Source organism: Myotis yumanensis, unplaced genomic scaffold, assembly GCF_028538775.1.
Source record: "Myotis yumanensis isolate MYYU_CA2020_CCGP unplaced genomic scaffold, mMyoYum1.0.hap1 SCAF_2, whole genome shotgun sequence".
Lineage (NCBI taxonomy): Eukaryota > Metazoa > Chordata > Mammalia > Chiroptera > Vespertilionidae > Myotis > Myotis yumanensis.
In genome coordinates, this window is record NW_027223753.1 from 35,488,364 (window position 1) to 35,560,452 (window position 72,089).

Below are 72,089 nucleotides of genomic sequence, written 5' to 3' on the forward strand. Positions count from 1 at the left end.
AGTGTTTCTCAGGCTGTTTTTTCTATTCTACCCCTAGATTAGATAATAGGATACTTGTGAAAATAGTATATTTAAAAAGTAACCCCAACACTAGCCCAGCTAATTAACTATAACACTTCCTGATGGGAATCACAGGATAATCAAAAAAATAAAAATAAATTATTACAACTCCGCTGGCAGTTCCATTTATTAAATTGTTTAACATTTCCTGGCTTACATTACACAAACATAATGTGTCAAGTTTCCTTGCATATAGGTCAATTTTTGCATAATCTCCATATAGTCATCTCTCCATGCCAATAGTTTGTGATACATTGCAAGGGATGGTCGCAAGCAAGGAAAGTGTTTGTTTGTTTTTTCATTTGTGCATACTTTTATGTTTGATTTCAGTTAGTCCTGTACCTCGTTGCTTGCTTATCCAACATGGTTACTCCTTTGTAATAATTTCCTCAAAAGATAGCTTAGATTATTTTAAAGTTTTTTCTTTATTAATGCTATCACTTAAGAAATCAACCTTAAAATAGAATTTTGTTGGTAATAAAAGTTTCAATTTCAGCATTATTATTAGCTGAATAAATGCCTCATTGGAACTGTGCAGTAATAAAACTGTACTTGGGCCCTAACCAGTTTGGCTCAGTGGATAGAGCGTCGGCCTGCGGACTGAAAGGTCCCAGGTTCGATTCCGGTCAAGGGCATGTACCTTGGTTGTGGGCACATCCCCAGTAGGAGGTGTGCAGGAGGCCAGCTGGTCAATGTTTCTCTCTCATCGATGTTTCTAACTCTCTATCCCTCTCCCTTCCTCTCTGTAAAAAATCAATAAAATATATTTTTTTAAAAAAAACTGTACTGGGGTAACATACCAGTTGCTTTTGCTGACTTGTGGCAGCTCCAAAGTAACAGAAAATAGTTGTCCATGATAGAATTGTAGACCTATTGACAACTATTATTGATGCTTGGTTTTTTTAAATGTTATTTATTGATTTCTAGAGAGAGAACCGTCAATTTGTTGTCCACTTATTTATACATTCATTGGTTGATTCTTGTATGTGCCCTGGCTGAGGATGGAACGTGCAACCTTGGTGTATTGGGATGATGCTCTAACCAGCTGAGCTACCTGGCCAGGGCCTATTAATGCTTGTTTTAACCATATTAACTTGAATGAGGCCAGATATAGATCAAAAGAGAGAAACCAGAAAGGGTTTTACAGTTTGTTATACTCACAGCTCCCTAGAGAGAAACAGCATGCCACACAGGCCCACTCAGGTCAAGCACCAGGGTTGGTCGAAAGGCAGAGACAGACAGAGGAACAATGGGCAAGTGCCTTTATTTTGGTTTCTGCGGGAAGGAACGGGATGGGTCAGGGTAAACAGGCTTCAAATGAGCTGGTGTGAATAATTTCAGCAGGCTTTGTAACATAAGACTGTTCTTAGTTGGTACCTAGCCCTGGGGCAACCAGAGTGAATGTAGTGTGAGAACCCTATAAGGGAGGCGTTGAACTTAATTGACTAGTCAAGAAAGGAAAAGCGACTGGCCTCTAGCCAGGGTCTCAAAAGTGAGTCAAGACAGGATTGATAAAAACTATATCACAATACTGAATATAAGGAAATCTTATTCGTATGTAGTTTCATGAATGGAATTATATAAAACATAATGTATACAGACATACCTATAAAGTAGTTTATAATAAGGTGTGCTAATTGATCTGATTCTCTAAGGCATAGAAGTTTCAGATTGTTGTATAACAGATTAGTCTATTTTTCCCTTTTGTTCTTTTGCCAATTTTTAAGAGGTTAATTTATAGTCATATTTGATCATTTCAGAATGTATAATTGCTCTTTCATTTCAGAGTTTCTTATCATGATAAGAAAGTAATGGTAGAAAAATGGTAGCAGTACTTAAAGAATGATAATATTTTATGGGGTTGTAAAAGTAGAGTTCAGTCAAGTAAGTAAACAGTTTACCATGGAAACTTTAGGAAAGTAGAAAGTAACATTTTAGGTGGCAATCAGAACACCAATCTTAGATAAAGTGTTAATTTAGGGTAGGAGAGATTTACAAACTTGAAATTGCCAAGTAATAGTAGCTATTCAAGATTAAAGTGGAGTAAAAATGCCATGGTGACTCTATTCTAGACTGGCTAAGCACTTATCTTATGCTTGAAGTTTTATTCTCTGTGCCCAAACAGCAGTTGTAATTGCTCCTCTGGTAGGAAGTTGGTAACTCCAGAGTCCCCTTCTTGGTTCATAAGCATATGATTTTGTCCTTCTTTATACTTACTCTTAGATAATATGTTACTCTTAAGTTATGAATCCATTAAGTTCTGACTTAAGTCCCACTTCCTCTTCAGTTCTTTGATATACTAGTAATTAAGTTCTGACTTAAGACCCACTTCCTCTTCAGTTCTTTGATATACTAGTAATAAGCATTCTCGATGTGACAGCTATGTGTAATTTACTCTCCTGACAAACATTCCCTATCTCTGATATTGGAATCTCAAGGCTTTCAGTTTTCCAATTAATCCCATTGTCATAACTTTGTCTTTATTCTCTTGAGACCCTTTCACTTAGTACAGGTGTCCTTGGAAAGCAGAAACATCTGTAATTGGAAGGGAGTAGATTTCAGAAAGAACGCAAATCGCCAGCTTTTCCTAATATATTCTATTATACGTTATCAATACCTATTTATGTGCTTGAGCTCTAAGGCGTCCTATAATAACTAAGGATCTTTTCTATTTGTTTTCTAAATTACAGTATTTTATTTTATCAATTTAGTGTCACTCATTAGAACCAAATACTTTTTTGTCTCTTTGGATAAAAAATTATACTTAAATAATTCATTTAACTTTTTCCAGTCGGCCTTTTAATTTTTTGAATGCATAATAAATGTATGTGGAGTAGAAGTCAAAATATACAAATGGATAGCCACAATTAGAGAATTTAAATTGCATGAGAAATTTGTTTTCCTCTTGAAATTCAAATTGAAGACTTTCCAGAACACTGTATTACCATTTATTAGTAGTGTCAGTATTACTTGTACTTTTATAATTGCATATCTCTCAGATGTTTATTTAAATTTGATGATAAACACTAACATAATGCTTTGAGTTGATAATTTAGTGTAAATAATGAAGCACTACATATTTTATTCCTGTGCTACATACTTTAAAATCCATTTCTCAAAAGCTATAAAAGTTTTTCTCAAAAGCTATTAAATAAATTAATGCCCAGCAGAGGATGCTGCCACTGCATGAAAAAGCAAACAGTGGTTTCAAGATATCACACCTGTCAAATTCAAGCCAGGGAAACTGATGCTTACTTATCCTGGCTGGTATGCACATATTTTTTTGGCCTATGATCCAATTACCTTTTGGAAGAAAGGTTGCAGTGAAGAGAATCTTAGAAAATGCAGAGGAAACTTAAGGGATAAAACTATAAGACTACCTTAGTGCAAGTCAACAAACTGTTCTGTTGTTTGTGTAATGAATTTAATAACATAACTGCTTATGTTACTATGATGCTCTACTAATATAATGTTCAACATCATCTGCTTCTACATTGTTAAGCAAGACTCCCTTAGTACTATAAAAAAAAATGCCCCCAGTGATTGAATTGGTGACAAATATATGCAATATAACTTTGTTGACAAGTCATATCTTTTTATGGATGATAGTATGAAAATATACATTATTTTTTTCTTTTTAAAAATATTTTAAATTGATTTTTTAGCGAGAAGAAGGAAATGAGAGAGAGAGATAGAAACATCAATGATAAGAGAGAAACATCATAGATCAGCTGCCTCCTACTGGGGATCAAGTCTGAAACCCAGGCATGTGCCCTGAGCGGGAATCGAACCAGCAACCTATTGGTTCATAGGTCAACACTCAACCACTGAGCCATACCAGCTGGGAAATACACAATATTTTGATGTAGCCTTTTCAACTTCCACCTGGTTATTAGGTGATTTCCTCAAGACCTTTATCACTCTTGTTTGCTTATATTTTTACTAGAGGCCTGGTGCATGAAAATTCGTGCACTCAGAGGGGGGGCATCTCTCAGCCTGGCCTGCGCCCTCTCGCAGTCCAGGACCCCTTGGGGGATGTCTGACTAACAGCTTAGGCTGGCTCCCCAGGGAACGGGCCTAAGCCATCAGTTGGACATCCTTAGCACTGCCACGGAGGCAAGAGAAGCTCCCGCCATCGCTGCTGTGCTGGCCAGCCATGAGCCAGCTTCTGGCTGATCGGCGCTCTCCCTGTGGAAGCATACTGACCACCAGGGGCAGCTCCTGCATTGAGCATCTGCCCCCTGGTGGTCAGTGCACGTCATAGTGACTGGTCATTCCACTGGTAGGGTCAATTTGCATTTACCTTTTTATTATATAGGACTAGGGGCCCAGTGCACAAAATTCATGCACTGGGGGGGGGGGTCCCTCAGCCCAGCCTGCCCCCTCTCACATACTGGGAGCCCTCAGGGGATGTCCTAGTGACAGCTTAGGCCCACTCCCTGCTCCCCTTGGGGAGGAGGCCTAAGCCACAGTCTGTCATCCCTTTGTGGGAGGTGACTGGGCTGATCAGGGGAAGGCACCAGCCCCATCACCCCGCTGCTGCAGCCACCACCAGTCACCGCAGCCAGCAAGGTTTTTTCATCAACACGGACTCCAGTCCCTTCACCATGAAAAAATGACAACTTTCTTTAGGCTTTTTCAAGATGTGTCATTCATATAATAATAATTTCTTTATTATTTTTTTTTTATCCTCACCTGAGAATATGTTTCCATTGATTTTTAGAGAAGGTGGAAGAGAAAGGGAAAGACAGAGAGAAACATCAAAGTCAGAAGAACACTTTGATTGGTTGCCTCCTGCATGAGCCCTGACCTGGGCCCCGGCTAGGGAGGAGTCTGCAACCTAGATACATGCCCTTGGTCAGAATTGAACCCAGACCCTGCCATCGGCAGGCCAAGGTATTGTCCACTGAGCCAAACCGGCTAGGGCAGGATATGACATTTCTTAGCCCACCAGCAGTGGACCTTCGTTTTTTTTGCCAGGAGTGTGGTGAAAAACCCTAGATCACCTTTTTGGATTCTTATTACCCAAGTTACTAAGAATATTACCAGTGGCATACAGGGAGCTTAGCCAATGAGCAGTCAGAAAAGGTGTTTCCTCTGTAGTTCACACCAATCGCTGGATTGCCTCCTCACCCCCGCCCTCCCAACTCCCTGCCTAGGCCTGACGCCTCTGGCCCAGGCTTCAGGCCTGGGCAGGGAACCCCCATCTCCCACCCATCACTGGCTTTGCCCTCCGCCCAGGCCTGACGCCTCTGGCCTAGGTGTCAGGCCTGGGCAGGGGACCCCCATCTCTCTCTGATCTCCAGATCGGCCCCTCACCCAGGCCTGACGCCTTGGCCAGAGGCATCGACCCCCACCTCCCTCCAATTGCTGAATTGGCACCTCGTCCAGGCCTGACGCCTCAGCCAGAGGCATCAGGCCTAGGCAGGGAACCCCAGACCCCTCCGATTGCTGGCTCTGCCCCCCTCCCAGGCCTGACGCCTCCGGCCCAACTTCAGGCCTGGGCAGGGGACCCCCATCTCCTCCCCATGACCAGCTTCTGGGCAGCTTCTGGGGCTTCTGGGGCCGGCCTGCAGCGCGACGGGCAGCAGGCAGGCGGCTTCTGGGGTCGTACACAGGGACCTGGATGGCGGCTCTCGTGCTGGTGTCTGCGCTGTCCCTCCCTGCCTGCAGTATGCAAATTAGCCGCCATCTTTGTTGGCGGTTAATTTGCATATCACACTGATTAGCGGATGGGAGGCGTAGTGAAGGTACAGTCAATTACCATGTTTGTCTATTATTAGATAGGACTAGAGGCCCGGTGCACAATAATTTTTACACTCGGGGGGGTCCCTTAGCCTGGCCTATGCCCTCTTGCAGTCTGGGACCCCTCGGAGGATGTCCACCTGCTGGCTTAGGCCCGCTCCCTGGGGGATCGGGCCCAAGCTGGCAGTCAGACATCCCTCTGGCAGCTCGGCAGCTCTCAGGGGATGTCCACTTGCCAGCGGGGAGCAGGCCTAAGCTGCAGTTGGACATCCTTAGCGCTGCTGAGGAGGCGGGAGAGGCTACCACCACCACCACTGCACAGGCAGCCGTCAGCCTGGCTTGTGACTGAGCAGAGCTCCCCCTATGCGAGCGCACTGACCACCAGGGAGCAGCTCCTGCATTGAGCGTCTGCTCAGTGTGCGTCATAGTGACCAGTCATTCCCAGTTGTTCTGCTGTTAGGGTCAGTTTGCATATTACCCTTTTATTATATAGGATAGAGGCCTGGTGCATGGTGGGGGGAGGCTGGTTTGCCCTGAAGGGTGTCCTGGATCAGGGTGGGAGTCCTGCTGGGGTGCTTGGCCAGCCTGGGTGAGGGACTGTTGGCTGTTTGCAGGCTGGTCAAGCCTCCCCCCCAGTGGGGACCCTCACCCCATGGAGGTTTGGCCAGCTTGGGTGAGGGGCTGATGGCTGTTTTCAGGCTGGTCACACCCCCTTTAGGGTGGGGGGGTCCCCACTGGGGTGCCTGGCCAGCCTGGGTGAGGGGCTGATAGCTGTTTTCAGTCTGGCCACACCCTTTTTAGGGTGGGGGGTCCCCACTGGGGTGTCTGGCCAGTCTTGGTGAGGGGCTGAGGGCCGTTTTCAGGCTGGCCAAGCCCCGCAACAGAAGCTCCCAGACTCTCCTTTTTCCTTTTATTCTTTTTATTCTGGGATTTATTTAACTTCTATAATTGAAACTTTGTAGCTTTGAGAGGAGCTCAGAGCGGGACAGGGTGGGTGGGAGGGAAGCCTCCTGCTCGCTCCAGCTCCGTGACCACGGCCAGCTGAAAGCAGGTATCTGGCGTTTATTTATCTTCTATAATTGAAACTTTGTTGCTTTGAGTGGAGCTCAGAGCCGCTGCAGCAGGGGGGAAGCTTGGCTTCCTCCATCACTGGGGCACCCAAACCTCCTGCTTGCTCCAGCTCCAACTCCTTGGCTGCCAGCCGCCATCTTGGTTGGGTTAATTTGCATATAGTCGCTCTGATTGGCTGGTGGGCGTGACTTAAGGCATAGCAAAGATATGGTCAATTTGCATGTTTGTATTTTTTTAAATATTTTTATATTTTTATTGATTTCAGAGAGGAAGGAAGAGAGAGAGAGAGATAGAAAGATCCACAATGAGAGAGAATCATGGAATGGCTGCCCCCTGCAATTTCCCACTGGGGATGGAGCCACAACCTGGGCATGTGCCCCTGACTAGAACCGAACCCGGACCCTTCGGTTCGCAGGCCACGCTCCATCAACTGAGCCAAACCGGCCAGGGCTGCATGTTTGTCTTTTATTAGTGTAGATTATTTGCTTATCTCATTCTTATTTGCTTATGTGCATCTTATTTACTTATGTGTTTATCATTTGTCCCCTCCCACTAAAATATGAGTCCCAGGAGGCTCTTTTTTTTTTTTTTGTTAATCCTCACCCAAGGTTTTTTTCCCATTGATTTTTAGAGAGAGTGGAAGGGAGAGAGTGTGGAGGAGAGAGAGAGAGAGAGAGAGAGAGAGAGAGAGAGATACATAGATGTGAGAGAGAAACATTGATTGGTTGCGCCCCAACTGGAACCAGGGATCTAACCTGCAACCCAGGTATGTGCCCTTGACTGGAATTGAACCTGAGACTCTTTGGCCTGAGGGCTGACACTCTACCACTGAGCAACACTGTCCAGGGCCCAGGAGACTCTTCTTGTTTATCACAGTATGACTGGCTTCAGAATAGTGTCTAGCACATAGTAAGTACTCAGTAAATAATCGTTGAATTAATGAATCCTACTCCCATTGTGTGGAAGTTCTTCAAAGGTAGTATGAACCATTCATAGTTAAATTCCTACTGTGTGCTATGCTACAAGCAATATCTAAGGATAAATTTAAAAGAAGTATCAAGGGATACAAGGGTGAATAATATATGGCCCTTTTCTTTAAAGTACTAAGCTCCAGAGAATTTTTTAAACGTGTATCTTTCTTATTTGCAGAAAGGATTTAAAGTAGTTTTCAGTAAAAGTCACATAAATAGAACTGATAAAGATATAAAAAAATATAAACTAGAAGGAAAAATGGGAGTGCCATAAATTTAAAATTTGAATGTTTGAGCTAACATAATTTCCATAATCAAGCATGAATTTTAGTTTGAACTTTCTAGTATTCAAGGCAAAGAAATACTGGGTATCTAAATCTTATTATCTGACAAATAAACACATTGCCAGTTGGTCTGAAAAGAATGTTTCTTGATATTGAATTCTAAAAGAAGTTTGTCTCAGACTCCTTATATCAGGGACACTTAGAATAATATGATGGATAATATAGTTAATGTTTAGATGATTATTCCCTATGCAATCATTTTTTAAAGTATATCCTTGCTATAAAGACATAATATTAGGATTGGGCCGGAGAACTTGGCCTCCCTGGCGTGGCCTCGCCTGATACCAGGCTCACTCCAGTACCAGCCTTCAGGAAACCAAGTGAATTCTTCCGTCTCCTAGCAACCAGGGACAGGCTGGGGACTCGGAGCAGCTGCACAGTCCAAAGCGCTCTGGCGCTAGCCAGCACCCACGAGCCTGGCCCAATGGGGAGCCGAAAACCAGAGCTTTTAAGAATAAGCAGGAAATGGCCGAGGAGGTCTTGTTTTTGCTTCTCCATAAGGAAGTGGTATCATGCGTGTACTGTCCACGGGGCTGAAAGGAGGGCGGGGGTGTGTGTGGAAAATGGATGCTAAGTTGGAAAACAGAGGGTGTGGAGTGGACAAGGATTGATGGGGTTACAAAAGATACAGCAAGGTTCAAGGATGAGTTAGATATCGTGAAATTCATTTGTAAAGATTTCTGGACTACAGTATTCAAGAAACAAATCAACAGTCTACGGACAAATCATCAGAGCATCTATGTACTTCAGGACAACAAAATTCATCTGCTTACTCAGATGTCTGCAGGAAAACAACTTAGAACACACATCTAAGTATTTAACATTTACATGTGGCTTAATCAGAGGTGGCTTATCAAACTTGGGGATTAAAAAGTATTGTAACAGCTGAAGTGTCTTCAATGCCTGCTTCTGAAGATACAGAAGTTATAGAACATATTGAAAAGTAAGGCTTCACCATGGTAAAGAGTTAAATTATTTGTGCAGGAAGTATTTCAAGTAGCAATGATTTCATTACATTGTTGGACATTTGTATTGATATAAGCTATTTGCTAACTTGTATAATGAAGATGTACTCTTAAGCAGGAGTAAGGTTGTATTTTAGCAATTTAACAAGACCAAGTTAAAGCACATAAAGAGACATTCTACCATAACAAACATTTTACTGAAACTATTCAGAATGAAAAAAAACCTGATTTCAAATTAATAAACACCAAGATGTAAGATCCTTATTTTAAATTTTTTTATTTGAGTGATGTGTATTTAACCGCAGATGGAGAAACAACACTCAGGGTTTGATAAATTAGCATAAAGAAAAGTATGCACATCTCAGAATCATCTGTGTAAGAATGAACAAATTTTTATTGTTATATAAATTTGTTTTGGTTATTTAAACAGCTTACAGCAAAAAAGATATGATATTAAAACATAACAATATTAATCTACTGTGGCTTAGATATATTTTCTAACAGAGTCACTTATTGCTTACAAATATTTTTCTCCATTCTGTGTGTTGCCTTTTTACTCTTTATTTCCTTTGCTGTGCAGAAACTTTTGTATATAGTCCCACTTGTCTATTTTTGCTGTTGGTGTCATATTCAGGAGACTACTGCCAAGACTGTCACAAAACTTTTTACCTGTTTTCTTCTAGGAGTTTTGCAGTTTCAGAGGACTTTTTTTTTTTTTTTGTATATTGATTCTTGCCTTCATTCTTGTTAAACTCACTTAATTGTTCTAGTTTAATTCCACAGATTTTTTTTACATTGATGGGCATATTCTCTGTGTGTTTTAGACCATTTGAACTACTATCATAAAATACCAAGAACTGGGTGGCTTATAAACAACAGAAATTTATTTCTCACAGTTCTGGTGGGTGGAAATCTGAGGTTAGGGTACCTGCATGGTCAACTTTTGTGTCTGGTGAAATCCTTCTTCTTGCGTATGGCTGTGCCTCACATGGTTGGAAGGGGCTAGGCAGCCGTGGGCAAACTACGGCCCGCGGGCCGGATCCGGCCTGTTTGAAATGAATAAAACTAAAAAAAAAAAAAGACCGTACCCTTTTATGTAATGATGTTTACTTTGAATTTATATTAGTTCACACAAACACTCCATCCATGCTTTTGTTCCAGCCCTCCAGGTCCAGTTTAAGAACCCATTGTGGCCCTCAAATCAAAAAGTTTGCCCACCCCTGGGCTAGGGAGTTCTGTGGGATCGTTTTCATAAGAGTGCTATTCCCATTCATGAGGGCTCCACTCTCAGGACTCATGTACCACGGAAGGCCCTACCTTCTAATACTCATTGACTACCAATACCACACTGGGCATTAGGATTTCAATATATGAATGGGGGTGGGGGGGACACAAAAACATTCAGACTATAACTCTGAGAATATAAACATTTATTTCTTATTTTTTAAGCAAGATGCCTTCTATTTCTTTTTCATGCCCGGTTGCACTGTTTAGAACCATCAGTATATTGTTGAATAGAAGTTGTGAGAATGGAAGTCCCTGTATTGCTCCGGATTTTCAAAAGAAAGCATTCAGTCTTTTATCATTAAGTCTGATTACTTTTTTAAAATGGCTTTTATCAGGTTGAGGAACCTGATAACTAGGATAGTTGCCCTTCTATCGTAGTTTGCTGAGATTTGTTTTTTGTGCCCTTTTTTTTTTTTTTTTCCAAATCAGGAATAGATGTTGGATCTTATCAAATTGTTTCCCATCTATTGACATAGATCCATGTTGATTATGTGGATTTCCTTTCCAAACTTGTTATATGGTATATTTCTTTATTGGTTTTAAAATGCTAAACCAACCCTATATTCTTGGGATAAACTGCACTTGGTTATGATATATTATCCTTTTAATATAATGTATTTATTTGCTAAAATATTGTTTAGAATTTTTGCATCTATGTTCCTGATGCATAACATAGATGCATTTTGCATTTATGTTCAGTTTATAATTTCTTCTCTTTCTCTCCTTTCTTCTCTTTCTCTCTCTTGCTCTGGCTCTTGTTCTTGTTTAGTTTTGGTATCAAGGTAAAGCTGGTCTCATAGAATGAATTGAAAGTGTTCTCTTTTATTTAAATTTTTGGAGGCATTTGTGTAGAATTAGTACTATTTTAATACTATTTTATTTAATGCTAATCATTAAACGTTTAGTAGAATTTACCAGTAAAGCCACCTACGCATAGAGTTGTCTTTGTACATAGAATTTTAACTACAATTTTAATTTCTTTCATCCATATGTGTCTATTTATGTTATCTATTTCTTCTTGAATAAGCTTGGATATTAATGTCTTTTGAGGAATTTTTCCATTTCATGTAAATTGTTAAATTTGTTAGTATAAAATTGTTCATAAAAATTGCCTTGCTATTCTTTTACTATTTGTAGAATCTATAATAATGTCACCTCTCTAATTTCTGATATTTGTAATTGTGCCCATTTTTTAAGGAGAATTTTTATTGCTTTTATGAGAAAACTCAATAGTGTATACTTAGTCCAGGTTGGTGGCCAGTTCTTCGCCTTTTTCAGCTTGGCAACGTGAACCACCGACTTTGGACCCAGGATGTTGCCTAGCAGATCTCATCATGTCTGTCATTGTAATTGGCCCAGTTAGCTTCCACCAGCTTAGCCAGAGCAGCTCTGTCTTCCGAGTTCATCTGTGTGAAGGTGATGGTGGTGCAGGTCTTCCTGTGGACTGGAGACCCCCGCCTGGCCTTCCCCTGGGTAATGCAGTAGGGAAATCCCATCTTACCGCACAGAGCAGACAGGAAGACAAGCAGCTTGATGGGATCCACATCACGTGCAGTCACTACCAGCTCCCTTTTCTTACTCTTTACTAAGGTAGGTGGCCTCTTGGTGGGGATATTCCCTTTGCCAGGAGCTTTAGTCTCAGCCTAGGTAGGCCAACAATCTCTGCTACTTCTCTTGCTTTGTCTCCTGTCTGTACTTGTGGGCCAGATGAAGCAGTACAGTAGCTGTTTGGCAGACCAAGGCCTGGGAGAACTGGTTAATCACAGGAGGCACCTTCAGGCGTTTATAGAGAATAGCCCTTTGCCCCTGCAGCCAAGTGCAGCAGGGCCATTTGACAAAGCCAAGTGAGGTCGCCTTTGGGCTGGATGTCTTGTCCAATACCAAAATTCTTGGGCCTTTTCTCAAACAGAATGTACCACCTTTTTAGCTTTCTTCTTCACGACAGTAGGGGCCAGTGCCACCTTCTTCCCCGTAGGCTTCTTTCCTTTTGGCATCTTGGTCAGTCGGAGGAGAGACCCTTTTTCTTTTTATTGATCAGTCTAGCTAAAAGATTTCAATTTTATAGGTCTCAAACAACGAGCTTCTGGTTTTATTGACTTTCTCTATTATTTTTGTTTTCTATTTCACTTGTTATCACTTTAGTTTTTAGGTGTGTTTTTTTCTCTTCTGTTTATTTTAGCCTTGATTTACTCTATTTATTCTAGTTTTTAAGATTATTCACACATTTTTTCTAATACTGCAGTTTTTTTGGTATAGTTTTTTCCCCCCCTGAGTACTGCTTTGGTGGCATTCCATAAATTCTGGTGTGCTGTGTTTTCATTTTATTTGGGTTGAGTGTCAATTAGATTCATGTGCCCTTCAGATCATCTCCATCCCAGTTAAGCTTAAAGGAGAAAGAACATGGAGAAAGGTTCTTGGAAGCTTTTTATGACATCACTTCTACTCAAATTCCATTGGTTAGAACTCAGTCACATGGCTTCACCTAATGGTATGGGAAGCTGGGACATGTAGTCTAGCTTTTTGCCTGGAAAGAAGAGGAAAATGTATTTGGACAAACAGCCAGCAATCTCTTTCTATTTTCTGGAAGAGCTTGTATAAGATAAGAAATACTTGAATCATGGGTATACAGTAGAAATTGTAAAGTTATCGGGGCCTGCTTTTTTTCTTTGGGGGAAATTTGTAACTGCTGATTCAATTTAATGGATACATGTTCGTTTAGGTTTTCTATTACTTCTTGAGTCACTTTTTGTAAGTCATTTTTTAGGTATATAATAATTTAGTATAAGCTTTAAGATATTAGCATAAATTTGTTAAAAGCATTTTCTTATTTTAATCTCTGCTATAACTATGTCCATTTTTCATTTTTAATATTGCTTGCTTATGCCTTCTTTTAATTTGGTTAATCTTAGTGGAGATTTGTCATTTTATTAGTCTTGACCAAAAATCTTAATTTGCATTTCATTAATTTCTGTTCTTTAATTCCTTCCTCTACCTCATTTGGGCTTATTTTGCTTGCTAGTCCTTTTCAACTTATAATTTGAATGGCAAGCTCATTATTTTTCAGATTTCTTTTCTAATATATGTATTTAGGGTCATACATTTCCCTTGAATTTGGTTCCAGCATTGTTGCTGCAAGTATTTATACAGAGTGCTTTCATTATTAATTAGTTCTATGCATTTCCATTGATTTCTTCTTTAATTCATGAGTTATTTACATGTGTTTATAAATATTCGCAAATATGGAAGCTATAAATCTTTTACAAGAAAATCTTCATGATCTAGGTTAGGCAAAGAGTTCTCAGAGAGGTCCCCATAGTACAATCCATAGAAGAAAAAAGTTGATAAATTGGACGTGAACAAAATTTAAATGTTTTGCTCTGTGAAAGACACTGTTAAGAGAATTGGAAAGACAAGCCACAGACTGGGAGAAAATATCTCCAAATCACATATCTGACCAAGGACTTGTATCCAGGATGTATGAAGAATTCTAAAAAATTAGCAAAGATTTAAACACATACTTCACTAAAGAAGCTATACAGATGGTAAATAAGCACATGGCAAGATGCTCAACCTCATTATTCACTAAGGAAATGAAAATAATTAAAACCACAATGAAATGCCACTGCACATGTATTGAATGGCTAAAATAAAACTGACAATATAGAAGTGGTGGTGATGATCCAGAGAAACTGGAACTATTATATATTGCTGGTAGGAAAGCAAGACAGTACAGCCACTCCGGAAAGCAGTTTGGACAGTTTCTCATAAATTTAAATACTTGTACTTGCTACCTGACATTACTGAAATAAAAACTCATATTTAAACAAATACCTAATGAAAGTATATAGTAGCTCTAGCCCTACCTGGTTTGGCTCAGTGGCTAGAGCGTCGGCCTGCGGACTGAAGGATCCCAAGTTCGATTCCTGTCAAGGGCATGTACCTTGGTTACGGGCAGGAGGCAGCTGGTAGATGTTTCTCTCTCATCGATGTTTCTAACTCTCTATCCCTCTCCCTTCTTCTCTGTAAAAAAAAAAAAAAAAAAAAAAAAAAAAAAAAAATATATATATATATATATATATATATATATATTGAAAGTATATAGTAGCTCTATTTCTAACAACTCCAAACTGGAAACAACCAAACTTCTCTCAGCTGGAGAATAAACAAACTGTTGTACATCTATAAAATTGAATGCTACTTAGCAATAAAAAGATGCGAACTATTGATACATGAAATAACACGGATGAATCTTAACTGCATTATGCTAAGTGAAAAAGAGCCAGACTCAAAAGGCCACATGTTGTATGATACTATTTATATGAAATTCTGGAAAGACAACAGTATAAGGTTGGAAAATATGGACGGAAAATAATCAGTGGTTGTTAGCAGTTAGTGCTTGGCTGCTTACAGGCAGTGCGAGGAAATTTTCAGGGGGTGATGGAAGTGTTCTGTAAGTTGATTGTAGTGGTGATTAAACACTCTTTGCATTTGTTAAAACTTATAAAACTGCAAACACATGCAAATTTACTGTTTGTGAATTTAAAATGTTTTAAAGTAAAAATCTTAGGTCATATCTCTGAACACTGCTTCTCTGCTACTTCTCTATTCTCTCTTTTGGAACCCATATTAGCTTTATGTTTGTTACATACTCTTAATATTTTCCAAGTATTATAATTTATTTACCATATTTTTATTTCTGTATACAATTGGACAAATCACTTCGTACTATTTTTATTTCATTAATTGTATTCAAGGAAGAGTTTACTCCATCTTAACATTTTTGAATTTTTTATTTCCGAGATGCCTCCTTTGTCCATTTTTGGTCTTTTATTGGTGGATCAGGAATCCCTTCCCTAAAAGATTTTGGTAATATATCCATTCACTGTGCCAGAGGGTGGTTTAGTCTTGTCTCAATGATGTTCTTTGCTTCTTCTAGCTAACTCCTGCTTCCAGATCTCACTCAGTGCCTAGCATGCCTATGGTTTTAGCCTCCACTTATTTCTCTGTTGCTTTCCTTCTTTTGTTCATAGATACCATTATCTGATATTTGAGTACAACTATATCTTGAAATTTTTTTAAATATGGGTTTTATCTATCTTGCTTTTATCATTTAATACTATCTGACATTTTATACCACTATGTCAGTAATTCTCAACTGGGAACAGTTTTGCCTACCCCTCAGCGTACATTTGTTAATGTCTGGAGACATCTTTGGTACAATACACCCAACCGTCCCTACAACAAATTCTCTTGTTCAAAAGATGAATAGTATTGAGTTTAAGAAACCCCGCACTAAATAATTAAAGAACATTTTATTTTATAACATAATTTAATTGGCTTCTTAATATGGGGCATTTAGAGGGCTTTTTAAAATTATTAGTATCATTTTGATATATAGCCTTATATAACTTTCTTGGTACCATTAATTCTCAAATATAGATATATATAAACCCCAGGAAAATAAGATTTCTGAAGCTGGAAATTAAGGAAAAAACTAAGATTCTTGGAAACTGGAAATTACTTAGGAAGCAATTAAAATATGGAAGCAAGTCTTTATCATGTCATATCCCTAATTTGAAGGGCCTAGTGGAACTTAGAATATGCTTACACATAAAGATCTTCTGTTAGTTTTATAATTTTAAACCCTTTTATTCTCAAATAATATATTCCTAGGTTGTTTTAAGGCCCTTCAAATTCTATACAGCCTTCTGTGAAAGTTTCTACAGCTCTCTTTTTGCTTAAGTAGCAGATTTAAGAATCTTAATGAATACTTGATCAATCTGACTATAATTACCTTTCTTTATTCCTATTTCTTTTGAATACAAAAACTAGTATTAAGATTATTGGTAATAAGATAAAAAAACAAAACCAGAAAACAGAGGACCAGCTTTAATTTGCTACCTAATCTTAGTCAGTTACTTCTCTTACCTGGGCCTCAATTTTAAATATATATATATTTTTTATTGATTTCAGAGAAGGGAGAGGGAATGAGAGATAGAAACATCAATGATGAGAGAGAATCATTGATTGGCTGCCTCCTGCATGCCCCCTACTGGGGATCAAGCCTGTAACCCAGGAATGTGCCCTTGACTAGAGTTGAACCTGGACTCTTCAGTCTGCAGGCCAATGCTCTACTCACTGAGCCAAATCAGCTAGGACTACCTGGGCCTCAATTTTAATGAAGGAGTTATACCTATAAATCCTATAACCTTTTTCAATTATAAACCTTTGATATGTTATTATTTTATATTGCTTTTATTTAGGGTTGGCTATGATATTTTACTGTTTGTGAGATAAAGTATGGATAAAATGTTTTAAAATTTCTAAGATCTTCATAAATTCCTTATACTTATTCTTTATTATCCTCATCTAACTTCTTGTAGTGATTGATAATCAAAATCTTTAAATGAAGTATCTTATTTTGGAAGACTGCAAAGAATGACACCAGAAAAATAAAAATTCTCAGCTGGGTTGGGAAGGGAGAAAACGAGATCAGAAAAAAGGAGATGACAGCCATACAAAAACAAACAAAACCAAGGAAATCCTGGCAGGGTCAGAGTTATGCACACTGGGCCCTAATCAGCGTGACTAGGATCATAAAATTTATGAGAATTGCACAGGAGCAGAATTCAGGTCTCCCAACTTTCTAGTTAATGTCTTAACACTACATTATGTAGTATCATTTGAAATGTATTATTTAATTTTACCTAGAGATTGAAGATACATGCATGAAATATTCTTTTATAATTTATTTGTATAGGTTTTTCTAATCACTTAACCTATTTTCTGGCTGCTTCTGCTGTTGCTTTTGGAATTGGTTTCTTTGCTTTGGCATCAGCTTTGTGGTTCCTGATTTGCAAACGAAGGTAAGGTTTATCGGAATATTTTACTTTTTTTTCTTTTATAAATCCAATGAAAGAGTTTTTCAAATGGTATTAAATTTAAATAACAAAAATAGTGTTGGTACTGTAATTTGAGATTTGGTTATCGACCCTTTGATTGGGAAGGAAAGCTTTCCATGTTTACAGTAGCCTGAAGGAAGAAGTTTTAGTAGTATGATTGTCCAAATAGTATAATAGCAATCTGCATGCATTAAAATTTTAAGAAATAATGAGATCTATTGCATTTTCTAGAAGGCATATGTTTGAATTATAGTATAAGGCCAGAAATTTAAAATTGCTTTCACTACTAATAGAGGTTAAAAACATAACTGACAGGAAGACTCCCTTTCTTCAGAAGATACTTAAGAAAAGATCTGTAGTCTTTTCCCAGACACAGAAAAAAAGATACTTAACACCTCAGTGCCTTTTAACCTAAAACTTGATGTTTTCTTCTTTTATTGAATTTATTGGGTGACATTGGTTAATAAAATTATATAGGTTTCAGGTGTACAGTTCTATAATACATCATCTGTATATTGTATTCTGTGTTCACCACCCCAAGCCAAGTCTCCTTCCATCACCATTTATGACCCCTTTACCCTCTCCTACCTCTCCCCACGCTGCTGTCTCTCTGGTAATCACCATACTGTTGTCGGGGTCTATGAGTTGTTTGTGGGGTTTTTTGTTTGTTTGTTTGGTTGGTTTTGCTTAATCCCTCCAACTTTTTCACCCAACCTCCCAACCCCCTCCCCTCTGACAGCTGTCAATCTGTTCTCTGTATCTATAAGTCTGTTTCTATTTTGTTTGTTAGTTTACATAAGTGAGATCGTATGGTACTTGTCTTTCTCTGACTGGCTTATTTCACTTAGCATAATACTCTCCAGGTCCATCCATGCTTTCACAAAGGATAAGATCTGCCCCCCCCCCCCCACCTTTTTCTTTATGACTGAGTAGTATTTCATTTTGTAAATGTGCCATACCTTTTTATTCACTCATCTACTAATGAGCACTTAGGCTGTTTCCAAATCTTGGCTATTGTAAATAATGCTGCACTGAACATAGGGGTACATATATTTTTTTCAAATTAGTGTTTCAGGTTCTTTGGGTATATTCCCAGAAGTAAAATTGCTGGGTCATAAGGCAGTTCCATTTTTAATTTGGGCGGGGGGGTAACTCTATACTGCTTTTCAACCTTTCATCTCATTGTACACATGAAGTAATTACTAAAATTCTGTGGCACACCAAAAAATATATTTTTTTGCCAATCCGACAAAAAATAGGTATAATTTTGATTCATTCACACTAGACAGCTATTGCATTGGCTGTTGTCATTTTTTTTTCATTTGACAATATAAGGGAAAATAGGTCAGTGCTCCTGACTAAATAGTCAGCTATCAGCATGTTTTAAAAATTCTTGCAGCACACCAGTGTGATGCAGCATACTGGTTGAAAATTGCTGGACTAGTCAACAATAAAAAAATTTAAATTGAAAAAAGAAAAGAAAATCGCTGGGCTAGAATATGGAGGTTTCATTTTACTGTTTGTGATATAAGGATTTAAGCAGGGGAATGACACATATTCATCATAATAATAGCTAACATTGAATGTTTATTACAGACTAAACATGTATGTGCTTTATATGTTATCCCATTTAGACTTCATAATAGTATTCTCATATTAAAGGTAATAATGTCACCTATAGATGAATTAAACACTTCTTAAAATTTGAGATATAATTCACATACAAAAAAGTACATAGATTTAAAATGTATTATGATGAATTTCAACAAACACATTCCCATGTAACCACAATCCCAGTCAAGATATAGAACTTTTCCATCACCCTATAAAGTTCCCTCATGCTCCTTTCCAGATATTACTCCCTCCTTCTACCCAGAGACAATCATTATTCTAGTTTTTATCATCATAGATTAATTTTGCCTATTCTTGAATTTCATGTAAATGGAATCATATGGACTTTATGCCTGCTTTTTTCACTTAACATATTTTTGAGGTTTATTTATGTTCCTGTATTTTATCTGCAGTTCATTCTTTTTATTGATGACCAGTATCCCATTGTATGAATATATCTGAGTTTGTTTATTTATCCTCTGTCAATGGACATTTGGGTCATTTCAAGTTTTTAGCTGTTAGGAATAAGGCTGCTGTGAACATTCTTGTATAAATATTTTTGTACATGTGCTTTCACTTCTGTTGGGTAAATACCTGAATGGATCACATGATTAACTTTGTGAGAACCTGCCAGTTTTTCAAAGTTGGTATACACTCCAACTGGCAATGTATGAAAGTTCTGATTTATATTTTTAAAAGATTGTTCTTGCCTGTGAAGCCTGAATTTTAATGATTTTTAATGGAGCAAGAGTGAAAGCAGAGAGACAAGTTAGGAGGCTTTGCATAGTCCAGGTGAGAGGTGATAGTGCCTTGACTAAAATGGAAGTAGAGGAGAAGGGAAGAAGGTGTTGGATTTGGAATATGTTTTGCAGGTTAAGTTACAGGGCTTGATGAATTACACGAGGTAAGGGAAAAATAAGTGAAATGGCCAAATTAATGCTAACACCTAGGTACTGTGAGCAACTGAGCATTTGTTCATGCCATTTACTGGATAAGGAGATGATTAGAGGAGAGAGTAAGCTGAGGGAGTGGTAATAAACTAGGAGTTGTGTTTTGGATGTACTTTTGAAAGCCTATTAGACATCCAAGTGGATATTTTAAATAGACAGTTGGATTTGACATATATGAATTTCATGAGAGAAGTCAGGTCTGAAGATTTAGGTTCTCTAAAGGCATAGAACTGGATGAGACTAACCAGGGAGTGGGGTGTGTGTGTGTGTGTGTGTGTGTGTGTGTGTGTGTGTGTTTTAATTGATTTGAGAGCGATGGAGGAAGAGGGGGGCAGGGAGAAAGAGATAGATCTATCCATTTCTACTACCACTACCTTATCCGAATTTTATCCCCCACATAGACTACTGCAGTAGGAGTTATAAGTGACACCCTACTTTCACTATCACCCTTGTTTAATCTTTTCTCCATACTTAAGGCAGACATTGTCCAAATAAAAGTGACCCCACCCTTGTCCCCCATCCCCACTATATTATAAAGGATTTACCATTACTTTTAGGATAAAGACAAAAACGACGTGACTTTTACATCCCTACATGGTCTTCCCATGCATATTCCCCAAATTTATCTTCCATTTTCTCTCTTGCTTTCTGTGCTTCTACTACAATGTTCTAATCTGGCCACTAGGACTTTGGACTTGATATTCTCTCTGACTAGAATATTCTTACTTCCACATCTCTCCTCCTGCACCACACTATCTAACAATTACTCTCTTTTCTTCACATGTTAATTTAACTATCCCTTCCTCAGAAAGCCTTCCCTGACCTCTCTAACCAGATTAATTCCCTTCGTTATATAGTATCCACACCGTACCAGGTAGCTTTCCTTGATAACACTTTCCATACTTGCAATTTTTTTATTTTCTTGTGATTATTTTTTTGTCTGTCTTCCTTACTAGTGTTTAAGTTCCATGAGAGCAATGACAGTTCTATGAGTGTAGTAACTGTGTATTTTCCTTTGCCACTATATATACAACTCCCAGCACAATGCCTGACACTTAGTAAGTACTCAATAACTGTTAAGTAATTGAATTCAATGACTGAATAAACCTTAAGTGTTAATACCTCATTAAGTAAAATATATAGACTCTAGAATTAATTTGGAAATTCTCTAGAATCACTGAAAGAAGAAATGGCAATTAACATTATTATTTAAATCATTAAGTTTAAAATGACTGTTAGAAACTACATTCCCTTATACATAACTGTCTTTGATCATCTGGGGTTTTATTTGCTGCCTTATTATTTTAAACCCTCTCTCAGAATTGTTTGTGGTTGTATGGATAGAGAGCACAGGTACTCTTCTTTTGTAAGTCATCAGTTTCAATTTAGTTTTCTTCCATTTACTTTTGTCAGAGACATTATTCAGTATAAAATTGACCATTGAGTTTTATTTCACTTATTTCCTTTGTCATTAAAGACAAACTTATGAAAAGACTAATTAACATCAAAACCAATCAATTATCTCTCAACCAGGAAGAAGGATATAAAAAACTCATGGTTACATATGATTTCACTCATATATGGAAACTAAAGAACAAAATAAACAAACAAAATAGAAACAGACTCCTAGATACAGAGAACAGGCTGACAGTTGACAGGGGGAGGGGGTTTGGGGACTGGGTGAAAGGGTGAAGGGATTAATACAAATTGGTAGTTACAGAATAGTCACGGAGATGTAAATTACAGGATAGGGAATATAAACAATAATATTGTAATAACTGTGCATGGAGCAGGTGGATACTTAAAATATTGGGGGTGGGGGTGGGGGAGGACCACTCTGTAAAGTACACGGTTTTCTAAGCACTACACTGCACATCTGAGACCAATACAGAATAACACAATAATATTGAATGTAAACTTAATTGAAAAAAAATTTAAATTTAGAAAAATTCATGGTTGATCTTCAAACTATAAATATTAACTCTGCATAAGAGGTGGTTTAATTTACATTCTAAGAATAAAATAGTTATAGTGAAATCAGTAACATATCAGAAGCAAATATATAAATTGATTTTTGCTTTAAAATTTTTTAGTAATATATTTATTCTGAATTTTAAACACTTGTGGTAAAACCATTGGAAACAAAATAATTTTAACTGGTTTATAGTGTAATTCATTTTAAATAACAGCCTCTATAAAATATTTTTCAGAGAAATATTTCAAAATTCCCAATTTAAAGAAACTGATGAGAGATGCAGCCAAAGACCATCAGAGGTGGAGAGTAAAGCTCATCCTCAGTGTGTTTTTATTTCTCGAAATTTTCATACTGGAATCTTCCAATTACAGGTAGAGTGCAATGTTTTCAAATATTTTTTTGATACCATGTCATTAGCATTGTTGTCTTTCAGTTTTGAAAGGGTATCTACAGTTATTTTTCAGTCTGAGGGACAATAACATGAGCTAAATTTAAATACTCAAACTAGTTAGTGTTTGCATTATATGACACTGAAAAACTAAATGAAAATGTCTCCTTGCATAGTTGCTTCCCTATATCTCTATATTGTGATTTATAGGGTGAAGATAAACGTCTAAGAAAAACAAAGCAAAATTGCCAGGCCTATCAGAGGAAAGAGAGAGATATGGAGATAAGAGGATACTCAGATAACCAGATAACCTAACAGAACTAACTAATTAAAATTAAGGATTTATTAAGCCTTCATTATATTAGAAGCTCTGCCCTCCCCCTCTCCCCCCCCTCCCACTACATTGAGGATAGTAATATAAACCCTACATTCAAGGTGCTAGTTAGTTAGTACAAGTGTGAAAGGCAGACACATAATTAACTTTTTTAATCTAAATGTCAAAAAAGTGCGACGTAAAACAAGGGAGAGACCAGTAGAAACTCGAAACTGTGATGTAGATAAACAAAACAAATACTTTAGAGGTTTTATAACATGAATAGTAAAATAGCAACAAAATGATAAGATGTCAAAGTTTCATTATACATTTTGAATATTGAACTCAAGTTGAACTTAATGTTTATTCATTTGTTTAACAAACATTTTTTGAGTGCCTTAAATATGGCAACACTGGTTTTGGCACTTAGTCTACATAAAGAAATAAGACATGAGTCCAGACCTAGATGATCCCAAAGTTAGTAGAGAAGAAAAACATAAACGAAAAATTAGAACATCCGACTAATAAAAGGGTAATATGCTAATTAGGTCAGGAGACCTTCCGGACGTCCTTCTGGACAAAGCCACGGTGGTGGGGCTGAGGCACAGGCAGTTAGGGGCAATTAGGCCGGGAGGGGAGGGCAGTTGGGGGTGATCAGGCCAGCAGGGTGGGGGAAGTTGGGGGTGATTAGGCCGGCAGGGAAGGAAGTTGGGGGCGAGCAGGCTGGCAGGGGGGGGGACAGTTGGGGGCAATCAGGCCAGCAAGGAGGGGCAGTTGGGGGCGAGAAGGCCAGTGGCGGGGGGGGGGGGAGTTAGGGGCAATCAGGCAGGCAGGCAGGTGAGTGGTTAGGAGCCAGCGGTCCTGGATTGCGAGAAGGATGTCTGACTGCTGGTCCCTGTGGATCGGGCCTAAACCGGCAGTCAGACATCTCCTGAGGGGTCCCAGATTGGAGAGGGTGCAGGCCAGCTGAGAGACACACACCCCCACACACACGAATTTTGTGCACCGGGTCACTAGTAATGTGATAAGAGCCACAAAATTGAAGAAATGCAGACAAGGAAGCATAAAATAAGAAAGGCTTCACAGAGAAGACATATTTAGCTGGGTTTGAAAAGTGAATAGAAGTTTTCCAAGAGGAAAAATAAACAAAGGACAATATGTCCAAAGGCTTGTAGCTATGTAAGGCAGTATGTTCAGAAAAATTGTGTAACATTTGGAGCCTAGGATTTATAGAAGGGAATGGTGGAAAAAGATCCTGGAGATGACATTGTGAGGAGCCTTATTTGCAGTTTAAGGATTTTGGATTTTACCATATGCTTTACAAATCCACTATAGGCATTATGGAATTATGGTTAAGAGCATAGACTGAAGAGGTTAGAATAGTTACTCTACGACTACTAGCTGTGTAGTTTTAGGCAAGTTACTTAACTTCTCTCTGTCTCAATTTCCTCACCTGCAAAATGAGGATGACTTCATCTCCATAGAATTGCCATGGGAATTAAATGAATTAACATATAAAAAGCACTCAAAATAGTACCTGGCCACATAGTGAGCACCATAGAAGTATACTGTTATTATTATGGAAGGGCTTTAAGCAGGCAGGCTTACTGATCAAATTAATTCTAAAGTTATTAAAGAAAGCTCTGACTTTCAAACGAAGGATAGTTTGAAATAGAGATAGCATTGCAGAGAAAACAACTGTTTCTATGTTATGTTGAAATAAAGTTTTAAAAAGCAAAAAAATTGTTTCTATGTATGTATTTAATATTAATTGAATTTACTGACACTCATCATATACTAGGAATTTTGCTAGGTACTATTGATATAATGGTGTCTTCAGATCTCATGGTGGATACATACAAAAAGACAATTAAAAAATGTCATGAGTGCTATAATAGAAGAAGCACATACTAGTATATAGAGGTACCAAATTTTAATTAGGTTGTTTATTGTTCATTCAGCAAATATATAGTAAGTGCTTATATGCCAGGCACTGTTCTAGGCAACTGGAAATTTAGTAGCGAACAAGAGAGACAAGAGTCCCTGTTCTCATGAGATTTATAGTCTAGTGGGAGAGATAAATCATGTATAAGTAAACACAAATTTAGGACTCTGGATGGTCAGTGAAAGGAGCCTAATTCAGAATGAAAGATATAATAAAACATAGTATAGGTAGTGTTTTCCTCAGCCACAACCAGTTTCAGTATATTAAAGACTCTTTTCCATATTGTCACTCTTTTTCTCATCTCAGTCTCTGCCTGTGTGTTGGCCTCTTTCTCTCCTACAACAACAGACAAGCAGGAGGGTGGAAATTATTATTTCGTTGTTGTTAAGCCTCACCCAAGGATATTTTCTCTATTTATTTTTTAGAGAGTGGAAGGGAGGGGGAGAGACAGAGAGAAACATTGATGTGAATGAGACACATCAATTGGTTGCCTCCTGCATGAGTCCCGACCAGAGCCAGAGATCGAGCCTGCAAAGGAGGTATATGCCCTTGACTGGAATCGAACCTAGGACCCTTCAGTCCGAGGGCCGATGCTCCAATCACTGAGTCAAATTGGCTAGGGTGAAAATTATTTTTTAAATGTGTCTTAATTAATATAGAACTACAGCTTGGTTTCTAAAAGAGGTCTTATTGTGAAATACAACATACATACTAAGGAATATACAAACACAGTTTCAAGAATAATAAGTGGAATTTTTACACCCACTACCCAGACTAAGAAATAGAACATTACCAGTACCTTTGATGTGTCCTGAATCTTTACCTCTTACATCCCACACTCCCACCCCTCACTGAAGGACCCACTATTCTACAATTGCGATTAACTATGTCCTTGCCTTTCTTTACAGTTTTACCATGAATGTTATAGATTCTTGAACAATATATTATTAAATTTTGTATGTTTTAGGGCTCCCTTTTTGTGCAATATTACTCATTCAAGTTGGCACATGTACCCATAGTTCATTATTTTTATTGTTATATGGCATTCAATTTTATAAATATATCAAATTTTATGTTATGGATGTTTGGTTTGTTTTTACTTGTGTGTGTTTTTTTTTTAAGGAAATGTCTATGGGGAATATATCTAACCGTAGAATTGCTGACTTATGGGGTATGAGCATGTTCAATATTATTAGATAATTACAAATTGTGTTCCAAAGTAGCTGTATCAATATGCATTAAAGGCATGAATAAGTGATAGGATTGCTCCACATCTTCAAAAAAAAGTGACATTTTTAGGCTCCTAAATTTTTGACAATCTGATGACTGTGTAAAAGCATCTCACTACAGCTTTTATTTTTCAAGCAGTTTTAGGTTCAGAGCAAAATTGAGCAGAAAGTACAGTTTCCAGATACCCCTTCCCCCACATCCTCACCCACTATCAACATCCAGAATGGTACATTTATTACAATTAATGAACTTGTGCTGACAATCTTTATCACCCAAAGTCCATAGTTTACATTAGGATTCATGCTTGGTGATACACACTCAATGGGTTTTGGGAAAAAAATATATATAGTCAAGCGACTATATATAGTAGGAGAGAGAGAATGGGAGAATGGAAGTGAGGGGGAGAGTGATCCACCATTAGAGTATCATATAGGATAGTTTCACTGCCCTAAAAATCCTGTTGTTCTTTGCCTGTTCATTCCTCCCTCGCCTCTAAGCCCTGGCAAACACTGATCATTTTACTGTTTCCATAGTTTTGCCTTATTCAGAATGTCATGTAGTTGGAATCATATAGTATAGCCCTTTTAGATTGTGTTTTTTTTTTTCACTTAGCAATATGCATTTAAGGTTTTCCCTGACTTTTTGAGGATTGATAGCACATTGCTTTTTAGCACTGAATAATATTCCATTGTATGGATATACCACAGTTTTTTTTATCCACTCCCTTACTGAAGGACATCTTGGCTGCTTACAAGTTTTGGCAATTATGGATAAAGCTGCTATACACATCCATGTGGAGGTTTTTGTGTGGACATAAGTTTTCAATTTATTTGGGTAAATACCAATGATCATAATTGCTGGGTAGAATGGTAAGAGGTGTTTAGTTTTGTAAGAAACTGCTGAACTGTCTGCCAAAGTGGCTGTACTGGTTTACATTCACACTAGCAATGAACAAGAGGTCCTGTTATTTCATATCTTCAGCATTTGCTAGTCAGTGTTTTGGATTTTCACCATTATAATAGGTATATAGTGCATTTCATTCTTTTAATTTGCTTTTCCCTAATGACATATGAAGTTGAACATCTTTTCATATGTTTATTTACCATCTGTATATCTTCTATGGTGAGGGGTCTGTTAAAATGTTTTGCTCATTTTAAATCAGGTTGTTCATTTTCTAATGTTGAGTTTAAGAGTTCATATATATATTTTTAATGTTTTTCTTGAGTTTTACAGAGGGAGAATAGAGAGATAGAAACATTAAAGCAGTGGTTCTCAACCTTCCTAATGCCGCGACCCTTTAATACAGTTCCTCATGTTGTGGTGACCCCCGAGTTCATTGTTACAAACTGAACATAATTAAAGCATAGTGATGAATCACAAAAACAATATGTAATTATATATGTGTTTTCCGATGGTCTTAGGCGACCCCTGTGAAAGGGTCGTTCGACCCCCAAAGGGGTCGCGACCCACAGGTTGAGAACCGCTGCATTAAAGAAAGAGAAACAACATCGATCAGCTGCCTCCTACACACCCCCTACTGGGGATCAAGCTCACAACCCAGGCATGTGCCCTGACCTGGAACCAAACTGGTGACTTCTTGGTTCCTGGGCCTATGCTCAACCACTGAGCCACACCAGCTGGGCATCTTTTATATATTTTTAGTAACAGTCTTTTTACAAGGTATGTCTTTTGCAAACATTTTTACCCAGTCTGTGACTTGTCTTCTCATTCTCTTGATATCTCACTATAGTCTTAATTTATATTTTCTTGCTAAAAAGGGTGATTGTCTTTTCTAAAGATCATTGGCCATTATGGTTTTCTCTTATGTAAAATGCCTATCTAAATCTTACCTCTTTATCTATCAGTTTGTCTTTTTATTTTTATTTATTTATTTATTTTTTTAAATATATTTTATTGATTTTTTACAGAGAGGAAGGGAGAGAGATAGAGAGTTAGAAACATCGATGAGAGAGAAACATCGATCAGCCGCCTCCTGCACATCTCCTACTGGGGATATGCCCGCAACCCAGGTACATGCCCTTCACCGGAATCGAACCCGGGACCCTTGAGTCCACAGGCCGACGCTCTATCCACTGAGCCAAATCGGTTTCGGCCAGTTTGTCTTTTTATTATAAAACTTTAAAATAGTTATTTATTCTGGATAAATAATCCTTTGTCAATTATGTTAATTTTTATATCTTCACCCAATCTGTGGTTTTCCTTTTCACAATTTTTGTGGTATATTTTGATAAACAAAAACTTCTTTTATTTTTAATGTAGCCTAAGCCAGTGATGGCAAACCTTTTGAGCTCGGCGTGTCAGCATTTTGAAAAACCCTAACTTAACTCTGGTGCCGTGTCACATATAGAAATTTTTTGATATTTGCAACCATAGTAAAACAAAGACATATTTTTGATATTTATCTTATATATTTAAATGCCATTTAACAAAGAAAAATCAACCAAAAAAATGAATTCGCGTGTCACCTCTGACACACATGTCATAGGTTCGCCATCACTGGCCTAAGCCCTTTCTTTTATGATTATTTTGTTCCCTACTCCAAAGTCATAAAGATACTGCATATTGTTTTCTAAGAGTTTTATAGTTTTGACTACATAGGCCTTTAATCAATTTGGAATTGATGTCTGTGTTTGGTGTAAATAGGAATCCAATTTCACATTTTTCCCATATGTCCAAATCTCTAGTAACATTTACTGAAATTCTTTTGGAATCTTGAGGGGAACTACAGTGCAGTTTTAGATCAATTTGAAAAAAAAAACAACCAGTTCTTTACAATATTTTCTAATCTATGAACATGATGTTTCTCTGTATTTATGTTTTCTTTAATAGCCTTCAATAAAGCTTTATAATTACTTTCACAAAAGCCTTGTAGGAATTTTATTAGAGGAATATTTACGTGTTTATGCTCTTGCATATGATTTTTAAGTGAACTTTTTAATTTGGAATAATTGCAAAGATGATATACCATTCTATTATACCTTTCACCCAGTTTACCCCAATGTTAAAATATTAAATTAACATGGTACATTTGTCAAAACTAAGAAACCAACATTGCTACATTAGTTAATAGCAATATTTATTTGGCAGACTTTATTTAGATTTCACCAGTTTTTACACAAATGTACTTTGCTCCTTCAAGATCTAATTCAAGACACCATGTTGCATTTGTCTCTTTAGTTTTCTTTGCTCTGTGAATGTCTTTCCTTGCTTTACCTGACCTTTACAGTTTTAAGGAGTGCTGGTCATGTATTTTGTAAGCTGCCCTTCGATTTGAGTTTATCTGATGTTTTTCTCATTATTATATTGGGGTTATGAATTTGGGGAAAGAATGCCACTGAAGTAAAATTGATAAAAGTTTTTAAATATTTTATTGATGTGTATGTAATTACTTACAATAGACTGCAAAGACCTTAGATGTTCCAATGAACACTGACAAGTGTATACACATCCCATCACCACCCAAAACAAGCTACAGAAAATTTTTATCGTCTGAAAAAGTTCCTTCATATCAGCTCTACCCTTTTCAGTGAAGCACTTTCTGATTTCTGTCAACAAAGTTTAGTTTTTATCCATTCCTGGATTTCGTACGAATGAAATAATACAATACATATCTTTGATGTCTGGCTTCTTTCACTTAACACACATTTTTGGGACTCACCCATGTTATTGTGTGTATTAGGACTTTTTTCCTATTGATAAGTAATGTTCCATGGAATGAATATGTAACAATTGGTTTATGTATTCCTTTGCTGGACATTTGAATTATTTTCAGCTTTTGACTAGTATGAATAAGGCTGCTCTAAATATTCATGTACTTATAGTGAACATATATTTTCACTTTTCTTGGGAAAATACCTGAACATGAAATTGGTGGGGCTTGGGTAGACATATGTGCAACTTCATAAGAAAATGCCAAACAGATTTCCAAAGGGGCTGTAACTTACTTCACTCCCATCCATAATAAGTGAGAGTTTCAGTTGCTCTAGATTCTTGCTAACCTTTAGTGTTATTAGTATTTTTTATTTTAGCTATTTTAATGGGTGTGAAATGGTATTTCAGTATGCTTTTGGTTTACATTTCTCTGATAACTAAAGATATTGAGTAACTTTTCATGTGTTCATTGGTCAGTTGTATTTTTTTTTTTTTATGATCTGTCTGTTTAAGTCTTTTGCCCATTTTTAAATTGGGTTGTTTGTGTTCTTTTATATTTGTTTTTTAAATTAATGACTTAACAGTTCTTAATATAAGTTGGATACAAGTCTATTATGAGATATATATGTTATGAACATGTTTTCACTGACTGTGGCTTGTCTGTTCTTTTTTACGATAGTATCATTTGGTCGGCAGAAAGTTTTAATGTTAATGAAGTCCAATCTATAATTTTTTTCCTTTTAACAGAAATTCATATGCTTTCTAACAAATATTTATTTTTCTCAATTTGCTTAGATATTCTCTTGTCTTTTGTTTTAGTTGCTCTATAATGTTGGGTTTTTTTGTCTAGGTCTATGAGGTAGAGGTCAAGGTTCATCTTTATCCATGATGATACCCAGTTGTTCCAGAAAATTTTGTTTAAAAGACCTTTATTTCCATATTGAACTTATTTGCAACTTAGATTGAAAATCAATCTACTATATATATGTTTGTTTATTTGTTGAATTCTGTATTCCTTTTAGTGAACTATTTGTATGTCTTTAAATAATACTGTACTGTCTTGCTTACAGTAGCTTTATAGTGAGTGATGGAATTAAGTATTGTAAATCCTATAACTATATTTTCCTTTGCTCAAGAATCTTTTGGGGCCCTGACCAGTGTGGCTCAGTTGGTTGAGTGTCAGCCCTTCACTGAAAGGTTGGTGGTTTGATTTCCAGTCAGGGCACATGCCCAGGTTACAGGCTTGATCCCCTGTGTGTGGAGGGCAACTGATTGATGTTTCTTCCTCTCCCTCTCCCTCTAAAAATCAATAAAAACTATATTTTTTTAAAGAATATTTTTGCTGGATGCATATCCATGAATACTTGACTACAACATAATAAAAAAATTTTAATCTCGGAGGAAGCAAGATGGCGGCGATATAGGCAGACGCGTCCCAGGTCTTGTCCCGGAGCAAACGGAGTAAGCAGCTGAAACTAATAACACCCACCCCGAATTGGCAAATTTACTCAGCTGGTGAGACGGCTTGCAGCCTGGAAGGGCAGACCTCCCCTGGAAAGGTTAAAAACCAGGGATCTGGGCAGGAAAGTTTGCCAGACCTGAGCCCAGAGGGTCGGAGGGAGACCGCATGGCAGACAACCGCGTCTCTTGGGACAGACACAGACCCTGACCAGGGTAAGGAGTTCCGCGGGTTTGCTGGCGCCAGGAGATTTGAGATTTGGATTTTGTGATTGCGGAGAACTGAGACTAAAGGGGGCATCCTGAGGAACTGATCAGACCGTGCAGTGCCCATAAGAGAGGAGCGTTTCCCAGACCATGCAGTGCTGGTAAGAGGAGCGTTTCCCAGACCGGTAAGAGGAGCGTTTCCGCGGCCGGCCGGCCGGCGTTTGTCTGTTTCTTTGTTTTCACTGAACCCTGCTCATAGGACAGTTCGGATACAGACACTCACCTGTGCTGAAGAGAGGGTGAAGGTGCAGACGAGGGGAATCTGGGGAGAGGCTGAGGAAAGAGGGGGAGCCGGAGGAGGTGGCAGCGAATTGAGTGCTGAGACCCCCCTGGGCCCAGGACTGGGGCAGCCATTCCTCCAGAGGGTGGAATTCCTCCCCCCAGCCCCCCAGGCAAGGAGCACAGCCACACCCAGATTCCACCCTGTATGAGATAAAGGACTAAAACAAGCTGATTAGTCCCTGGGAGTTACCAGGGTCTGGCCTATAGAGGGATTTTCAGTCCCACCAACAACACAGAGCAGGGTAAGGATTAAAAAAGGATAGAGAAGCTGTATAGCCTCAGAGGCCAACCCAAAAACACTGCCACCCAGAGGTTGAGCCACAAACTGACTCTTAGGGGAATACAAATTAAGGCAGACTGGATCACAAATACGGCCTGCTTTAAAATCAGGACTGTGATTTACAACACGGAGGAACAGTGTAATGCAGGCAACACTCTCCTAAATACCTGGCAGGACCAAGGCGAACCAGGCTGAAGAGTAGAAGAACCGAAAGACCATCACTACTGCAAATTTTTTCTTTTTCTTTTTAATTTTTTCACCTTTTTACTAAGAAACCAATTTTTTTTTCTCTTTTTCTTCTTTTTCCATCACCTGATCTTACCCTTTCAATTACCACATTTTTATTTTTAACCAGTATTATTACTCCTACCATTTTACCATTTTTTAAAGTGCCATTTTATTTTCTCTTTATTTTCTTTTGGGATTAGTGTTCTCCATTCTATTTTCATCGTTCCTTTAGCATTAATTTTCCCTATCTCAATTCCACCTCTTTGCTAAAACCCTCTTCCTTACTTTTCCCCTTTTGGTGTCCTGTTTCTCTTACCCTATTCCTGCTCCAGACCTTCCCAATTCCCTCTTTTTACCCCCTGTCTAATTCCACCCTACTTATATATCCTATTTCCAATCTACTGCTCTAAATCCTTATACACCTATTCTTTATCCTTCTTCACTTTCCAACCATTTTTTTTTCTCTCTTATCTTTCTATTGTTTTCTCGATTGTTGAATATATTGGGCTTTTTTTTTTTTTTTTTTTTTTTAATTTGTTTGTTTGTTTTGTTTTGTGTTTTTTCTTCTTTTTTAGGACTGGTTGTGAGGTTGTTTTTCTTTTTCTTTTTCTTTTTCTTTTTTTTTTCTGCTGGTTTTTCCCTTCCCTCCCCCACCCCACCCCAGCTATTTTTGTGCTTCTGTTTTCCCTTACCCCTCTGGATATTATTGGTGGTTTGTAGTTTGCATTCATCTCCAGGGATCTGTTGCTGGAATTTGTTGAGATTAGTGGCAGTTCTATTGGAGTTTGCTCCTCATACGGGGAGTCTCTTCCCCACTTCTACTTCATTCTCTTTTTTCGCTCTCTTTTTTCCCCCCTCTTTTTTCCCAATTCTATTTTTGCACTCCTTTTTTGTTTGTTTTTTTCTTATTTTTCTTTTCTGTTCTCTCTTTTATCTTCTTCTCTTCTTTCTCCCTTATCCCCTAATTCTCTTAATTCGGTTGGTCACCTTTATTTGGAGTTATTAATATTGTGAATATACTTGTGTTCAGTGCCTGGTACGTTGTGCCTTGCTCTGTTGTATTTTGTGCCTTTAAATCAACGCAGCAGATCCAAGCAACAGCAGCCCCCTGATCACCGCAGCCTCCTGATCACCACAGCCTCCTGATCACCACACCCTCTGTCTGTGGAACAGCAACTGTACGTGAAGCCTCCCCCCACCAGCCAGAAGAGCCAACACAGCTGTGAACAACACCCACCAGAGGAGCTGCTGCCAACTGGAAAGCAGCTGCTACCGCAACCGTCTGAGCAGCAACCACAACCCAAGGAGCCCCTGCCACCCAGGGAGCAGCCACTGAACACCTCAACATCTACATATGTCAGCGAGATCAAACATGGGTAGGCAAAGAAACCCCCAAAGGAAAGAAAAGGAGGACTCGCCAGAAAAGCAGCTAAGTGAGACAGAGATATGCAACATGACGGAAAAAGAATTCAGAATAAGGTTCCTAGAGTACATGCACCACATGTTCAAGAAGCAAGAAGAAACAGATGAAAAACTCAACTACTTATGCAAGAAGCTAGAAGAAACAGATGAAAAAATCAACAACTTAAGTAAGTCCCAAGAAGAAATGAAGAGTGACATAGCTTCAATAAAAAACTCCATTGAAAGTATCAACAGTAGACTGGGAGAAGCGGAGGACCGAATTAGTGAATTAGAAGACAAGGAAGCAAAACACACTCAAACTGTACGGCAAATGGAGAAAAAAATTAAAAGACAGGAGGAGAGCCTAAGGGAGCTTTGGGACAACATGAAACGAAACAACATACGAATAATAGGGGTGCCAGAACAACAGAAAGATGAACATGGATTAGAAAACCTATTCGAAGAAATAATATCAGAAAACTTCCCTGAGGTGGGGAAGAAAAAAGTCACACAAGCCCAGAGAGTCCCAAACAAGGTGAACCCGAAAAGACCCACACCAAGACACATCATAATTACCATGGCAAATGTTCAGGATAAAGAGAGAATCTTACAGGCTGCAAGAGAGAGACGGAAAGTAACATACAAGGGATCTCCCATTAGATTATCAAATGATTTCTCAACAGAAACACATCAGGCCAGAAAAGAATGGACGGAAATCTACAAAGTGATGCAAAGCAAAGGACTGAATCCAAGAATACTCTATCCAGCAAGGCTATCATTCAAAATTGAAGGGGAAATAAGAAGCTTCACAGACAAAAAAGGGCTAAGGGAGTTTATCACCACCAAGCCAGCCATGCAAGAAATGCTAAAGGGACTGGTGTAAAAAGAAGAAATATCAAGCTCAGAAAGAAAACAGCCACACACACACACACAAAAAGAAATGGCTACAAACAAATACCTTTCAATAATAACTTTAAATGTAAATGGACTAAATGCTCCAACCAAAAGACATCGAGTGGCTGAATGGATAAAAAAACATGACCCATACATCTGCTGTCTACAAGAGACCCACCTCATTAGAAGGGACTCACACAGACTGAAAGTGAAGGGATGGAAAAATATCTTTCACGCAAATGGAAAGGAAAAGAAAGCTGGGGTAGCAATACTTATATCTGACAAAGTACATCTCAAAGTGAAGGCCATAACCAGAGATAAGGAAGGCCACTTCATAATACTAAAGGGATCAATACAACAAGAAGATATAACCCTGGTAAACATATATGCACCCAATGCAGGAGCACCCACATACATAAGAAAACTTCTGGAAGATATCAGGGGAGAGATCGACAACAATACAATCATAGTAGGGGACTTTAATACACCACTGACATCACTGGATAAATCCGCTAGACAAAAACTCAGCAAAGAAACAGCAATCCTAAATGACTCACTAGATCAGATGGACTTAATTGACATCTTCAGAACACTTCACCCCACAGCTGCGGAATATACATTCCTCTCAGGTGCTCATGGGACATATTCAAAAATAGACCACATATTGGGTCACAAGCAAAGTCTCCACAAATTCAAGAAGATTGAAATCATAAAAAGCTTCTTCACAGACCACGATGGCATAATGTTAGAAATAAACTACAATAAAAACAACCCAAAATACTCAAACACTTGGAAGCTGAATAGCATGTTATTAAATATTGATTGGGTTACCGATGACATCAAAGAAGAAATTAAAAACATCCTGGACACTAATGACAATGAAAACACAACAATCCAAAACCTCTGGGACACAATGAAAGCAGTCCTGAGAGGGAAGTTTATAGCTCTACAGGCCTATCTCAAAAAACAAGAAAAAATGGTAGTCAATCATCTAACTCTACAACTCAAAGAATTAGAAAGAGAGCAACAAGAAAACCCCAGAGTGAGCAGAAGGAAGGAGATAATAAAGATTAGAGCAGAAATCAATGAAATAGAGACCAAAAAAACAATACAGAAAATCAATGAAACCAAGAGCTGGTTCTTTGAAAGGATAAACAAGATTGACAAACCCCTAGCCAGGCTCACCAAGAAGCAAAGAGAGAGGTCCCAAATAAACCAAATCAGAAATGATAGAGGCGAAATAACAACAGACCCCACAGAAATACAAATGATTGTTAAACAATACTACGAGCAACTCTACTCCAACAAACTGGACAACCTGGAGGAAATGGACAAATTCCTAGAAAAATACAACATTCCAAAACTCAATCAGGAAGAATCTAAAAACCTCAATAGGCCAATAACTATGGAAGAAATTGAAGCAGTCATCAGAAAGCTTCCAGCAAACAAAAGCCCAGGGCCAGACGGCTTCACAGGGGAGTTCTACCAAACATTCAAGGAAGAACTAAAACCTACCCTCCTCAGACTACTACAAAAAATTCAAGAGGAAGGAACGCTTCCAAGCTCATTCTATGAAGCCAGCATCACCCTAATACCAAAACCAGGTAAAGACATCACAATGAAAGAGAATTACAGGCCAATATCCCTCATGAACATAGATGCCAAAATCCTCAACAAAATCTTAGCAAATCGGATCCAGCAGTACATCAGAAGGATCATACACCATGACCAAGTAGGATTCATCCCAGAGATGCAAGGATGGTACAACATCCGTAAATCAATAAATGTGATACATCACATAAACAAATTGAAAGAAAAAAACCACATGGTCATATCAATTGATGCAGAAAAAGCATTCGACAAAATCCAACACCCATTTTTGATAAAAACTCTCAGAAAGGTGGGAATAGAAGGATCATACCTCAACATAATAAAAGCCATATATGACAGGCCCACTGCCAACATCATACTCAATGGACAAAAACTAACACCATTTCCCCTAAGAACAGGAACAAGACAGGGATGCCCACTCTCACCACTCCTGTTCAACATAGTACTGGAAGTATTAGCCATTGCAATTAGGCAAGAAGAAGGAATAAAAGGCATCCAAATTGGAAAAGAGGAAGTAAAACTGTCCTTATTTGCAGATGACATGATATTATACATACAAAACCCTAGAGACTCCATCAAAAAGCTACTAGACTTAATACATGAATTTGGCAATGTAGCAGGATACAAAATTAACCCCAAGAAATCTGAGGCATTTCTATACACCAACAGTGAACTTTCAGAAAGGGAGATCAGAAAAACAATCCCATTTACCATCGCACCAAAAAAATTAAGATACCTAGGAATAAACTTAACTAAAGAGGTTAAAGACCTCTACTCAGAAAACTACAGGACGTTGAAAAAAGAGATAGAGGAAGACATAAACAGATGGAAGAACATACCATGTTCTTGGATTGGTAGAATCAACATCATTAAAATGTCCATACTACCCAAAGCAATCTATACATTCAACGCACTTCCCATTAAAATACCAATGGCCTTCTTCAAAGATCTAGAACGAACTCTCCAAAAATTCATCTGGAATAAAAAAAGACCCCGAATAGCTGCAACGATCCTGAGAAAGAACAAAGTAGGTGGGATCTCAATGCCAGATATCAAGCTGTATTACAAAGCCACTGTTCTCAAAACTGCCTGGTACTGGCACAAGAACAGACATATAGATCAGTGGAATAGAATAGAGAGTCCAGAAATTAGCCCGAACCAATATGCTCAATTAATTTTTGACAAAGGAGGCATGAACATACAATGGAGCCAAGATAGTCTCTTCAATAAATGGTGTTGGGAAAATTGGACAGACATATGCAAGAAAATGAAACTAGACCACCAACTTACACCATACACAAGAATAAACTCAAAATGGATAAAGGACTTAAATGTACGACAGGAAACCATAAAAATTCTAGAAGAATACAAAGGCAACAAAATCTCAGACATATGCCAAAACAATTTCTTCACTGATACAGCTCCTAGGGCAGTTGAAACTAAAGAGAAACTGAACAAATGGGACTACATCAAAATAAAAAGCTTCTGCACAGCAAAAGAAACCATCAACAAAACAACAAGAAAACCCACCTCGTGGGAAAACATATTTGCCAACGTCATATCGGATAAGGGCTTAATCTCCAAAATTTATAGGGAACTCATACAACTTAACAAAAAGAAGATAAACAATCCAATCAAAAAATGGGCAAAGGATCTAAATAGACACCTTTCAAAAGAGGACATTCAGAAAGCCAAGAGACATATGAAAACATGCTCAAAGTCACTAATCATCCGAGAGATGCAAATCAAAACAACAATGAGGTACCATCTCACACCTGTCAGAATGGCCATCATCAACAAATCAACAAACGACAAGTGCTGGAGAGGATGTGGAGAAAAAGGAACACTTGTGCACTGCTGGTGGGAATGCAGACTGGTGCAGCCACTATGGAAGGCAGTATGGAGGTTCCTCAAAAAATTGGAAATGGAACTCCCATTTGACCCTGTGATCCCACTACTAGGAATATATCCCAAGAAACCAGAAACACCTATCAGAAAGGATATATGCACCCAGATGTTCATAGCAGCACAATTCACCATAGCTAAGATCTGGAAACAGCCTAAGTGCCCATCAGTAGATGAATGGATTAGAAAACTGTGGTACATCTACACGATGGAATACTATGCTGCTGTTAAAAAGAAGGAACTCCTACCATTTGCAACATCATGGATGGAGCTGGAGAGCATTATGCTAAGTGAAACAAGCCAGTCAATGAAGGAAAAATACCACATGATCTCACTCATTCATGGATAATAAAGACCATTACAAACTTTTGAACAATAATAGATACAGAGGCAGAGCTGCCTCAAACTGATTGTCAAACTGCAGTGGGAAGGCCAGAGAGAGTTGGGGGGCAGGAGGGAGGGGAGTAAGAGATCAACCGAAGGACTTGTATGCATGCATATAAGCATAACTAATGGACATAAGACACTGGGGGGTAAGGGAGGGTAGTGGTTTGTCAAGGGCGGGGGGGGGAAAAAGGATACTTATGTAATACCCTTTGTAATACTTTAAGAGGAAAATAAAAAAAAAAAAAAAAAAAAAAAAAAAAAAAAATCAAGGGACAACCCTAAAAAAAAAAAAAAAAAAAAAAAAAAGAATATTTTTGCTGTTATAGGTGTTTTGTTTTTCCATATAATTTATTTTTAATATATTTTTATTGATTTCAGAGAGGAAGGGAGAAGGAGAGAGATAGAAACATCAATGATGAGAGAGAATCACTGCTAGGCTGCCTCCTGCACTCCCCCCACTGGGATTGAGCCTGCAACCCGGGCATATGCTCTCACCTGACCAGGAATCGAATCGTGACCTCCTGGTTCTTAGGTCGACACTCAACCACTGAGCCATCCTAGTCAGGCAAAACCCAGGAAATTTAGACTACAGACCTTACTCAGATTATACTAGGTTGCATGTACTTAGCTTATTGTTGTCTTTGTATATAATTCTATGTCATTTTATCATATGTATAGATTTGTATAACTGCCACCTTAGTTACATACAGAATGATTCCATCACCACAAAGGAAATTCCTCATGCTATCCTTCATAGTCACTCCCTCCTTCCTTTCCCTAACCTCTGGCAACCATTAATATGTTCTCCATCTCTATAATTCCTTCATTTCCAGAATGTTACAAATTGAACCATATAGCATGTGGCCTTTTAATATTGGCTTTTCTTCATTTATCATAATATTCTTAAAATCTCCCCAAATCATTCATGTATTAATAGGTTTATTTTTCTTTTCTACTGCTGAGTAGTATAACATTGTGTGAATGTACCATAGTTTGTTTAACCATTTACCTGTTAAGGAATATTTGGTTTTGTTTCCAGTTAGGAGCTATTACAAAATAAAGATGCTATGGACATTTGTGTACAGTATTTTCTAGAAAACTGTGGTACATCTACACAATGGAATACTATGCTGCTGTAAAAAAGAAGGAATTCTTACCATTTGCAACAGCATGGATGGAACTGGAGAGCATTATGCTAAGTGAAATAAGCCAGTCAATGAAAGAAAAATACCACATGATCTCACTCATCTACACTAATAAAAGAGAAACATGGTAATTAGCGTACGACCGCTACCCTTCCCATTGGCTAATCAGTGAGTATATGCAAATTAGCTGTCAGCCAAGATGGCGGCCGGCAGCCAGGCAGCTGGAAGCGAACATGAGGCTTGCTTGCTTCAGTGACTGCAGACTGCAACGTTCCCCGCCTGACTTCCGGGCCTCTGAGCTGGCAGTTTGAAACATTCTAACAAATATAGGCTGGGATCTCAGAGCTGGAGTTATACATTGTTTCGATTATAGAACCGAAACAAACCAGATACCTGCTCTCAGAGCTAGAGCCAGAGCTAAAGCTGGCCCAGAATAAAATAAAAAAAAGGAGTGGTTGGGAGCTTCAATCAACAACCACCAGCCTGAAAGCAGCCCTCAGCCCCTCACCCAGACTGGCCAGGCACCCCAGTGGGGACCCCCACCCTGAAGGGTGTGTGACCAGCTGCAAACAGCCATCATCCCCTCATCCAGGCTGGCCAGGCACCCCAGTGGGGACCCCCACCCTGATCCAGGACACCCTTCAGGGCAAACCAGCCAGCCCCCAGGCCTCTATCCTATATAGTAATATGCCTCCCAGCACCAGTATCAGCGGAGCCAAGAGGCCTCCTGGCACCGGATCAGCGTGACAGGGGGCAGCACCCAAACCCCCTGATCGCCCTGTGGCTCTGTGTGTGACAGTGGCTGCGCCCCAGCCCCCTGATCGGCCCTGCTCTGTGGGTGATAGAGGGTGGCGCCCCAACCCCCGCCCCCCCTCCACAGGCCCTGCTCTGTGTGTGACAGGGTAGAGCCATAACCTCCCCATTGGCCCTGCCCTGAGTGTGACAGTGGCGGCGCCCCAACCCCCTGATCGGCCCTGCTCTGTGAGTGATAGAGGGCGGTGTCCTAACTCCCCTATCGACCCTACTCTGTGTGTGACAGGGGGGAGCTCCTCAACCCCCTGATGGGCCCTGCTCTGTGCATGACATGGGGGAGTGCCCCAACCCCCTGATTGGCCCTGTTCTGTGCATGACAGGGGGTGGCACCGCAACCTCCCCATCGACCCTGCCTTGAGTGTGACAGGGGGCCGTGCCCCAACCCCCCAAACGGCCCTACCCTGAGCGTGACTGAGGGTGCCATCGCAACCTCCCGATCAGCCCTGCTCTGTGCATGACAGGGGGCGGCACCCCAACTCCCCAATCGGCCCTGCTCTGAGCCCGACCAGGGGCTGCACCTAGGGATTGGGCCTGCCCTCTGCCATCCAGGAGCAGGCCTAAGCCAGCAGGTCGTTATCTCCTGAGGGGTCCCAGACTGCGAGAGGGCACAGGCCGGGCTGGGGGACCCCCCCTCTCCCTCCCGCCCCAGTGCACAAATTTTTGTGCACCGGGCCTCTAGTTTATGGATAATAAAGACCATTATAAACTGATGAACAAAAATAGATACAGAGGCAGAGCAGCATTGAACAAACTGTCAAACTACAGCGGGAAGCCCTGGGAGGGTTGCTGGGGGCGGGGGGGTGGGGGGGGTGGTGGTAAGAGATCAACTGAAGGACTTGTATGCATGCATATAAGCATAACCAATGGACACAAGACACTGGGGGGCAGGGGAGGCCAGGGGAATGTCAAGGGGGGGAAAAAAGGAGACATATGTAATATTCTTTGTAATACTTTAAGCAATAAAACAAAATTTAAAAAAACAACAACCATAAGATTTAGTTACTCTAGCAGTGGTTCCCAACCTTCCTAATGCCATGACCCTTTAATACAGTTCCTCATGTTGTGGTGACCCCCAACCATAAAATTATTTTCGTTGCTACTTCATAACTGTAATTTTGCTACTGTTATGAATCGTAATATAAACATCTGATAAGCAGGATGTATTTTCAGGGGTCACGACCCACAGGTTGAGAACCACTGCTACAGTAAATGCCCAGGAGTGCAGCTGCTGGGTAATATGGCATGTTTAAATTTTTAAGAAACTACCAGCTTCATTTCCAGAGTGACTATACCATATTACATGCCCACTAGTAATGAAGATGAGATCCACATATTTTTCACATCCTAACCATCATTTGGTACTATAAATATTTTATCCATTCTAAAATATGTGTAGTGATGTTGAACAGTTTATCATATTTTTATTTTCCATCCATATATCTTCTTTGGTGAAGTGTCTGTCTGAGTTTTTTGTGCATCTAATTGGATTACTTATTTCTTACTGTTGAATTTAGAGAGTTCATTGTATATTCTGGATACAAATCTTTTTGTCAGATATCTTCTTGTGGTCTTTGTATATAATTCCATGTCATTTTATCATATGCATAGATTTATATAACAAATTTTTTAAATATTTGATTTACAAATATTTTCTCTCATTCCGTGTTTTCATCCTCTTAACAGGGAATTTTGCAAAGCATAAGTTTTTAATTTGGAAAGTCCAATTTATTCATTTTTCCTCTTTGGATTATGCTTTTAGTGTCATGTCCAACAAGGATTTGCTTCCATGTTCTTTTCTAACAGTTTTCTAGTTTTAGTTTGTTTTCTATATAGCAGCTTTGTTGAGATATAATTTTCATACCATACAGTTTGCCTGTTTAAAGTATATAATTCAGTGGTTTTAGATATTCACAGAGTTGTAGAGCCATCTTCACAATCAATTTAGGACACTTTCATCACCTCAAAAAGAAATTCCATACCCTTAGCAATCACCGCCCCTGCATTTTCCCCCAACTGTCCTAGGCCTAGACAACCATTAATGTACTTTCTGTATCTATAGATTTGCTTGCTCTGGACATTTCTTATAAATAGAAGCATACAATAGATAGTTTTTTGTATCTGGCTCTTTCATTTTGCATAATGTTTTCAAAGTTCATCCATGTTATTACAGATAGCAGTGCGTCATTCTTTATCATAGCTGAATAATATATCTTTTTTATAAGCTTTTATCGAATAACTAGAGGCCTCGTGCATGTAATTCGTGCACTGGAGGAGTTGGGGGTCACTCAGCCCGGCCTGTGCCCTCTTGCAATCAGATATCCCTCTTGTAGTTGAGGACTCTCACAGTCTGGGACTCCTCACTCCTTACTGCCTGCCTGCAGCGGAGGTGGGAGAGGCTCTCACCACTGCCTCTGTGCTCGCCAGCCGTGAGCCTGGCTTCTGGCTGAGTGGCACTCCCCCTGTGGGAGCGCACTGACCACCAAGAGGCAGCTCCTGTGTTGAGCATCTGCCCCCTGGTGGTCAGTGCGTGTCATAGTGACCGACCGTTCCACTGTTCGGTCGTTTTGCATGTTAGGGTTTTATTATATAGGATATTTCATTGTATAGATATACCACATTTTGTTTATCCATTTATCAGCTGAAGAACACTTGGGTTTTTTATACTTTTTGACTATCCATATATATAAAAACCTAAGCAACTGTTCAACCATTTGACTGGTCGCTATGACGTGCACTGACCACCAAGAGGCAGACGCTCAACGCAGGAGCTGCCAAGCTGCAGTGACTTGGCAGCGGCAGTTCTCGGGTGATGCACCCTGGAACCAGAGAGGAGGGAGCCCAATTCCTCTTGGGGCCGTGTGCGATTCCACCTTCGGCCGTGGGTTATGTTGTTGCTGGGTCACTGTCAGCCCTAAATCTGGTTTACTGCACACTTGCATTTGCGTTCCAGCCCCTGTATGACAGCAACTTTGCAGAGTGCCCTCACACACCGGGACCCCTCGGCGGATGTCGGAGAGCCAGTTTTGGCCCAACCCCCGCAGGCCAGGCCAAGGGACCCCACCTGCCAGAGGGACTCCACCTGCCAGCGGGACCCCGCTCACTCTGCAGATGCCGGGGAGGGACCACGGGAAGGTTGGCTCCAGGGTGTGACCGGCCCATCTTGCCCAGTCCCGCCCTGCCGGCCACCTTCTAATTAATTTCCTTTCAATGTACACGAATCCATGCACCAGGTCACTAGTATAAGATATGAGGTTTAGATCAAAGTTAATTTTGGGGGGGCTACTGGTGTCTAATTGTTCCAGTAATGTTTATTGAAAAAGCTTTTGCAACTTTTGTCAAAAATCTGTTGGGCTATATGTGTAGGTCTATTTCTGGATTTTTCTATCTGCACCATTGATCTGTATGTTTAGCACTACCAATACCATACTCTAGCTGTATAGTGGGTCATCAAATTGAGTAGCATGTTTCCTCTAGTTTAATTCTTCTTTTTCAACGTTGTTGTAGCTTTCCTTGTTCTTTTTGCCTGTCACATAAATTTTAAGATAAACTTATCTCTACCTACAAAAAATCTTGTTGAGATTGGAATGGGAATTACATTTGGTTTATAGATTAGTTTTTAGTGAACTGCTGATTTTACTAAAATTGTTGTTCATATTGACCTGTGTTCTGTGTTTTTGCAGATTTTCTTCATACACAATCTTGTTATCTGCAAAACACATCAGTTTTACTTTTTTTTCAATCTCTATGCTTTTATTTTATTTTCTCATCTTATCCCATTGGGTAGGACCTCCACTATAAATATGAATAGAAGTGTTGAGAGCAGATATTCTTTTTATATTTCCAATCTTAGAATACATTTAGCTCTTCACCATTAAGTAGGAGGTTAGCTATGGGATTTTTAGAGATGAATATTGTCAAGTTAAGGAAATTCCTTTCTATTCTTAGTTTACTGAAAGGTTGAGTTTTTTTAATCAATAAGTAGTTCTGGATTTTGCCAAATGCTTTTTCTGCATCTTTTGAAATTGTTCACATGGGTTTTCTCTTTTATTTTGTTAATGTGGATTCCAATGAATTTCAAATGTTAAACCAACCTGTATTCCTAGGAAAAAACCTCATTGGATTTGATTTACTAATATATTTTAAATAATTTTTGCATCTATGTTTACAAGGGATATTATTCTGTAATTTTCTTATCTTGTAATATCTTTGTTAAAAATTAATATCAATTATTCACAAAATGAATGGAAAGTGCTTCCATTTAATCTCTGTTAAGTTTATTGGCATACAATTTTTAATAGCATCCTCTTATTCTTCTAATATCTGTAGAATTTTTAGTGATGGCACTTTATTTCTGATTATAGTATTGTTAGGGAGTTTTCAATTTCATTATTCTTAGACTTTTCTTTTTTTCTAATGTAAGCATTTAATATTCACATTCCATCCAAGCATTGCTTTTGCTTCCCACAAATTTTTATTTTTGTTTTCATCATTATTCAGTTCAAAATATTTTGAAAGTTCTTTTCTTTATCTTTCATGATATTGACATTTTTGAACAATACAGGCCAGTTATTTTATAGACCATAGACTGTTCCTCAATTTGACTTTTCCTTGTGTTCAAATTCAGTTTATCGCATCTAGAGGCATAGAGTGTTCATCTGCTCTTCATTAGTAATTTTAGTTAATCACAAGGATGATGTCTGTTCTTCCCCACAATATATTATTCCTATTTTTATCCTAGCAATTAATAAACAATCTGTGGTGGCACTTTGAAACCATGTGAATACACTTTTTTTTATCAAACTCTACATATTAGCTATAGAAATTATTCTTGCCTGAGCTAGTCTTTACAAAACTATAGCAAAGTGACGATCTTTCCAATTCTACCATCTGCTTATCATTTGGCTTCTACTGTGAAGAAGATGCTCTCTTTCTTATTTTATTTATTTATTGTCAGTATAGACTCATGGATTTCTATATATCAGCAGATCAAAATTCATTACTATCATTATTTTGATGCTCAAATTTTCACAAATTTAACCAGTGGGCACCCTTTCAAGACTGTTCCTCTCTTTTCATTTTTTGTTTTGTTTTGTTTTTTTTTGTTCCTCTCTTTTTGATATGTCCCCATATTTTTAGAGTCCTTCTGATACTATAGCATCATTTTTAATAGTTGAAAGAATTTCTATTGTACTAATATCTATGCAATAAAATACATTTAACTATTTCCTAAGAATTTTAATTTCAGGTTTTGAAAATACTAAATAATGTTGTGATGAGTATATTAAAATATTTACACAAATCCAAAGTTATTTATTTGGCATAATTAATTTCTAGAAGTAGATTTGTTAAATTGCTCTCTGGAGAAATTCTACCTATTTATATGTAACAAATATAAGAATGCCCATTTTATTATTACCTTAGTTTGGGTAGAATTTAAATCAGTCCAGGGTTTCACTCTGTGGTTCCCAGACCAGCAATATCAGTATTACCTGGGAACCTGTTAGAAATATAGAATCTAATGAGTCAGAATATGCATTTTAACAAGCTCCTCTGATAACACAGTGGCACATTGAAGTGTGAGAAACAATGTTCTAAAATAATTTATATAGGAGTCACAAATTGAATTGGTCCTAAATTTAGGCAAGGTAAGATCAGCAGCCTATACTGGCATTTATACTAACAAAAAGTGAAAGTGACAAAGAAGTAAAGTTGGTTATTGAAAAAGTGGTAGAGGCCTGGTGCATGAAATTCATGCAGGGGTAGGGTCCCTAGGCCTGGCTGGCAATCAGGGCCAATCAGATTCTCTGCCACCCTGCTTCCCCACCTCCTCCTTCCCTTGCTACCACTGGTTACCTGCCATGTTCAGTGCCACCCCGTGGTGGTCAGCGCACATCATAATGAGCAAGCAAGCTCCTGGTCTCCTGGTCGAACTCCTGAGAGGACACTTTGCATATTAGCTTTATATATATCCTATATATGTACTATATCCTAAGCAAGCCCATTTGGGGGGGGGGGGGCGCGGGTACGCAGGACAACGCAGATCAGCACAACACTGTTTCCCCAGAACACAAAAGACAATTTCTCTCTCCAGCCTCAACTTCATCTGCTCCATCCCAAACACCGTGTGCACTAGCATTGGTTTTCTAGTGGTCGAAGGTAACCTGCATCACAAACAGTTGCGGTGTATGTTACAGTGCATATTCCCAGAGAACATGTTTCAGTGGGGACTGAGATTATACTCAAGAATCATCATTTTAACAAGCACACAGATGGTTCTGATGGCCTGAAGCTTGAGAACTACTACAACATCACACTTCCCACAACATATCTGGAATGTATTGTTTCATCAAATGTTTTATTTGCTTCACAAGAATAGTTGCATTTTTATAAAAGCCTTCAGCCAGAATTAACTTTGTTGTTGTTATTAGTTAATGAAATGAGTAAGTCTAGGAATTCTAATTATTTTGTTAGCTCTCTCTAATTCTAACCAAGTGACTCTAAGTGAGGATGGAGAGAAGTAATCCTGCTTAACTCTATTTCACCCTTTGAATCCCTATCCTGAAGACTGCCTTCATGAACCAGTCCACATTCTTTTAGATGAACCTCAACACTTTTTCTTTTCTGTCAATAAATTTTGGTGAAATAAATTCTTATCATGGAAGAAAACATTATTCCATCAAAAATTTGTTAGAATATATTATTCTTAAGTATTAAGTCAAATATATTAAAGAAATTATTTTAAAACTATTCAGTTTTTAAATACAAATAACTTTTTTATATAGGAGGAGCAAAGAAAAAAGGAAACAGCACATTTAAAAGGTACTTGTTCTCAAAAATTTATTAGAAGAAATTGTAATCAACTTAGAGCAATTCATATCTTAAAAACATCAAGAGGCTATCCTAAATGTTATGAGTATTTTTTAAAACTATAAAAATTCAAGGAAAACCTTAATTTATTAGTATGTGAATGGGCATATATTTTTTAGAAAACAAAACTTGCAATGTTATATCTTAAATTAAAATGTGAAATTTTAATTTTTGTTCTTTATTTATTGCCATGTAGTAATGCCAGAGGGTCAAAAGACCTGAGTGTTTTATAACCCTTTAAATAGTATATATTATGTTTAATGTCTCAAAATATTATCCTCCTACATAATTTTAGAAATACTAAGTATAAAATGTAACAAAGTATTTAAAAGAGCTTTAAAAATTATTACACATTAATGTCAAAAGTTAATATGTAAAATATAGTAAAAGATGTTTTAGGATATTGTAGACATGTGATCTTCTCTAAAGCAACATTTTAAATACCAACTTTCAGCATAAATAATGTAATAAGAAAAGCATGAGAGTAGAGTAACAAAAATCTAGATTGAAGTCCATTTTGCATCTGATCTGTGGTGAGTTGTTTCTCTAATTCTCAGTCTTCTCTTGTAAAATGGTGTGAATAATAACTATCGTAAAGGGTTACTGAGAGTATAAATGAAATATGGAAATCTATTGAACTGCTTTGTAATTGTAAGACACTATAGGAATATTAGTTGTTACTTTTATTGGTATAAAGCCAACTCAAAGGCCCTTTCCACTGCAGACCAAACATTTTGTAATCTGCCTACTCAAGGAGGCATGTATTTTTTTTTTTTAAATAAGGCAATATTTAGCTATATATAGTTAAGAAACTGTCTTTTCTAATTTTAAGGGATATTCCAGAACTGATATATCTACCCTATTTAGAATCTTCTTCTGTTTATAGCTTGATTTTATTTAGAATAGACTTTCTACTCTTGATTATCATAAAAATATTGCTAATTCCCAATTACATATTAAACATTGTACATATGAAGATAGCAACTCAGAATTTTCACTATATCATCATCCTGTCCATTATAAGCCTAAAAAGATTCTTTTTTTAATCCTCACCCAAAGATATGTTTATTGAGTTTAGTGAGGGTAAGGAAGAGAGAGAGAAAGAGAGAAACATTGATCAGTTGCTTCCCAAATGGGCCCCCACGGGCATGGAACCCACAACCTAGGTATGTGCCCTGACTGGGAATCAAACCTGCAACCTTTCGGTGTACAGGGCGATGCTCCAACCCACTGAGCCACACCAACCAGGGCAAGATTCTAATTTTTAACAGAAACATTGTCCTTATAATTAAGATTTGGCTCATGAATCTGTAATATTCATAGTAAATCTAATTTTCTTTTATAGCAAGTAAAGACCACTCTAAAGAGGAATACTGCCTTGCAACAAAAAAGGTCATTTATGACCCTACAGAGACCAGCTCAACAGCAAAGAGCAGCAATACATCCTTAAACTCATCGACGTTACCATCCGATTCTTACTACAGCGAAACTATAGAAGCAGCTGATGACTGGTATTCTGATGACTCTCTAGTGAAAAGGAGCTCTGCAATATCTTTTCTCAAGGAACCTCTAATGGAAAAAGGATTTCCATACCCGTCAACCACTCCATTAGAAGAATGTACTGAATATGACACTTTATGATGATAAAAATATGACAGCATTAAGGAAATATTTTCAGGAAGAAATACGGAGGTTGAAATATAAAACCTTCAACATAATATTGAATGACTTTCTTTTTGGAACTTTGTATACACTAAAATCAGTAGAGTTAAAACTGAATACTAGCTTCTGAGTCTCTTAACATGTCCATGCTAATATTGCTTTTCTTTTTTTCTTTTTTTTTACCATAGGGTGGTCTTATTTCCCTTACTGATTCTTATTCCTAAGAATAAAATTACAGGAAGAACTAGAGTAATATCATGAATATTAACACTACGGTGTCGGGTGAATTTCCCGCCAAAATATAAGATGGCGCGGGCAATTATTTAGGTTTCCCGCGCAAAATCAGAGTTAGTTTAAAATGCCTATATCTTTTGAAGTATGGGTTCGATTGAAATGAAATTTTCGGTTTCTTGTGTAAAAAATGAAAATTTATTCAATCACAGACATTTTTTTATCTATTCAGTACATAAATAATTCGATATATATAAACTAAATACGAAAAACCCAAAAAATACTTATTACCTAAAAATATACACATATTTTTAAAGTTTAAAATAAAATTTTCATAATAAATCAAAACAAATAGAAATTAATAGTTTTTTAGCGTATGATATTTTTCAAAACACGCCCCTTTATGTAGAGGTATATTGCAAAATTTGCACATGTAGCGTGTCTCACTGCGCAATTTATGAACGGAACATACGCGACACCTTCTCAAAATGTTTTTCTTTTTTCCACTTCCGACAATTGCCTGTAACGTATGCTTTCTCATGTCCATCGATAGCCTGCATGGTGGATCAGATGTAGGTGGTTTAGCCCACATTCCAGAAGTAGACGGTACTGGTTGAAGGTCTGGAACAATGTCCATGTCCTCTGGAATATCATCCGTCAACCAGTGGATAGCTGTTTGTTTCAAAAACATTTTAAAACCCATTTTTCTTTGCCTCACTGATTTGTAAACTGCATAAGAATTAAATAATGCGCAATTTATCATATACATTGCCAACCTTTTTGTCCATTTGACCGTCCTCCGCAATATCGAATAATATGAAAGGTATTGGTCGGCCCGGTCAACACCTTTCATATGTTTATTGTAGTCAATGAGTGCATTCGGTTTGACAATTTTCTTTTTTGATGTTCTGTCAATATTCTGACTTTCTTCCATCTCCGCAGAATGAATCGAAGAAATCAGGTATACAGGCTTTTTTGATTGCCACACTTGTAACAATATATCATTTTTCCTTATAAATTTTGTTTCACCTTTTTTCAAAGAAATTGTTTGAAAATCCTTAGGTATACCTCGATTTTTCCGGATTGTTCCACATATTCTGAATTTGTTTTTCATAAGTGCTTCACAATTTGCGACGCTATTATAATAATTGTCCATATATATATGGTACCACGAATCAGTGTATGGAGACACTACTGTTTGTATCGTTTCCAATAATCGCTTTCCTTCGCCGCAATAAATTTCCATGTTACAGATATATCCTGTATCACTTTCGCACAACAAACGAACCAATATTCCATATTTAACGATCTTGCCAGCATTATATACCCTAAAGAATAATCTTCCCCTCCAAGGTACGATCCCTTCATCTAGTGATAATTGCTGATGAGGTTTGTAAATATTTATAAATTTAGGCACAAAATAATCTAGTACTGGTCTCACTTTGCAAAGTCTATCTGATTCATTTACGATATCCGCATTATTATTGAAGTGCCAAGCTTTCCATATCTGTCGGAACCTGTCTCTCGTCATCGTTTTACCAAAATATGGCGTCTCCGTCCATGGCTCCGTGGTCCAATAGTCATCTCTTCTATCTTTGCGCACCTGTCCCATGAGAACAATTAACCCTAAAAACTTCTTCATCTCTTGAGGGGTTATATCTTTCCACTTTAGGCTTTTTTTTGAAAGTTTGAAATTATTCCTATTTTGATTATAATACCTGTTTGACTCCTCTACAAGAAATTCAAAAAAATCATCTCCGATAAATAATTTCACGGCATCTTCTATATTATTTATAACAGCATCTGTGTTTAATCCTTGATGCCCTAAAAAATCTTCTAAGACTGGTGGATTATCAACATGCGACCATTCTTCTCTCCCGCCTTCTATATCTGACTCTGAGTCAGAGCTGGAGCTCGAAATTCTTCGTCGCCTCAATGTCCTGGGACGCACCATTACTTCATCATCGCTAGAATCTTCATCACTTGTACTCGCATTTTCAAGATCGCTATCACAAGAATAATTGGACAACTTGTCTGCACAAAACTCATCATCACTATAGTCTGAATGCTGCGACATTCTAGGTTAAAGCAAATAAAAATAATACTAACTGAAAATAGCGGTACTCCGATAGATATCTGATATAAAAAAATAATTATTATGCGAACACTTTGCGGAACGATTTTATTTTATTTGGTTAAAAAATTCTATATGAATGTCTTTATCACAATATATTTAAATATTTAAACACGTAATAATATTCACAAAACTCAAAACTAAAGACGTCCGGACACAAGAAGTATTTCTCAATAACTATTCTCTTTGCATGGTGAGATATCCAGGGATATCGGTTATAAAATGAGAAAACAATACATTGGTACCCTAACGGTATTGTACTCGACCAGCGCCATAAAGTGTTCTCTACTTACAAGGGATTTTTATGATACCTATTACCCCAATGGGTATGAAACGGTTCGCAAACGCAGGTAGGTATCTTTGTGAACGGCAAACAAACAAATATTTGGTAATACGCAGTTACAATCGGCCCGAGTTTACACGTTTCCCGCACTCCACCGCAAATCTATATGAACCGAGTTAAGACGGCTCCCGCGGAGTACGCACAATTCACGCGAGCCGACTTAACTCGTTTCCCGCAATCCAAGTGTTAAGCTTAACTCCTTGTATCTCATCAAAGGACATAATAAATAGTACAAAATAATGCAAGTGCATTTCATAATACAGAAGGAATACCTTAAGAAATCTTCAGGTCAGATATTTTTTAATTGATTGTTAGAGAGAGGAAGGGTGAGGGACAGAGAGAGAAAGAGAGAAATATCATCCATCTGCCTCTTGCATGTCTCCCACCAGGAACTGAGCCTTCAACATGGGCATGTGCCCTGACCCAGCATAGAACTGGTAAGCTTTAGTGCCCAGGATGAAGTCCAATCAACTGACCCACACTGACCAGGCTGACCAGGGCAATATATATATATATATATTTTTTTTTCAATGATGAAAGAGACTCATGCCCTGCAGTGGGGATCAAGCCCACAACCTGGGCATGTGCCCTGACCAGGAATCGAACTGTGACCTCCTGGTTCATAGGTCAACGCTCAACCACTGAGTCACACACTGGCTGGGTGCAGTATATTTTAATAAAACATTCATAGCATTTCATTGTACTATTTACAGTTTCAATTTAATTTCAATGCGGTGGGGCTGGGTGGAATATCTCCCTCCCTTTTCCAAATTTTAAATATATAAACCACCTACTATTCAAATATTAATATGTCATTATGCTGGCAAGCAATATAATTTTGCTCCTCTAAGGGAAACTGGAACAATCTGAATAATCTATAAAATAATTTTCTTTCCCCTGTCCTGTGTCTGTTTCTGAGTGGCTCCTCACCCCTCACCAAGCCCGGCCAGCGTGGTTCAGTGGTTGAGTGTGGACCTATGACCCAGGAGGTCACAGTTCGATTCCGGTCAGGGCACATGCCCGGGTTGTGGGCTCGATCCCCAGTCTGGGGCATGCAGGAGGCAGCCGATCAATGATTCTCATCATTGATGTTTCTCTCTCCCTTTCCCTTCCTCTCTGAAATCAATAAAAATATTGTTTTAAAAGAAAGAAAATGGGAGCAGCTATGTTCACAGACACCTTACTCAAGCTAGATAAATCAGAGTTAATCCCTAATCTGAGAGACCCTTAGCCAGATTTCTATTTATGGTTTTCAGGTATTTCTGACACCCACTATATAATTAATCATTTTTTTCTTTCTTCTAAATACTCTCCACGTAATTAGTTCCTTTTTTTTCTTTCTCTCGGGAAAAACAACAAAATATAACATTACCTTCTGTGTTTAAATTACTCATGATCAGACCCGTGCATATCTTCCCAAGAGATAAATTCATATTAAATAAATGAAGAGATTGCCTATATTACTGAAAGTCTCATAACGATCTCCCTACTTTTTTTTCTTGCTTTTGAACATTCATTTACTAAACAGGGTAATATTTTGAAACATAAATCAGATTATCACAATTCCCTTCCACAAATCTTCCAATGTCTTTCTACTGTACTAAAATTCCAAACTCCTAACCATCTCCTCTACAGCTTTATACGAAGCAATTCCTTCCTGCCTGATAGACTTCATTTCAAATCACCTCCCAGTAGCTCAGTACATTCCAGCCACCTGGCTGTTCTGTTTTTTGAACATACCGCACTTATTTCTGCCTTAGGCTTTTGTACTTATTGTTCCCTTTGTTTATAATAATCTGCTTCTAGAGTCTGCATGGCTGGCTCCTAAATGTTATTCCAATTTCATTTCAAATATTACTTTCTTAGAGGGGCCTTACTTGACCTTCATGCAGAATAGGATCCCAGAAGAAAAGAAAAAAAAACCAACCTGTGGTGTTGTATTGGGTTGGAATTAGAGATGTTAATATGTATGCGTGTATTATATGTGTGTGTATTTACTTATTTACACTGATACATATAATCCTATATATTTATACTATGTATGGTTCATACTACCTATGTTAATACTGATAACTCAACCCAGGGGCAAAAGCACAATTAATGCCCAGATCTCGGTTTCTAAAAACTATTCCCCACTCAAAGGAAACAACATTCCTTGAAGAAATGGCTAATTTTAGGGCTGTGGCAAGGAAAGTACAAAGTGAACCTGGAACAATTGCTTGTGCTTAAAGTAAGCAAGTGCTGGTAAATTGATGGGACCATGCCAAAGGACACCTGAGCTAGCTTGAAGGACTTCTACTGGTCAAATTAGAGAAAATTTGGGATCAAGGTTAACAGTAGGTTATAACATGTTAATTAAAAAGAGATCCATGAGTTATCCATACTGATAAAGCTTTTAAAATGTAAAGGGGATAAGCATAGAAAGCCAACTAATAAATGCAGGAAGAATGATAGAATGAGGAAATCACCATTTTCCAACCTCCTTAGTAATGACTTAGGCAAGAAGTCAACATATATTAAAACATTAGGTTTAAAGTTGTTGAGAACATGATATTCACAGTCTCAAAGGAACACCCGCATATTTTGTATAAAAAGGGAAGAAAGTACTTTACAATAAAAAATATATGTCAGGCCCTAGCTGATATGGCTAAGTGGATAGAGCATCGGCTTGCAGACTAAAGGGTCCCAGGTTCGACTCCTGGGCATGAGCACAGGCCCAGTCTGCAGGCTTGATCTCCAGTAGAGGGAATGCAGGAGGATCAATGATTCTCATCACTGATGTTTCTATCTCTCTCTCCCCTCCCTTCCTCTCTGAAATCAATAAAAATATATTTTAAAAATATATATGTCAGACACTTCTCTCAAGAAGACATGCAAATGGCCAACAGATACATGAAAAAATGCTTAACTTCACTAGCATTTGAAATGCAAATCAAAACTACAATAAGATACCACCTCATTGAATCAGAATCAAATAGTGGCATTTGCAGTCGAATTAAAAATAAGTTGTATTCTTTCCTGGAAGGAAGTTTGTCCTTGGTAACATATGGCTATCCAGGAGGCTATTAAGAAAAGCTTCTGTCACAACAGGCGGAGGCTGTATTGTACGGGGAGTCAGATGCTTCCTGAAGGGAGGGGCGACTTACTAACACATTCCTATATGACCTTTAACTGCAAACCCTGTGCCACAGAGCTCTCCTTCACTGACACCAAGGCAAGAGGGTTGGGTTTTCTTTTTTCTCTTTTCCTGTTTTGGACCTTTTGTTTCACCCTCCTTCAAACATAAAATATTTCATCCAATCCCAGGTTGCCCTCTACATATATAAGTTTTATAGTATTTTCTTCTTTCTACTTTCTTTACTGTTACTCTTTTTCTTTTTCTTTTTTTAAAATATATTTTATTGATTTTTTACAGAGAGGAAGGGAGAGGGATAGAGAGTTAGGAACATCGAAGAGAGAAAAACATCGATCAGCTGCCTCCTGCACACCCCCTACTGGGGATGTGCCCACAACCAAGGTACATGCCCTTGACTAGAATCGAACCTGGGACCCCTCAGTCCGCAGGCTGGCGCTGTTACTCTTTTTCTAACTCAAAAAAAGTTTTTAATATATTTTTATTGATTTCAGAGAGGAAAGAGGAGGGAAAGAGAGAGAGAAACATCAATGTTGAGAGAGACTCATCGATCGGCTGCCTCCTGCATGCCCCACACGGGGGATTAAGCCCACAACCCAGGCATGTGCCCTGACCGGGAATCAAACCGTGACCTCCTGTTCATAGGTTGACGCTCAACCACTGAGCCATGCTGACTGGGCCCGTATAGGTTTTAAGTGTACAACTCAATAAAACATCATCTGCGTACTGCATCATGTGCCCATCAGCCCAAGCAGTCTCTTTCCATCCCCATTTTCCCCACCTTTGCCCATCTCCACCTTTCTCTCTCCCTCTGGCTATCACCACTCTGCTGTGTCTTTGTGATATATATTTTTTGCTTAATCCCTTTACCTTCTTTCATCCAATTCCTCAACCCCGCTTCCCTCTGACAGCTGTCCCTGTGTCCTAGTCTGGTCCCTGTGTCGATGCCTCTGTTTCTGTTTTGTTTCTCAGTTTATTTTGTTCATTATATTCCATATAGAAGTGAGATGATATGGTATTTGTTTTTCTCTGACTGGCTCATTCCACTTAGCACAATAATCTCCAGGTCCATCCATGCTATCTCAAAGGTAAGATTTCCTTTTTTTTTCTTTATGGCAAAGTTGTATTCCATTGTGTAAGAAAACCCCAAATACTCCACCAAAAAACTAGTAGATCTAATAAAATGAACTTGGCAAAGTAGCAGGATACAAAATTAATATTCAGAAATCAGTGGCATTCTTGTACACCAATAATGAACTCTCGGAAAGAAAAATTAAGAAAACAATCTCACTTACTATTGAAAAAATAATAATAAGGTGCCTAGGAATAAATGTAAACAAAGAGGTAAAAGACCTGTACTCAGAAAATTATAGGATACCGAAGAAAGAAATTGAGGGAGACAGGAATAAGTGGAAACATATACCATGTTCATGGATTGGAAGAATTAACATAATTAAAATGCTTATACTACCCAAAACAATCTATAGATTAAATGCAATTGCTATTAAAATACCAATGGCACAGATCTAGAAGAAATATTCCAAAAATTTATATGAAACCAAAAAAGATCCCAAATACCCACAGCAATCTTAAGAAGAACAAAGTTGGCCCTAACTGTTTTGGTTCAGTGGATAGAGCATCAGCCTGCGGACTCAAGGGTCCCAGGTTCGATTCTGGTCAAGGGCATGTACCTTGGTTGCGGGCACATCCCCAGTAGGGAGTGTGCAGGAGGCAGCTGATGGATATTTCTCTCTCATCGATGTTTCTAACTCTCTATCCCTCTCCCTTCCTCTCTGTAAAAAATTAATAAACTATATTTAAAAAAAAGAACAAAGTTGGAGGTATCACAATACCTGTGTCAAACTATACAAGGCCATTATAATCAAAACAGCCTAGTACTAGCATAAGAACAGGCATAGAGATTGATGAAATGGAAGGAACAGAGAGCCCAGAAATAAACCCATTCCTTTATGGTCAATTAAAAACATTCTTTAAAAAACACTTCAACCAAGCTGTTTTTTATTTTATTTTTTTCAATACATAAATTTTATTACATTTTTAAAATATCGCAAATAAAGTTGGAGGAATCATCTGGCATCTTGCTATTTCCGAAGCTGAACAACTTAGAACTTAGTCAATAGTTTATGCTGAATTATTTCCTTTTTGAGAAAGATAGATACCATCCAAAATTTTTCTGATATCCTTGTGCTTTTTTCTTTTTTTTACTGAATTTAGGGTGACATTGGCTAATAAAATTATATAGGTTTTGGGTCTACAACTCTGTAATATATCATTTGTATATTGTATTGTGTATTCACTACTCCAATCAAACAGTTTTTTAAATTAAATGTATTGGGGTGACATTGGTTAGTCAAAGATCTTCCTCAGGCAAGGGAAGAAAACAAAGGATTTATATTAAAGCACTCTGAATTGTCCAAAAAGGATTTAGCCATTTGAAAATTCCATATCAGTTTATAACCTTTTGAATTATGTGTTATGTTCCAAGGCATAGCCGAGACATCCACAATTGGGCTTCATAAGAAGTGTGTGTCTACTTTAATAAAAGAAAGGAATAAAAACTGCCACAGTAATTTTCTATTTTGAATACTGGTACTTTTTTTAAAAAAAGCTAATTGTGCTTTTTTTTTCTTTATTCAGCAACTTTTCAGAGAAATTTTGCAATTTTTCAAAAGGTTAAAAATAGTATCTTGGATGAAAGGTTTGAAATTATGTAGTAATGTCAAGTTTTCAGAACCATTGGCAAGAAAACTGCTGCTGGGACCCAGGGAAGAAGGGACAACAGTAACAACCTCAAACACTGAGACAGCTCAGCTACTGTGGACTTTCCTAGATCCTTATTGGCCCAGAAAATCGATCACCGTCCCCAGTCCCAAAGACTGAAGGACCTGCCTTTTCATTTTGGCACTCTTCCTTGCCTCACTTGAGAACTTCCAGAACTATACCTGCTCTGTATTTGGGGAGATGAGGAGGACAGGCGTTTGGCAGGGGGTTGGGAGTAGGACTTGGTTACACTGTTCTACTTTTCCTGCTAAAATGCTACAGTGAGGACTTAACCTGGAGAGGGAGACAAAAAATTCCCCTTCTCAAACAATGAGAAGTGCAGGCGTAGCAAATGTGTCTGTATGTGACTGCAGAGCCCTTTTCCCCTTCTCTGAAAGTACCCTCCACCCCTGGGTCAGCCCTTGCTGTAGGGGTTGGGTGGCCGTGACTATACTAGGCGACCTCCTCCTTAACATCCCTTTGACTACAGCAGAATGGATCAGAGTTCACACCTGATCCACGTTGAGCCAAATTGGAGGTTGCTGGTTTTTTTCAGGATGTCTGTGTCAGGGTGAGGGCAAGTCAGGGCCATTTAAGGCCAGGCATTCTAAATTTGAATTCTACCTCTGCCACTTATGCGATGTGAAACACTGGCACATTTATCTTCTCCAAAGTTAAGCTTCCAAGTAAAAAAGATGGAGTTAAAGAGTGCTTACCTTGCAGCACTGATGTGAGAATTAAATGAGTTAAACTATGTGAAATCATTATAGTCAGTTGTGGGCAGTATTTTTGTAATAAAATGAATAAAATAGAAAATATCAAACTGTATGACATATAGCAATGGTTAGTATTATTTTGGGAACATTTTGTTTCAGATATATATGTATACTAGAGGCCTGGTGCACAAAATTCATGCATGGGTAGGGTCCCTAGGCCTGGTCGGCATTCAGGGCTGATCAGGGCTTTCTGGCTGCCGGCCAGGGCCTTCCTTCGTTCTGTGCCACCCCTGGTGGTCAGTGCACATCATAGCGAGCATTCAGTCTCCCAGTCAAACTCCTGCAGGGACAATTTGCATGTTAGGCTTTTATACATATAGATAAATGTGTGTCAACTAGATCATATTGTAAAATGTATTTCTTACTAGAGGTTGTGGGTGGTTGTTTTTTATGTTTAAAACCTGTGCTGCTCAATATATGTTCCAGAAACACCTATATTAGAATCATCTGGATACCTGTTAAAAATACAGATTCTTGAACTCCACTGACCAGAATCAGAATTTCTGAGGGTAGAGACTAGCGATCTACATTTCATCTATTTCCCCAGATAAATCTCACTCATACACACTAAAACCTGAGAACTAGTGCATTGAGCCTACAGAAATTATCCAAACATTAGCTATTATTATATAATTAAACTCATTTCTTCATTCAAACACTATTTATGGAACACAACTCTACTAGGAGCTCTGTGAAGAGCAAAGAGGAAGAGGTAGTTCATCTGTTTTGAGTAATGTAGCATCCATAGTGTTCTGATATTTTGTTGCTCTGGTACAGGGGTCCTCAAACTTTTTAAACAGGGGGCCAGTTCACTGTCCCTCAGACCGTTGGAGGACCAGACTATAGTTTAAAAAAAACTATGAACAAATTCCTATGCACACTGCACATATCTTATTTTGAAGTAAAAAAACAAATGTTTTCGGTGGGATGCATGTGGCCCGCGGGCCGTAGTTTGAGGACCCCTGCGTCTGGTATGTTTTCCTACACTTGACTTTTATTTACAAAAGACAACTAACTCTAAGGCAGGAATTGCCTTTGTAAACTCTATACCTCAAAGCGTTTACAAAGCTTCCTAAGGTATTACTCTCCTCAGCTCTCAGAAAGTTGAATTAATTACTTCTAAAAGTGTGTCATTGTTAGAAGCACTAGTGAAAGCACAAGATGGTTAAATTTTTGTAATTAATAGTCAAATGTCGATTACTGCTCAAACTGTAGTCCACAGACCAGAAGCACTGGCACCATCTGGAAGATTGTTAGAAATGCAGAATCACAAGCCCATCCCAGACTACATTAATGTTTGAGGAGCACTGTACTAAAAAAAACATGCAATCAGTTACCTAACTTTTCGTGTTTTATAGGTATTGCTTATTGACTATAAAATCATATGATCATTATAGAAGTTTTTGAAAATTCAAAAAGTGGGGCAATTCATCCTTAATATAAAATGTATTCATGATTTAATCTTCACAACTACATAAGTTTAGATTTGTCATACAAGTGATGGAAATGCCATTGGAGGGTTTTAAGCAGGAGATTAATATACTTGTGTACTTTAAATATAAAATACTAGAAGCCCGTTGCAGGAAGATTCCTGCAAGAATAGGGCTTCCTACGGCTGAAGCGAAGCAGAGAAGGGAGAGAAACCCGCTGAGGCGGGCTTCGTTCCCCTCTCAGCCACCCGGCTTGTTTCACCCCCGCCTCCCTCCGCCGCCCAGCCTGGCTTGTTTCGCCCCCGGATCCCTCCGCCGCCCGGCTTGTTTTGCTCCCGCCTCCGCCACCCAGCTTTTCGGCTGCCTGGCTTGCTTCGCTCCCAGCCGGTATATGCAAATTAACCGCCATCTTTGTTGGTGGTTAATTTGCATATCACACTGATTAGCCAATGGGAGGTGTAGCGAAGGTACGGTCAATTACCATGTTTGGCTATTATTAGATAGGACTAGTAGCCCGGTGCACAAAATTCATGCACTGGGGAAGGGGGAGAGAAGGGGCCCCTCAGTCTGGCCTTCACCCTCTCCAATCTGAGACCCCTCAGGGAATGTCCAACTATCTGTTTGTGCCCACACTTTTAACAGATAACAGCTCCATTGTTGTTCCTTTCTTATGCTTAAAACCATTGGAATTAGTAGGTATTCAAAGTGTGTATACATTTTGGGGGGACACCCTGTATATCTCTAGTCAGTGGTGAAAGAAACCAACAGCAGATTTGGAACCCCCAGACAGGGAACCTTGCTCATTCCCCACATGTCTCCCCACTTCACATTCCACCTTCGTGGGCATCAGGAGAATCAATGTTTACTCTCATTAATTTGGAAAAGCACGTCCTGTCACCCGTTGCCCGGCAGGAGTGCGCTAGGCCCCAAGCAAGCGAGGCTCAGTCAGGGCAGCCTTCGCTCATGGGTGCTGCACCCAAAGTGCACATTCCTCCTCTACAGTCGCCCCAACTATCCCACTGTTTCACTGAGAGGACAGAATTCCTCTCTGCCTCTGGGCTCTTGATCTTGAACGCTGACCGAAGGCACCTCAGAGAGGGCCGCCCGCGCCCACCAGGTGTGTCTGTCTGCACCTGCTCCTGCCTCAGCACCTGCATTAACTCCCCAGAGGTGATCTCGTAGCTGCACTGGCCTCCGTGGGAACGGGGCATCACCACTCCGCCTTCTCACTGTCATCTCACAGGCGCCCACTCTCAGCACCCAGAACACCCAGACACTCTCCAAAGGATGTGAGCACATCAGAGGGGATGTGTGCACATCCTGTAGGGGTGTTAGGCATGCCGGGTTGATGGAAGTGCGGTGGAGAGGCAGGGGGAACTTGTGCACGCCTTGGTTTGCAACTGTTGCAGGCGTGGGAGGGTGACAGTGTGCTGGGGGATGTTCGAATGCCAGGGGGGATGTGCACACCGGAGGCCTCTGGCTTGGCAGATCCGAAAACCCCCGTGGTGCGGCCAGGAGGACGTCAGTCTGGCCCGCCACTGTGGCTGTCCCTGTGATCCTGCACCTTCTGGGCCAGGAGGCGGATCTTGCGCAGTCACTCCTGGCCGCTGATGGCTGCCTCCCTGCCGTGAAGGGTCACAGATCCAAGTCCCAGGACCATGCACAGCCTCAAGCGCTGCCCCCCGCCTGGCAGGGTCACAGATCCGTGTCTTGGTACCGTGGACAGCCTCAAGCACTGACTCCCACCCGGCAGGGTCACAGATTCAGGTCCTGGACTGCAGACAGCCTCCCGTGCTCCCCCCTGCCCACCAGGTCACAGATGCCGGTCCCGGGACCACGGACAGCCTCAAGCACTGCCCCCCGCCCGGCAGGGTCACAGATCCGAGTCCCAGACTGCAGACAGCCTCCTGCAGTGCCCCCCGCCCGGCAGGGTCACAGATCCGGGTCCCAGACTGCGGACAGCCTCCTGCGGTGCCCCCCATCTGGCAGGGTCACAGATCCGGGTCCCGGACTGCGGACAGCCTCAAGCACTGCCTCCCGCCCGGCAGGGTCACAGATCCGGGTCCCGGGACCATAGACAGCCTCAAGCACTGCCCCCTGCCCGGCAGGGTCACAGATCTGGGTCCCAGACCGCAGACAGCCTTGCCTGCTGCCGCCTGCCTTCAGTATGCAAATTAGCCACCATCTTGTTGCTTCAGGGTGAGGGTCCCCACTGGGGTGCCTGGCCAGTCTGGGTGAGGGGCTGAGGGCTGTTTTCAGGCTGGCGGGCGACTGAAGCTCCAAACCTCTCCTTTTTTTCTTTTTTTTATTCTGGCATTTATTTACCTTCTATGCCTGTCACTGGAGCTGAGAGCCGGCTTTCTCTCTGAGGCTCGGCTGCTGAAAGAAGGTTTCTGGCCTTTGTTTACCTTCTGTATTCTAAACAATGTTGCGGTCTTGCTGGCTGAAGCCTGGCTGACTAAAGCCGGTTTCTGGGGTTTTGTTTAGCTTCTATATTTGTTACGTTTCAAACTGCAAGCTCAGAGGCCAGCAGCGCAGGCGGGGAAGCTTGGCTTCCTCCGTCACTGAAGCAAGGAAGCCTCCCTGTTCGCTTCAAGCTGCCTGGCTGCTGGCCGCCATCTTGGCTGACAGTTAATTTGCATATCTCTCTGATTAGCCAATGGGAAGGGTAGCAGCCGTACGGCTAATTACCATGTTTCTCTTTTATTAGATAGGATTACTCTGGCAGCATGTAAAGTGCTTTTAAAAAATCCACTACATATGTGCTATTTTGAAATACTTTTAACTTAACTTCATCCCCAAGGCCAGTTTCATAAAAGGGATTTCAGATTCCCAATACAGTTTAAGATCAAATTAACTCTTCTATTTCTTTCTATATCTTCTATTGACTTTCAACCAACGTACAATGCTAAATATTGTGTAAGGAGCCCTAGCCAGTTTTGCTCAGTAGATAGAGCATCGGCCCTCAGACTGAAGGGTCTTGGGTTCAATTCTGGTCAAAGGCACATACTTCAGTTGTAGGCTCCATCCCCGGTGTATGCAGGAGGTAACCAATTGATGTGTCTCTCTCATATCTCTCCCCTTCCCACTCTCTCCAAAAATCAATGGAAAAATATCCTCGTGTAAGGATTAACCAGAAACAACAACAACAAAAATTGTGTAAGGAAATCATGCTATTAGGTTTTGTAACAGGGGCTTCGCTTCCTCTGTTGACTATGTGGCAATAACACAGCAACCATTTGATCCCCAGTAGAAATAATTATTTTAGATGATTACAGTGATTTTTTTCTTGTTTCCAGGAAAATCAGAGGTCTTTACCCCTAAATTACAATAATTTATAAAATATTCAGATGCATATTTGACCCAGTTATTGGGTTTTTAAAAATTTCATATTTGCAGTCCCTGTTTTCACTGTCATTGTTCCATTTCTTCATCAAAGAGCCATTTCCATTCATTAAACTGAACAGCTATTTGAATTTCATAATAGTATCATCCAGATTCTCATTTCCTATTATGCCTAGAGTCATACAAATGAACTTTATTATCATTAATTATAAGTATAATAATCACTCATTAGAAATGCCATTTCTTTACAACTTCCAGATCGCCTAAGTTCATGCATGATAAGTTGGCTCTCCAAATGAATTCCTGGAAGAGGCTGCAGTGAGAGCTCCACCATGTGGCACTGCCTCTTTAAGACTGTAGCAGAGTCACACTCATCCAACAAACACCCAGTAGCACTTGCTCCGAACCAGTTCTGTGCTCTGGAAACAGATTAAATAACAGAGAACCTGATCCCAAGAACCCTTTGGTCTAGTGAAGAAGATATTTGACACCTGAAGCAATATCTCTAATTTGAAGTAGATCATAAGTATAAGTACAGAGGTACAACAGCCATAAAAGCAGAAGGAAATCCTATATAATAAAGAGCTAATATGCAAATTGTCATCACACCATAACAGCTCAGCCACTCAACATTGGGGAGAGAAAAATGGGGACCGGCCAGGCACAAATGAGCTCGCGAAAGAGGAATGGGGACCAGCCAGGCTGCGGCCTGGGAGAGGAACAAGCCGCCCACCCTGTGGTCCCAGGTGCCAGCAGCTGTGCCTGTGCCTGTGGCCTGGGAGAGGGACAACCCACACACCTCAGGGTCCCCGCAGTCCTGGGTGCCAGCAGCTGCACCTATGGCTGCAGCCCGGGAGAGGGACAAGCTGCCCGCCCCTCAGTCCCAGGCACCTGTGGCTGATGCCTGGGCGAAGCCACCCACCCATGGTCCCCTGTGGCTGCAGCCTGCCCAGGTCCTGGGTGCCTGCAACCAGCTGGAGGAGGGAATCCTGGTTCTGGGTACAGGGCGAGGCAGAGGTGGTTAGGGATGATCAGACCAGCAGGGGAGCAGTTAGGGGTGATCAGGCAGGCAGGCAGAGGTGGTTAGGGGCGATCAGGCAGGCAGGCAAAGAAGTTAGGAGCCAGCGGTCCTGGATTGCGAGAGACAGTTGGATATCCCCTGAGGGGTCCTGGATTGGAGAGGTTGCAGGCCGGGCTGAGGGACCCCCACGACCCCGTGCACACAAATATTGTGCACTGGGCCTCTAGTATTAAATATGATTGAGAAAATTCAGGCAGACATCTTGAAGAGGATACTATTTGGTCCAAATAGGACATAAGCTCTATGGTAGCAGGAATTTTTGTTTGTTTTGTTCTCTGCTATATCCTATTTCACACAACTGTGACTAGGACATAATAAATGCCTACTAAATTGCTATTGAAAGAATGAGTAGATTTGGAAGTCAATAAGAATTTTACTGACAGAAAAAGAGCAAACAAAAACAATTTCCCTTTTGAAAAATTTATCCTCAAATCCATGGAGATTATTATCTTTTTGTTTGTTTAACCTGTCTAAACCCTTTCCTTATCTCTCCATTATTTTTAGGATAAAATACGGTCCCCTGTTCACTTCTCCAGAATCATATCCATGTATCCCAACCCAAGCCATTAGAGTTGACAGATATCTGGGCTACAACTGGACATTCTGTATGAATTGCTCATGAACCTTGTAAAATATAAAATATAAGGGAGGTTATTAATGAGCATATTGATTTTGTATATATGTTTAAAATTGGGATCCATTCAAGTTCAAGTAATGGAAAATTCAATTCATATTGGCTTAACTAATGAAAGGATTTATTGGCAAACTAGAGGCCCAGTGCATGAAAATTTGTGCATTCACGGGGGTCTCTCAGCCCAGCCTGCATCCTCTTGCAGTCTGGGACCCCCGGGGGATGTCCACCTGCCAGCTTCGGACCACTCCCTGGGGGATCGGGCCTAAGCTGGCAGTCAGACATCCCTCTGGCAGCCCTGGAGCATTGAGGGGATATCTGACTGTGGCTTAGGCCTGCTTCCGGAAGCAGGCCTAAGCCTCAGTCAGACATCATTAGCACTGCCGGCAAGGCAGGAGAGGCTTGTGGCTGAGCAAGCTCCCCTTGTGGGAGCACACAGACCACCAGGGGGCAGCTCTTGCATTGAGCATCTGCCCCCTGGTGGTCAGTGCATGTCATAGCACCGGTTATTCCTGGTTGTTCTGCCATTAGGGTCAATTTGCATACTACCCTTTTATAATATAGGATGTAGCTGAAAGTCAAGCAACAGGGCAGACTTCAGTCAGGGCTTTTCAACTGCTCTTCAGTTGTCTCATCTCTGACCTATGAATGTAGTTCTACAACATAATCCTTGAACTGGTTTTCCCATGGCACAAATTAGCAGCTGACAGAAGGGATGTTTGTTATATGCTTTCTTGTGTACATGCAGCGGGAGAAAGCACTGTTTCTCAAAACCAGCAAATGGAAGTTCCAAACTCAACTTAAACTACTCCTAAACTGTTTTCTGTAGTCACAGGACTGCCATATTTGACTGATTTATACCTCATTTATCAGGGCAAATCATTATGTCAAGGGGGATAAGATTACTCTACTTGGCTTCTGTCTGTCAGAGTCCACCTCTAGAGCTGGGGTTGGAGTCAGTCACACAGGGAGGGAGGAATAGCTCCCAGAGGAAGATATGAGCATGGTTAAGAAGGGGGGAAAGGAAGGTAAATGCTGGATAGGCAACTAATGAACCTCTAACTTACATACTTTTTGGATTGAAAAATATGTATTAACTATTGCAGGAAGCCATCGATTGTTGATACTGTTACAAGAGTGCACCAAGGAACACAGAAGGCTGATGAACCTTGGGCATTAGCAGGGCTGACACTAAACACCTAATCTGTTGAGATAGTGGTGGCTCAAGGCAATTCCCTAACCTGATAATCCTTTTACTGTTTACCAAACTTTACCTTTGATAGTCCTGTATGCATTGCTAAAGGGCAAATGTGTATTCAAGTAAATAAAAGGCAGACCAGGCCAGAAGTTTAGTGTGCTCTTCATGAAAGAGACACCACCTGGCCCCCATCCCTTAATAATTCATATTTCTTGTCTAGTGTTTTTATTTGTGCATTGACCCCTCCTTCAGATTCTGAACCCAGTCATGTAGGTCACGGCAAACTATTACTAGTATTTTTGTTGAGGTCATCTAGAATTCCTATAGGTTGTGGAACTACTGGAAGTTCTGAGCTTTCTTTCAACATTGCCCTAGCACATATTCAACTCTCTCTCCAGGACTCCCTTTAGCCTAACAAACTCTTGTTGACCTGTAAAGACTACTCTTCCCTGGGATGGTTTCCCTGACCTCCAATCTTGTTATCCACTAGGGTTGACAGATGTCTGGGGTGGACCTGAACATTCTGTATGGATTGCTCATGTACCATGTAAAATATAAAATATAATGTAATGCCTTCAATCTTGTTAGCCACCTACATAAGGCTCTCATAGCCCTCTGTTTTTCCTTCAGGTCAGCATTGACATGCTGAGATGTGATTGTCTGTCTCCATGTCTGGCTCTCCCACAGGCAGGGAGTTCCTCAAAGGTCATGTTAGCTTTGGGCTATGAATAACAGAAACCTAATGCAAACTGACTTAAACAATAAGAGAATTAATTATTTCTCAAAATGAAAAGTCTATGCATAATGCAGGCTCCAGGACTGCATGGGCCAGTGGTTCGATGGTGGCATCAAGAACCCATGTTTTTCTCCTCTCTATCATCTTCAGTGTTCACTCTCAGGCTGTTAACAGATGGCTAAAAAATTTCAGGCATTACATAATCCAGAAGGAGAAGAGGAACTTTCTCTTTCTTTGGAATAACAAAACATTTCCTAGAAGCTTCCCAGCAGATTTTCCCTCATCTTCTTGGTTGCCCCTACATTGGTCACTTGTAAGGGGAATAATTTTTCCACAAAGAGTCTAGGCCAGTGGTCGGCAAACTTATTAGTCAACAGAGCCAAATATCAACAGTACAACAATTGAAATTTCTTTTGAGAGCCAAATTTTTTAAACTTAAACTATATAGGTAGGTACATTGTTATTAACTTAATTAGGGTACTCCTAAGGCTTAGGAAGAGCCACACTCAACAGGCAAAAGAGCTGCATGTGGCTCGCGAGCCACAGTTTGCTGACCATGGGTATAGGCTCATCATCCAAGGTAGGGTGGAAGTTGGTAACTATTTTTGTTAGTTACTACAACAAGGTCTTGCTGTCACTCCTCATCCCCTGGACTCTGATACTCTAATGTGTATCTGCCTTTGTGACTCCATTTCCCACCCCACCCTGAAACCCACTACCATTGTCATACCCTAGACCCGTGCTCGGCAAACTGCGGCTCGCGAGTCACATGCGGCTCTTTGGCCCCTTGAGTGTGGCTCTTCCACAAAATACCACATGGGCGCGCACGTACAGTGCGATTGAAACTTCGTGACCCATGTGCAGAAGTTGGTTTTCGGCCTGGGCGAGTCTATTTTGAAGAAGTACTATTGATATTTGGCTCTGTTGACTAATGAGTTTGCCAACCACTGCCCTAGACCCTATCCTTACCAATAAATGCATCGCTCCATAATCCCTACAACTTCAAGTATCTCTGACCTTCTATATTTCCAGTTCACTTTTTTTTACTATTCCAACTCCAACAATCTTTCAATCCCATAAGGACTTATATTTCACTGATGACTTTACCACCTTTTCACTCTCCATCACCTCCTTCATGTCCTCACTTCCCTCCCTACCCAGTTTAAATTTCATGGTCAGTCATTATAATCACTCCTGTGTATATACTGTCAACTTCCTTGCCACCTTTCATTTCAGGATTCTCTTTCCATAAGACTGCAACCCTGCCCATATAACTCTCAGCTTATTCTGTGCACCAGGACCCCTCAATATGATGGAGAAAAACACGTAACAGCCGAAACCGGTTTGGCTCAGTGGATAGAGCGTCGACCTGCGGACTGAAGGGTCCCGGGTTCGATTCCGGTCAAGGGCACGTACCTGGGTTGCAGGCACAATCCCCAGTGGGAGATGTTCAGGAGGCAGCTGATCGATGTTTCTCTCTCATCGATGTTTCTAACTCTCTATCTCTCTCCCTTCCTCTCTGCAAAAAATCAATAAAATATATTAAAAAAAAAAAAAGAAAAACACGTAACAATATTAATTAGTCTGACTCTACTCTTAATTTGTCTTTACAGCTCAGCAATCATAATAGACTAGCCCATTTTATCTTTCATTATACTAGACTAGTGGCCCGGTGCATGAATTTGTGCACATTGAAAGGAAATTAATTAGAAGAACTATTTTAATATCGCTATTCACCCTTTCTCTATAATGGAAGTGTCAACCACATTCATGATCAACAATGACAGATTGAAACACATGGGTGTGCTTGGCACCAGTGAGACCTTTATATGTATCATGCATGCGCGAGTCAACTTAGCCTTTTATATATATATAACAAACTTGCTTAAATAGACCTGCTTTCTGATGTAGCTAAACTGTTTCCAACCCAGTGAAACACCCCAACTTCTCTTTCAAGTAATTGTCATCAACACAGCAGTAAATATCAACACGAAGCAGATTATTATTGTATATCAGGCAGGGAGAACAAAGGATAAAATATTTAACTGCAGCAGTGTTTGACTATATTCTGAGCAGTGAGAAAACCTGAAGTCGTTTTCAAGGTCCACCATTTCTTCTTTTCAGTCGGGTCAAGTTTCTAAGCTTTCTAAATCTCTGTTTTCCGGCTAATGAATAGAAAGTAGGATTCCACCAAGTCTCCTATCTACCTACTCCAGAACTTCTGTGAGGATCAAAAGAGATGAGGCAAGGGAAAACACTTTACAGACATTTGGTTAAAATGTAAAATGTTTGCACCTGGCTATAAAGCAAGTCGTGTTCCTGGGCTGAAGAAACTGCAAGGAGCTAGTCGCTAGGAAGAGGAAGCCAGGCGTTGCTATGTGACATCATTACCCGGGGCCCACAGCTATCATTTCCAGGCTGGGCTGGGCTGTGGGCTGCATCTTCTGCCACGGTGTCTCAGCAGCATCGGCTGCGATTTGGTGGGCTGTCACTCCGGGGTGGTGGCAGGGCTTGTGTCCCACTTGGGGGAAGCTGAGTGTTGCTTTGTGGGCACCAGGTCCACAGTGTTGTTTCTCTGTAAATGGCCAGTGTGTGTCATGGCAGCTCCTGTGTTGTGTCTGCACCCTGGTGGTCAGTGCACATCATAGCGATGGGTCGGATGGTTGAACACTTAGCATATTAGCCTTTTATTTATATAGATGACCTCCCATCAGATTTTCAATCTCCTGAAACCTCTAACACCTCCTTTTGTGTGCTCACTTTTAGCTGCTTTCTCTGCTTCTAATATTACTAAGAAAACAAAGGCAACTAGAAGAGAACTTCCCTAGGCTCCTACACCACACCTAGCCACCTAACAGCATCTGTACCCATATCCTCTGTTTTCTCTGTTAATGTGAATTCATAGTCTGTGAAACTATCAAACCCATACCTTTTTTTGTGCAGTACATCCCATCCCTTCTCACCAACTCTATGATATTGCCCAGCAATCTTCCCATTCTCTATCCTACATCACCAATATGTTTTTAATCAGTGGTTCTCAGCCAGGGGTGATTTTGCCCACTTCCTCTCTCTCCTCCCCCACCCTCAGGGGACAACTGTGCTTCAAAGGTGGGGGGAATTCTACTGTCATCTGGTGGGTAGAATGCTAGGAATGTTTCTAAACTTCTTACAATGCAAAAGGACAGCCCTCCACAACAAAAAATTATTTTGCTCAAAATGTTGATAGTGCCAAAATTGAGAAACCCTAAACTAGATTATTCCTATAAGTACATACACACAAATGCTGGTATTTCTTCCATCTTAAAAATCACCCTCCCCTGACTCCCTATCCCCTTTCAACTTCAGCTCTACTCCCTGCTCCCCTTTACTACAAAAAAATCTTCAAAAGCTTTATCTACTCTCACTGTGTCCACTTCTTTTCCCCTAAATCTCACTTAAAGTTTTCCAGTCTGGCTATGCCCCCAATAGTCTATCAGAATTTCTCTTGTCAAGGTCACCAATAACCTCCATATTGTTAAATCTGACAAGCCAATTTTCAGGAGCACATGTCTGGGTTGATCATTATCTTTTCCTATAATATATTTTTCATTTTTTTCCCCTAGACTCTACCCTCTTCTGGTTTTCTTTATGGAAATTCTTCTCAGTCTCCTTTTCTGGTTCCCATGTCCTGACATGTAACTGTTGGAGTGCCCAGCGCTCAGCCTTGGACTTTTGCTTGTATATAATCATTTCCTTACTGGCCTCATGTGGCTTCAAATATCATCTATATCAGTGGTTCTCAACCTTCCTAATGCTGCGACCCTTTAATACAGCTTCTCATGTTGTGGTGACCCCCAATTTCATCGTTACAAGTTGAACATAGTTAAAGCATAGTGATTAATCACAAAAACAATATGTAATTATATATGTGTTTTCCGATGGTCTTAGGCGACCCCTGTGAAAGGGTCGTTCGACCCCCAATGGGGTCGCGACCCACAGGTTGAGAACCACTGATCTATATGCTGATGAATCCCAAATTTTTATCTTTATTTATTTATTTTTTTAAATAAATGCATCTTTATTGTTAAAAGTATTACAAATATCCTGCCTCCCGGCCCTTTTTTTCCCCACATTGACCCACTCCACCCTGCCCCCACCCCTCCCAGCCTTCACTATACTATTGTCTGTGTCCATGGGCTATTTCATTTCCCAAACACCCTTTATGTCTTGTTCCTGCTAGTTTAATGACCTTCTTTCTCTTATTTATCTGGACAATATGCATATAACCTGTAATTATAGCAAACACTTTGTGATATATACCTTGACTCAAGGAAAAACAACTTTCTTCTTTTGTGGACAATGGACAATAAAGAGGTGCTTTAATAAGTCATGAATTCCTAACTGGACAGATCACAGTGCTAGTTACACCTGGGCCTTCGTGAAAGGTTTTTAAGCCAGCCCTGTCCATTGTTCTTGTGCATCTAGGTTAACGTACCTTTGAAATGTCCCTTTTCAGAGCCCTCCTTTGAAAGGGTGACCACCCTCAAGGGAGCACATAATCTTAACTATCCTGTAACCCAATTCCCGCCTTACCTTCTCCCACCTTCTCATAAACTTTCTTACAGTATCTCCTTAATTTTAAATGCATAAAAGAAGTGGCAAATTGTTATTCTCCAGAGCATTCGAGATCTTGCTCCCTGACATATGTCATCATTTTGGCTCAAATAAACTACAGGGTTGGATGGTTCTTATTCAGATACACTGTCCTTGCAAAAGCTTGTAATTACTCTTGACAGGTCTCTGCCCGCCTTGAGACTATGATAATCTCTCTGGAAGAATCCTCATTTTACTCTTCTCTCCACCTAAACTAGTTTGCTGTGGCTTCTTTAAGAAATGATCACAAACTTGATAGCTTAAAACAAATGAACTTGTATCCTCCCAGTTCTGGAGGAGGAAAGTCCAAAATTAGTAAACGAGGCCAAAATCAAAGTGTCAACGTGGCTGTGCTTCCCCTGCGGACATTAGGAGATAATCTGTCATCGTCTCCTCCAGCTTCTGGTGGTTGTCAGCATTTCTTGTTTTGTAGCTGCATCACCCCATCTCTTGCCTTCTTAGTTGCGTTGCCTTCTCTTCCGTTTGTCCAAATTTTTATCTTTAGCCTGGACTTCTTCCCTGCCCTCCAGACCCATATATCCAATTGCCTACTCATCATCTCCACCTGAATATTTAATGTGCACAGTAGAAAGCTTGGTATTTCCAAACCGAGTTCCAGATATTTTTCTTAAAACTTGCTTCTTCCTCAGTCTTATCAAAGTAAATTACATTCTTCCATTTCCTTAAGGTGAAACCTTGGTGTCACCCTTGACTTCACTCTTTCATGTCCCAATTTGTTCCACCAGCAAACTTACCAAGCTCTACCTTTAAAATACTGTATATCAGAATCAGACCACTTACTACCTCTACTGCTACCATCCTGATCCCAGCCATCATCATCCCTCCCCTGGATTATTGCAAGTCTCCTAACTGGTCTCCCTACTTGCACCCTTATTCATTTTCAACACAGCAATCAGAATGAAAATGTGTCATCAGAAGTGATCATATCACTTCTTGGTTTTTCATTTTTCTCTAAATAAAAGCCAAAATTCTTGGTGCTCTGATCCTC

The 72,089-nt window shown here is 39.6% G+C and overlaps 1 protein-coding gene and 2 pseudogenes across 1 annotated transcript; 2 read left to right on the forward strand and 1 right to left on the reverse strand.

Moving 5' to 3' along the window:
* The first annotated feature begins 8,656 nt into the window (after window positions 1–8,656).
* LOC139002393 (trafficking protein particle complex subunit 6B pseudogene) lies at window positions 8,657–9,138 on the forward strand (annotated as a pseudogene).
* A 2,545-nt stretch (window positions 9,139–11,683) lies between these two features.
* On the reverse strand, window positions 11,684–12,437 carry LOC139002394 (large ribosomal subunit protein eL8 pseudogene; annotated as a pseudogene).
* Window positions 12,438–12,915: 478 nt separating this feature from the next.
* CUNH1orf185 (chromosome unknown C1orf185 homolog) lies at window positions 12,916–48,608 on the forward strand. The gene is made up of 5 exons (XM_070403333.1): window positions 12,916–12,931; window positions 17,204–17,309; window positions 22,117–22,252; window positions 46,883–46,919; window positions 48,313–48,608. The coding sequence occupies exons 1-5, from the start codon at window positions 12,916–12,918 to the stop codon at window positions 48,606–48,608; spliced, it is 591 nt and encodes a 196-aa protein (XP_070259434.1).
* The last annotated feature ends 23,481 nt before the right edge of the window (window positions 48,609–72,089 follow it).

Bases quoted from the DNA above. Each gene is read 5' to 3' on its own strand.
- CUNH1orf185 (XM_070403333.1), top strand. The intron at 22,253-46,882 runs GTAGAGTGCAAT...TTTTTTATATAG, and splicing joins CTGGAATCTTCCAATTACAG to GAGGAGCAAAGAAAAAAGGA. The intron at 46,920-48,312 runs GTACTTGTTCTC...TTTCTTTTATAG, and splicing joins GGAAACAGCACATTTAAAAG to CAAGTAAAGACCACTCTAAA.